We start from the raw sequence: 72,089 nt of genomic DNA on the forward strand, positions 1-72,089 counted from the left end.
GTAAAGGGGGAGTCTCAGAAAGACCGGGTATGGTGCTGATCCTGGAATGTATCAAATGCAAAATGAAACTGGACTTCTCTCTCTGCTAATGAGGTATGCCACTGCCCAGAAACCTTGGTTAGGGGGCTTAAGGCCCAGGACTTTTACACTGGATGTTGGATCTCCTGGCCCTCTATTCTTTTTTAAAAAACTTAATTTTTCTATACTAAAAGGTAAAGGTAAAGGTAAAGGACCCCTGACAGTTAGGTCCAGTCGCAGTAGACTCTGGGGTTGCAGCGCTCATCTCGCTTTACAGGCCGAGGGAGCCGACATTTGTTCACAGACAGTTTTTCCAGGTCATGTGGCCAGCATGACTAAGCCGCTTCTGGTGCAATGGAACACCGAAACCAGAGCAGTGCACGGAAATGCCGTTTACCTTCCCACTGGAGCAGTACCTATTTATCTACTTGCACTTTTTGGCGTGCTTTTGAACTGCTAGGTTGGCAGGAGCTGGGACCAAGCAACAAGGCTGTAAAGCAAGCTGCAGAGTACAGTGCCAGTGAGACCCTCACCAAGGTAATTTACTCAAAGATGTGAATTTGCATTCATCTCTCTCTCTCTCTCTCTCTCTGCTCTGAGTGCTGTTGTTCCTTCTAGAAGCTAGTGAAAAGCTGAACACCACCACATCACAGTTAAGAAAGTCAAGGTGACAGTTTGCAGGAAAGCAGAAGAGTGCAAGGATGTTTCCTGTTCATCACAAAAATCCAGCTTTTGAGATTCGGGCTAAAAAAAGAAGAAGTGATCCTTCTTAATAGATTGGTGGGAGGGCAGGGACAGGGAGGGAAATCCAGATTAAACAAATCATTCAATTTTCCCAGGATGTTATCCACCTTGTTCAGGCTTGCAGTTTGTTTTTAGATAAATCAGGTAAAAACAATCTTAGAAAGAGCCCACGAGCAGATGCTGGAGTCCTGAAATGACGCCTGGGATCAGGGTTAACAGACCTTGGTTGTCGGCCTCTGGGCCAAAAGACAGGTTAGCAGCAAGGATGAATCTCTGCCGGAAGAGTATTTCAGAGCATGAACTCATCAACACTAAATGCCTAACCTCTAGTTGAATCTAGCCTGATTTCTGAATCATGGAGGACAATGAACAGGGAGACATCAGGTGATCTTAGTGATCAAGCTGGGATATAGGGCTCAGGTAGTCTTTAAAGTTTCTTGGACCCAAGATATTCCTGGGTTTGTATATTAATACAAGAACCTCATATTAATGTTCAAATCATTTAGACTGTGTTTGCAGAGTATTATGACTGTCTTCTCTTTTGGAATGTTACATCTGTTTTCACCCTTAGAATGTCTGTCTTCACTCCATGTGCATTTGGAGTTCCTTGGGATCTTGGAAGCAAAGTGTCTACTTCAAAGACCAAAACTGTAGGCTTGCACTCCACACCTACTTAAAAAAATAAAATTGAAAAGACAAAAGAAGCAATAGTTCATTTTCTTTCCCCCCAGTATGACATTGGAAATGTAAGTCAAAAAAGCCACTCACACCTCAATCTGCTCCTCATCATCTGTGGCTGTGGAACTCCCCCAGCATCATCCCACAGGCTGCCTGGGTCACAAGAAGGACACTGGAACTCTTGGAGGGGGTGAGTGGAGGAATCATCTAGTCTCCGGTGTACAAAGCCAGCTTTTCATGGATAGCTTGAGTGCCAGGGGCTCTGCTGGATGTTCCAATTAATTTCAACAAAAAATCATTAGCAGCTTTCATTATATGAAGAGAGGGTGGCATCAGCTGTCCCAGAAATACCAAGAGAGACTAGACATGATCCCATACAATGCAGTGCACACATTCCTTCCCTTCACTCTCTTTGACTGGGTGTAATCAACTGTGCAGGTGGACTATACTAATTCGCATTGAACTCCATTAGCATTTCAACTTTGTGTTTGCATGTGTGCATGTTTAAAAAACCTTCTTCCTAACCCAGTTGGCATCCATCGAGCGTTCCCAGTTCCTCCGATTTCATGAGATACAAAAAGAGAGTGGGGTGGGGAGCAACAGGTGGAAATAATCTGGGGGGAAATGTATGTATGTATGTTTGCTAATTGGAGAACAATGGGAATTGACAATCCAGAACCTTGTATATTTCTATCTAATCTGGGAGCTCTTTTTCCTCCCCTCCCCTCTTAAAAGGCAGAATCATTGCATCCGGAGCTCTTGACATCTGGGGAGATAAGATACCCTTGCTGCATGAGAACCCTTGACAAGCAATATGGTCACGTCTCACAGAGGCCAGGAAATTGCTGTTATTGGTTTTGCCTCAATCATTTGGTGAGAAACCTCTAGCCTTTGTTCTCTCAAACCCAGTGACTGCCATCACTTTTAGACGAGACTACATCAGTGCTCTTTTTCCAGGGCTGCCCTTGATAGCTCTTTGGAAATGTCAATATGTACAAAACACTGTGAACAACCTTCTGGTGGAGTAGGTTCAGCCTTCCCCAACCTGATGCCTCTCAGCTGTTATGGACTACAATTGTCATCAGCCCCGGCCAGCACGGTTAATGGTCAGGGATTATGAGAGTTCTAGTCCAACATTATGCAGACTGCTCCAATATGGTGCAGGCTGGAGTCTTTCACTGGGAGCACATTACACCCAAAAAAATCCCTCCATTGCTGCTAGGTTTGTTTCAAGGAGCTGGTGCTGAACTACCATATAGTCACAAGAGCTATCTCTAACACTCTGTCCTAACTGGCTTCTGAGATTAACTGGAAATTGACTAGTATGTCAAGTTTGATGAGAAGGACACACAGAGAGGCACACACTCAGTTACTATCCGTTAAATTAATAATTTTCTTTCCTTGGGGGCCAAAGCCTGAGCCTATGTATCTTCCAGGAGAGAGAGAGAGAGAGAGAGAGAGAGAGAGAGAGAGAGAGAGAGAGAGAGAGAGAGAGACTGACTTTTGGTCAGTATATATGGTTTTAGGTGACAAAAGGTAAAGTGATAGGCTGCAGTCATTAACATATTGTTACTATTGTTAGGTTGCTTGTTGCATTTATATCCCACCTTTCTCTAAGAAACTCAAGTTGGCATACATGGTGCTCCTCCAGGATAAGAGACTTGTATATCCCACTGCCTTTTCCTCCTTCCTCCAAATGGAATTCCCTCCAAAGAAGAGGACAGTAATTTTTTGTTTTCTGGACTACTTTGCCTTTGGTGTGTTATGGTAATCAGGCATGAATTTTACCTTTTAATAATTGTTTATTTATTATTATTATATCATATAATAAATAATAATTTATTATATGGTAATGGTACTTCCTTTTGATGGCTTTAAAAGAGGATTAGACAACTGAATGGAAGATACAGATTCAGTGGCTAGTAGCTAGCACGCCTCTGAATACAAGTCACTGGGGATCACAAGTAAGGTGAGTGCTATTGGGCTTGTGTCCTGCTTTTGAGCTTCCCATTGGCATCTGTTTGGTGACTGTGAAAACAGGATGCTGGACTAAATTTGTAGGCTTGCCATACGCCAGGAAAATTCGTGACATGCCCAGGTATTTGGGTGTAAAAATGGCATCAGGGGGAAACCCAGATGTATGGAAAAAGCAGGGGAATCAGCTCCAAAAGCTTAGAATCACAATTGGGGGGGGGTTCCCCAAAAAGCTCAACACTTTTGGTGTGTGTCTTTCAAAAAGCTCCCTGATTCAATGTTACCTTTCAAAAAGTCACGTCAGTTGAAGATTCAGTAATGCACAGATGCATTTAATTTTAATTAATGCACAGATGCACCAGTTACTGGGTTAAGAGACAAGTGATTTGTCAACTAACAGCAGAAACCTGTACATCAACTCAAAAGTAAGCCTCATTACATTTAGTGGTGCTCACTCCCATGGTTGTAGGGATAGGACTGCAGCCTAAACAGTCACGTTTATTGGGCCAGATTCTCTGCCTCAGACCCAGCCATCTTGGCCAATGGTCAGGGATGATGGGAATTGTAGTTCAACAACTTGGCTGTTTCCCATTCCTGCCTGAAAAGATCCTCATGTATAGGGACACGGGATGTGGCAGGATCAGTCCCTATAACTTTCTTTTGTTCTGAAAAAAGAATACCTCTTCTAAACCATTGTTTTTAGAGTAAACAAGTCGGGGGGCATAAGCATCTACAACGCTCTGTATTTTATGTATCCATAGCCAAGATCTTCTGACAAATTTTAATCATTGTACTTAATGAATGTGTGGAGAGTGTCTTTCCTTTGGAAATACCAATCTGGCTGAACCCATTAGTTTATTTTGATTATTAAATCTGAAGACCTCCCCTTGCTACACGCCTAGTCCTTTTCATATTAGTTCCGCATCAGTCTGATTTTTAATCAAAACAGTATTCAGAATATGATTCCGAAAGATTATATTTTGAGAGATTTGCGATACATATCTTGCCGGTATGACAGATTGCAGGGAGGTCTGAGATAGCTGGATAATCTGCAGCAAGGCTTGCTTGACCTTTAATAAAAGGAGAATTGAAAGGAGTGGAGTGGGTGGGGGGAATAAATACAAATCTTAAAAGACTCCTGATAGGTCACCTTAATTCAGTTGCTGGCGCTTAAAACCACACCGGCTGCATTCTTAAGGGTGTCTTGCAATCAGCGTTTTCTGATTTAATCTTCCTAATGTAAATTGGTAGGGTTGGAACTGTACCAAGCAGTAGCAGCAATTGGGAAAGGTTGATCAAAACAAAACTTTAAACACTTCATGGCATGCCACAAAAGCTGAGGGAAGCCAAGAGGTGGGAGATGTTAGGCCTGAGGGCCAAATGTGGCCCTCCAAGCGTCTCCCATTTGGCCCTGGGAAGTCCCCTCACACCACACCCCATTCATACATCCTCCTCCTAGACCAGTGATGGCCCTCCAGCTGTTTTGGGACTACAATCCCCATCATCTCTGACCACTGGTCCTGTTAGCTAAGGATGATGGGAGTTGTAGTCCAAAAACAGCTGGAGGCCAAGTTTGGCCATCACTGTCCTAGACCATGCCCTTCACTGGCAGCTACTCACCCTTTGAAAGAGGACACCTTGTTTCTACCTCTGTCTTTAGTCACTAAAGACAAAGTCAGGCTTCAACAACCTGGTGTCCTCTACACATTTTGGATTACAATTATAATCAGCCCCAGCCAGTACTGGACAGCTGAAAGACATGAGCAAGAGCCAAAAACCAAGCACCAGGAGCTGAACAAGAGAATCTGAACCAAGGAACATAGTAGAACCAGGAGGACCTTATTGCTCAGGCCAAATCCCAGACCAAGCAGGGGGACCTTCAAAGCCCTTCCTGTCCAGGAGAGCCCAGTGGCCAACCTGGGTCCAGAACCAGAGAGGACTTGAATGTGCTGGAAGATGACTTCCGGCGAGTACGCCATTGCGGGCGGCTGAGGGTCGTTTCGGCAGCGAAACGACCCTGGCCAGCCTTGGGGGTAGGAGCTCCGCTACCACACAGCGGGCTCCGCAAAACCGCGGGTCGAGCGTCCCGTGGCATGGGCTCTCCAGCGAGCCCACTATGGCGCTGAACCCTTCTCCCGTTCCCTTTGTAAAAGGGGCGCGGGAGTGAAGGGACAACGGCGCCGGGCTGTGGAGGTATGCCCCAACCAGGCTGGTGAAGCGGCGGCTGCCGCCTGCACTGAGCGAGTTCGTTCTACCTGATTTGGAAGAAAAAAGAAGAAACCCGCAGGCCGTGAGTACGGAAATAATTGGATCTAAATTCTTTGACATTTGGCGCTCCGGGAGGTACGTTAAAAAGGAAGCCCGTTCCTCCCTTTGTTTAAAGAAGAAAATAACATTGTTTCTGACTGTGACTGCTGCTGCAGTAGTGGATACAAAGTTTCGATGGAGTTTTTCTTTTGACAAGTGAGACTGGCTGAATCCCTTTTAGGGGAATTAAGTTGTTGGAAATATTTCTTCTTGAAGTTGTTGGAATGCAATCTTTTCACCCTGACTCCGGGGAAAATGGCGGCTGAAACTTATGGTTAAAGATGGAAAAATACTGAAACCTGATACCCTATGCTTACTTCTACCATGCTTGGTTTCGTTTTTAAACTGGCTCTAGACTCAGGACTGACCCATGAACAAAGGATTATTCTTTTGAAGTTAGAACTGCTAAATCAGAAATTAAATCTGTTGAACCAGGATGTCGAGGAAAAGTTATATCCCACAGGAAAGACTCTTGAGAACTTTGTTAAACTGGAAGAAAACCTTGGTAGGGAACTTGAGGAAATTTTTGAGAAGCAAAGTACAGTGTCTATGCAACTCCGAGAAGATGGAAAATCCTGTTGGTGTGAGAGACCCAGGGTTAGAAGACAATTTATATCCAATTTCTGGGGTGAGAGCCCAGAAATGAAGGGAAGAAGATTTGTGAATCTACAATTAGAAGATGATTGGAACTTTGAAATGGAGATGCTGGAAGGTGATGATTTGTGTACCCTGAAGCTCCCTGCAAGGACATTTATGGACTGCGTCTGGACCTGTGGATTTATAGAAAAAGAGGACATTCTGGACAATGGTGTTGGAGGGAGATGGAGAAATGTCTGGGGGGAGACCAAGAGATGGTGAAGGAAAATGGTCAGAAAAGGGATAGGGTGAGAATATTTAAAATATAATTAGGATGGCTTATTATGGTACCCTGAAGTCAGAGTGTTAAGAATTTAAGATTTTGAACTAGTGAAGAGATATGTTAATTTTCTTTATTAGCAGCAGTTTAAGTGAAATAAGATGTATGATTTGAGTTAAGAAGTAATAGGTTATTTTGAAGTAAAAATAAATATTAAGAAGTCTGTTTAGATTTTTTGGATGATTTAAACTTTAGAGATGAGAAGTTATTAAAGTAAATTAGAATCGGAACCAAAGGAGAGAAAATGGGGGAAGTCACCCAGTATAGATTCAAAGAAGAATTTTTTTTTTTGTTCTAAACAAGAAAAAGAATTATTGGTGTCTTAGTGGTGGTTTGTATTTGTTTTTCATTATGTTTTGATTGTTATGTTTGTGTTGCTGTATGTGTTTTGTTGTTCTTTGTTTTGTAAAAAAAACCAATAAAATTCTTATAAAAAAATGAATGTGGTGGAAGATAATAAAACTTAAGCTCTGTTGTCTCACCACCCAGAAGATGGTGGTTGCTGCCCATTGGGACCAGTTGGGTGATGGGTGGTATGGCCAATGGTAAGTACAGGTAGAGCCAAATTCAATGACAAGCAGAGCTTACCAAGTTTGGCGTTTTTCTTTGTCCCTCCTCTAATGCCAACACAAGACTAAAGAGGGGGAAGCTGACAGCCCAGTGCTACCTTCTGGCCTGGCCTAGATTTAAGTAAGAAGGCAAGCAGGTGGTGGCTGACTGAGGGCAGATTGAGGCTGTTGGGGCAGTGCCCCATTCATCCAAATGTACCAACCTCCATTGCACCCAGAACAAATGCACACAAAGCTAAGGTTCTTTTTTAGTTCCAGCTCTGGTTTGGTTTTCAAATTGATATATTGTAATCACATCAAATTACACACACACACCTTTTTAAAAAAATAATAATAAGGAAATAAGTCAGTTCCATTTGCAACACCACAAAATGTGTCTAGACTGAATCCTTGGATTAACTTCAGCTGTTGCACTTTTTTGCACATGGGAAAAATGGCTAGTGTTGTTTGTGTCCACCATTCTTTGTTAAGGGTCCTTCTTCCTTTTTCTTCTTCATAGTGTAATATAGTGATGAGTAAAATGTACTTCGGGATAATATTTTGCTTGGAAATACCAATTTTGAGGGGACTATCCCACTCAGTGCTATTAATCCTATTTTTTTCATATCTACTAAGAAATCCTGGGCACTGCCAATTTTAGGGTACCCACTATTTGTTTTCCCCCCAGCTGATTTGTGGACCATATCTTGTCTTTCTTTAACTTAGTGAGTTATCCCAGGCAATCATGAATCACATACTGGTTGGGATGACATCATAACACTATCTAGCCATTCACAACTAGCTATCTGCTGACATTTCTATGGGCAAATGAAGCCTACCAGAGTGTGCACAATGTTTCTCCTACCAATTATGGGGTGATCTTCGCCTATCATTGATTATTCCAACAGTGCAGTCATAAGACACAAGTCTCACAGGGTTCAATAGAACTGACTCCTAGGTAAATTTGTATAGTATTGCAGCCTCAGAGTCAACTATTTAGCCCATTGTCATGACCTGCCCCCCCAACTGAAAGTAAATGAGCCTCTTGATTTCCCATCAAATGATCCCAGCCAATCAGGGATCACATACACTGAAATAACAATCTTAGCCTGGTGGATACCGCTGGTCTTGGTCCTGAGAGACCTACCGGTACATCTACCGCCAGTGGTTTCCAACTCCTCACTAAATGATTTGTAGGAACCGAAAGAGCAGCTTGATTGAATACGGGGATGTACCTGGAGTCTCTTCTGGAAAGGGAAGGGGAGGAGAAACCAAGAAAGCCGCCTTGCAAAAGCCCCTGAATGGGCCTAATACTCTTTATTACAAGCAATAATCCTTCAAATCCGACTTGAAATAATGTTTATCTTTTCACAGCTTAATTTCTTTGCCTCTAAGCTGCAGGTCACCCTGCCAGCTTGTGCTGCTTCTTCCTTGATCTCCTGGGCTTACCCAAGAAGGATGCAAGAAAAGGACAGCATAACAGACAGGAAGATATCATATTCATACATATATATATATGACCAAGTATTGAGCTAGATTTATATTAGGGAATGTGCATGCACATCAAATGTGCACATATGGCACACATAACCAAATGGTCTCTTGTAGCAGCCCTCAATCATCCAAAAGGTATTCACAAGAACAGTCACTCTTATAAACTCTTACATTTTGCTCTCGGGAAGAAGTGATTCACACATGCCTGCATTTGTTCCACTCAATGAGTTCTTGCAGGACCAGTGAGCTGCCTCTGTTGAAGAGGGTCATGCTTGAGGTGAAGCCGGATGCTGTGAATGCTCTGTCAGTGGTGGTTGATGATCTGTGATGACTGTTTTCACTCATGCAAGCCAACGCTTGCACTTACCATGGGCGAAGCCACATTTTCTTTTTTCAGTCCTGAGCCATTTTAGCATGTCACCAGATAGCAGAGAGGGAATAAACAAGTCAGGTCTCCTGGGGCAGCAAGTTCCATTGCAAAGGCCCTGTCCTTGAACCTAATCCGCCACACCCTAGGTGGTGGAGGGATGTATGCAAGATCACATGGTCAGAGGCAATCCTTTCACCTGACTTCACAAGGCAAACCTGTGGAGTCAGCTTGTTCACGATGAGCCACAAAATGCTGAGTAATACATTGATGAAAAATCAAGTTCTCTACATACTAAGTCACATACTCTACATACAATTCACACAGGATACTCTGGGCTAGTCCTTGCCCTTTGCTAACTACATGCATGCCAGCAACATCTCCCCTGAAACATAAAAGACACTGCAACCAACATGGGGCTTCCTCCAAGAGGGTAGCCAACTAAGGTTCCTGTCCCTGTGGAGGGAAGTCTATCTACACTGCAGTGACTACAGACTGAGCTATTCATGCACTAGCTGGTACATGTTGCCAGCACCAGCTCCTACATGTACTGAATGCTTTAATATGGCTCAAGTGTTAACTAGTTCCAAAGGATAACTGGATGACCATTGTGAATTGAGTTTTTGCCAACTGGAGGAGGTTAAAAAAAAAGTCTATACTCTTTTTTTTAACTTATTGAATTGTTTGCATATGAAAGGTTTGCCAGAGTAGGAACCACAAAGAAAAGGAACAAGAGTGGTTAGGTTGATATACAGCAATTCTGTTGCAGTCTTTGAAACTTTGCTTTCCAGTGTGACCCCCCACAATTTCCCTCAGAATGTCTTTATCACAAGAGGCAAAGCCCGGTGTGACTTGTGGGCAACAACCCTGCAAATCAACTAGTGTGCCTGAAATTTAGAGGCCTTTCACTGAAATCTGTGGGTCTTCCTTCAAGTGTAATGGGTTTATGATTCCAGTGCAAATCTCTTTCAATCCTAGGATAGGTTCACTCAGGCATGTTCATCACAATCACTGCAAAATCAGCAGGGGGTTTGCCTGGCAGAATGACTTTGTCATAGTCCTAGCATCACTCCGTATCACCCCAAACTACATGCTTTTCAGTGGAGATTGTTCACTCATTCAGCTACTAGTCACAAGGACTGTATTATCTTCCATATCAGAGATGGTATGCCTTATGAAAATTGGTTGCTGGGTATCATGATTAGGCCATTGTTGCAATCATGACTTGCTTACAGGCTTCCCATAGGCATCTGGTTGCCCACTATGAGAGGAGAATGATGAACAATATAGGCCTTTGGTCTGGTCCAACAAGGCTCTTCTAATTTTCTTAATTCAAGTTTGAATAACCAAGTGATAGTAAGCATGTGTTAATCAGTCCCCAATAATATGAGTTTGGGCCATATACCGTGTTGCCTCCCAAACCCCACACCTCCCTTCACTACTGCCCCTTTTTTGCCTCGAATCCATGAATCAATCTTGACTCAATATCCTGGATTGATTGCACTGATTTATGAAAGCAGAATCCATTGGGCTTTATTGATCACAAATGACTTAATGTAAAATGTTGACCCTGTTGAACTTGGGGGAAAGCTGGTATTGGGTTGATCTACAGATGACCTCCTAATTAGCACAGTGATTAAATTATGGGCATGGCTTCCAGTGACTGGGGGATGGGTGGGTGGATGGAACAAAGCCACATTCTTCCCTTGGCCTCTGTGTGGGTTATTAGTCTGTCGAGAAAGTGTTTTGTGACACTTTTAATTAAAACTGAAGAATGCAGAAGGGTTTGCTCCTTTCTGTCTCATCCTTGTCAGTGCACTGTTGCTCTTTTCACTGAATTAGGGATGATGACCCACTAACAATGGCCTACTTTGCCTGCTCCAGAACATGGTTATTCTCTCCCGGAAGGAAGTGTCATGGCCTCTTTCAACAAGCCACACAGAGACTCAAAGGAGTGGGAGCTCCTGTGCCCAGACCCAAGTACAGACTCTAGGACCAACCAGCTGTCCAAGGTCCTGAAATCCAGTGTCTGACCAGGTTTCTTGTCCTACTCTGTGACCTATACACATTATGAACTCTTTGTCTGTTGTCCCTATAATTCTAAAGGACAGGAAAGAAGGAAGGACCTCACAGTGCAGTGACAGAGCACATGCTTTCCATGCAGTGTAGTGCAGTATAGCAGTTGAATTCTAAACATTATACATTGTTAGACAAGCACCATGGAGACCCTGTTTCAACTCCCCCTTAAACTCACTGGTTGAGATTGGGCAAGTCACTCTCTCAGCCTGACCTGGTTCACAAGGTTGCTGAGAGGATAACATACAGATGGAAGAAGTTTATATGCAGAGGATGAGAGTAAAATATAACAAAATAAACAAATCTCCAAGAACTACAATCATTTCCAGTGTCAATAATGGGAGAGACCAAAGTTGGCAATACCAGATCAGATGGAGAGTCACTCTTTTCCCTACATGAGTTGAATCCTGACAAGATGGAGGAACTGTTGGTGGGAGGTTCTAATGTCTGGGAATTTAATAATTGGCCTGTTCTATATGGGGTGACACTCAAATGGCTTCGGTGGCTAGGATTGCCTTTTACCAGCTCTGGCTGGTTTGCCAGCTATAGCCACTTCCGTATATATAGTCTAGCTACAGTTCTATATGCTCTGGTAACCTTGTGTCTGGGTTACTGTAATGCACTATGTGGGGTTACCCTTTGGAACAGTTTGGAAACTTCAGCTTGTGCAAACTGTAGATAGTAGGGTGCTTTCTTACAGCATCTGTGCAGGATCATGTCACACTTATTTTATGTGGTCTGCATTAGCCCCCAGGTTTGTTACTGAAGGGAAACATTACTGGGCCAAAACTGAGGTATTCATGTTGACATACAAAACCCTTAACATCCTGGAACTCCAGCAGCTGTTGGGTCCCTTACCTGTATACCAGGCAACCAGGGCCTTGAGGTTCTTAAAATCATACCACTTTCCCTCCAAGGAGCTCAAGGGGTATATGGTCCCCCCTCCACCCCTTTTATCCTCACAACAATCCAGCCCAAGACTGACCCAAGGTCACCCAGTGAGCTTCATGACTGAATTAGGATCTCAACCCTTGTCTCCCAGCTCTTATTCCAACAGTCTATTTGACACACGACAGTGGCTCTTGTCCCATGGGCAGGGATTGTTTGCTGTATGGCAACATGAAACAGAGCCTTTTCTAGTGGCAGCCAGGCCACAGAATTGCCCACTCCACAACCTCAGAGTCATCAGAGACAGGACTTAACAGTCAGGGGTCCCCTTTACCTTTACCTAGAGGTGAACTTAGCCTATGCTTCAATGGATTTCTGGTGCCAAGTAAAAGCACACTTTTCATCCAGGCTTTTGGTGTTGCTGATTAGACTCTCCAAGATTTCAGAAATTGGGGTGTATTATGCAGGCTGTTGTATTTCTACCCTGTTTTCAATTTCTGATGCATTATTATTATCATCATCATCATCATCATCATCATCGGTTTAGCAATCATTTTCTAAACCTCTGTCTCAAAGTGATTTGCATATAAAATAATTTAAAACGGTTAAAAACACAAAAACAACCAATACATTTAAAACAAGACCAAAACCCTATAAAGTGGGCCCTTGTGGTAAATGTCTTCAATTGTTTCCAGAAAGTGCAAATAGTGGATACCTGTTGTACAGTATCTCAACAGGAATGCTCTTCCACAGAACAGGGGCAGCTACACTAAAAACTGTAATCGGAGTTCCTGCAGAGCAGGTTTCTGAGGCCTTTGGAACTTGCAGGAGAAGCTCTCCCACAAACCTTTATATCTCTATTGCATGTATAAAAAATAAGGCAGTCTCTCAAGTAACATGCTCTTGAGCTATATAGGGATTTTTATGTTAGTACCAACACCTTAAAGCTGATCTGGCAGCAGATTGGCAACTGGTACAAACATTGCTAGTTGGCTGCTTTATTCTAGTGGTAGTTTGCTGCCACAAACAACCTAGCTGCCACACTCTGCACCAGAATTGATAGTTTATATTTTTATCTGCATTTTATTGATCTGTTTGCAAATTGCCCTGGGGTTTATTTGGATGAAGGGTGGTTGAGAAGTGCAATAAATAAATAGATGAGAAATAAATAAAGTGCATGACAGCTTGGTATTGCTCTCAATCTCTCTCTCTCTCTCTCTCTCTCTCTCTCTCACACACACACACACACACACACACACACACACGGCCTTTTCAAGGTCACACTTCTGTTTTGACAACATTCATTTGTTTGGTTTTTAATTAGAGACTTTAAAAAATACTTTCCCGTGATATCTTTGTACAAGGACAGAAAATAACAGACTTGCATTTTGCACTACCAAAGAATCCCCTTCAGAGTACAAGACAACATGGCTGACAAATACCTCTTATTTAAAAAATAAAAAAGACAAAGGGGTTTTAAAAAGTGTCATTTCTGTTTGTTTTTGAAAGGATGGAGGAAGAAAGAAGAACCCCCATAACCCACATAGATTTTTGAGGAACAAAGGAAGATTGAGCGATCTCTCAGTAACCATGTTGACAGCTTGCCTCTCACAGAAGACAATGTAGGTCTATTACAGAAGCCAAGGCCTCCCCAAAAATCAGGATGCATTTTTTGAAACTTACTAGACATAGATAAGAGTCCAATTATATATCTGGTGGCAAAATTCAGTGTGTGGGATGTGTTCATATAATGTAGCACAGACAAGACCCCACAGCTGCTTTCCTGGTTGGACTTCCACTGGTGTCCCTTGAAAGTTGTGCATATATAATATCATCTCTTCTCTTCCATTACCATGAGAAGCTGTAGCTGCAGTTCATGCTTTGGAGTTTGTGGAGAGAGAGAGAGAGAGAGAGAGAGAGAGGAGAAACACACATACATACACACAGAGAGAAAGAGAGAAATGGGAATTTGCATTGGGAATGGTGGGTATTCCTTCTGAAAGCCTGCAAGTTCCAAACCTTCTTGAGATTTTTTACCAGCATGCTGGATTTCATAAGCCTGAGAAAGAGAAAGGAGATCAGCACATCACCTGGCAATGAGTGAAAAATATTCTTCATATTAATTAGATTTCTGAACCACCCAGGGCAGGTTACACCAACATAAAAGTACAAAATTATAATCAGATAATAGAGTTTTCTATCCAAGGTAGAGATATGATAGAGATAGATAGTTAGATAGATAGATAGATAGATGAGATAGAGAGATGAGATAGAGAGATGATAGAGTATATGTGACAAGGCTGTGGAAGCTACTACCATGACTCTCCACCAAACCTGGACAATTTTGCTTAAAAAAAAAACCTAGTAGGAACCACAGTGTTTGCAAACTAGACCTGTTGCTTTCTTACCTTTTCTATTGGGAACAGCTGGGGAGGGTTGGTATTATTATTATAATGGCTCAGTACTAGGCACTTTCCTATATGCCTAACAGACTAGCTGCCACTCTTCTGAGTCCATCTGGATTTTTTATTTTTAGGGAAGAGTGGTCAAACACATGTTTTACACGCAGAAGACCCCAGGTTCAATCCCCAGCATCTCCTGGTAGGGCTGAGAGAGAGCTGCAGGCAGTCTGTGTAGACAATACTGAGCTATGTGGACCAGTGGTCTGACTGAGTATAAGGCAACTTTCTATGTCTCAGTGAATTACAGGTAAGGTGCCTTTGGGGAAGGTGGAAACCCTAAACTGAGGAATTTCTCAGCAATCACAGCTTACAGTATAAACTCTTCCAGCACTCACCTTTCTCACCTCTTCAGCACTGGCCTGAAAGCTGTTCTCAGTTTGTCTTTATGCTGACTGAGACAGACTTCGCTTAGGTCTAGGGAACCTTGAGTGCCTCTCATGTTTCTCCCAAATCCTGTTTTAACAAAAGAAAATGTTGTTTGTTTTTAAAAAAAACACCTTACTTGATCAGAGTCAGTGGACAACTTTCCCCACTCTCTCCAACATTTCCAGATTTTGACTGCAAATGACTCCATAATCAATAGGCTGGATCCAAATGGTCTAGTGGAGGCATTACTGCAAAAACAGGGAGCCTGGCATTTTTGGACTTCCATGGTCCCTCACCATTTGCCATGCTGGCTGAGGCAAATGGGAGTTTGAGTCCAACAATATTTGGAGGGCAATTGGTACTACATCCCTGTGCTAACGGACCCCATGCTGCTCCAGTTGGTTCCCCCAACCCTCCAGAGCAATTATATTTTTGGTGGGCATGGGGAACTGCAATGAAGCTGGTGAAAACTGCCACCTCTGCCCCACCATCACGTTTCTTAAGCAGGTGTCAGAAATCCAGCAATGAGATATTTGAATGCAACTTATCCATTTCCCCCGTTGTTAGACCTTCGTTTCAGAACCTGTGGCATTCCAAATGTTTTTGGACTCCAACCCACATCAGTCCCAGCCACATATGGAGGACCACAAGCTCCCCATCCCTGCCTTATTTCTTTCCATCCCCAAAATGAAACTCTGGTGCAATGAGAAAACTCCCATCATATTGCAAAAGAGAAACAAACTGAAATAAAGATTCTTGTGAGCCCATTCACAGAGGTTGCTCGCTGTGCCTCTGAATAAATCCCTGTTCTGGCCTGGCTTACTTCTCATTGGCCTCCATGTCAGGTGTGTGTGGCGGATTTTGCTGCATCTCTACACTGTATGAGATTGGATCATCCCAGCTCTGTCAACTCAGAGATGGACCGCCTGTCTCACAGGGAAAGCTGACCATTGTCTTTCTGTATGAGGGACCATTCTGAGCTCCCTTCTTTCCAGTCAGGAGGCTCACACCCAGATAATTCAGGCAGCATCACACAGAATGCAAGAGGGGCATTGGCATTCCTCTGAAGGCAAATCATTCTTACAATTCCAAAAGTGAGCCTTTGGGGGTGTAAAGGAAATGCATTTTGACTTTTTTTCATGCTTGTTGCGATTTCCTGCTATTTTGGAAAGCATTGCTCCTGTGACTAGCTACTTGAAAGCAGGATCTGGAGATAACATTTAGAAAGAAGGGAAGCATTCACCCCCTTAAGCCACCAATCATGTCCTATATTTGTGGGTTTTTTAAAAAAAGCAAAAAAAAACAAAAATGAAACACAAATATATAAATGCAGTTTAAAACAACAACACACAAAGCACTAAACAAAAAGCTAAATCAGATCATATAATCAGATATTGATTACCAGATTGATTGATTGATCAGAGGTGATCAGATGATATTATCAGAGGTGCAGTGGCAGAAGGAATGGTAAACTCACTTTCACGTGGAAGATAGAGCAAGCTTGTCTTCTGCTGCTCCAGAGGGTAGGACCCAAACCAATGGATTTGAATTACAAGAAAGGAGATTCTACCTAAACCTTAGGAAGAACTTTCTGGTAGCAAGAGCTATTCTACAGTGGAACAGATTACCACAGATGGTAGTGGACTCTCCGTAAAGACGTTCCAAAATAGAGGGTGGGTGGCCATCTCTCAGGGATTCTTTAGCTGCGATTCCTGCCTTGCATGGGGCTTGGCTATATGGCCCTTGTAGGTTCCCTTCCAATACTACCATTCTCTGATTTGATATAACAATGACATGTCTCTCCAAAATTTGCCAAGCACCTCATTCTGTTTCCATTCATAACTTGATCCATCATCTAATACTGTAAAATGTCTCTGTAACAATTCAGGGCACACTGCAAGAAGAAAAAAAAATCCATTCCTTGTTTGTCATTTCCATACGTGCAGTTCAAGATTTAAGGAAACTCTCTAAGCTTCAGCATAACACTGTCCTTATAGGAATGTCCATGCTACGAATTTCAGAAGGGGAAAGGGATAATCATTACACTAATGAACAAGTGCTAAGTGCCAACTGAAATAATGCAAAAAGTGAGACAGGAGTGTTGATAATCACCTATTTGGGGGAACCTGAAGGTTTTCAAAAGTACAAAAAAAAAACATTTTAAAAGTTTTTTTATATTAAAAAAATGGACAAAAGCTCCATAATATAGCCTTACAAAGACTCAACATGCTTAGTACCTACAGAATGTACAGCGTCAGTTGGAAAAGAAAACAAATTGCAGAAGAAAAGGTTCTTGCTTCAGCCCCTTTACAACTTATGGTATCTAGAGGTAGGGATGGCTGACAGGAAACCTGAACAGAAGCTCTCCTGGTAAGAGCTCAGGATGCACTGCAATATTTTATTGTAGGTTCTGTTTGCTTATTTATAAGTGTGTTCCTGAAGCTTGCTTTGCTTTGCTAACACCTCTCATTTCTCCGTCAGAAATATCAATTTGCACAGAGTGAGGGCTGTGGCTTAGTGGTAGAGCATCCAGAAGGTCCCAGGTTCAATCCTTGACATTTCCAAGCAGGGCTGGGAGAGATCCCAGTCTGAAACCCTGGAAAACTGCATCTAGTCAGTGTAGACAATAGTGAGCTAGATGGACCAATGGTCTGACTCAGTACAAGGTTACTCTCTCTATATATATTTCTACAATTTTGCATCCTAGCATTTGACCCTTCACCCTTTTATGAGTGTGCTTGCACAACACAAGAAGATGCCTTATACCAAGGTATAAAGGATCTTCACTGGCACCCAGGACGTTTCCAAGTACAATTCAAAGTGTTGGTGCTAACCCTCAAAGCCCTAAATGGCCTTGGCCCAGTATACCTGAAGGAGCGTCTCCACCCACATCACTCTAAGGGTCTTGTGGCGGTTCCCTCACTATGAGAAGCAAAGTTACAGGGAACCAGAAGGCCCTGCTTGGCAGTGGCACTGTCCCTGTGGAATGCTCTCCCTTCAGAAGTCAAGGAGATAAAGAAGTACACGATTTTTAGAAGACATCTGAAGGCAGCCCTGTATTGGGAGGATTTAATGTTTGATGTTTTGTTATGTTTTTATATATGCTGTAAGCCACTCAGAGTGGCTGGGGAAACCCAGCCAGATGGAGATGGGTGGAGTATCATCATCATCATCATCATCATCAAGCTGCACTCCTGTATGCGCTTAAGATGGTGAAAGTCTCCATGAAGTCAAATAGTGCTCGCAAATGCACTTCAGCAACACCACAGCAATACACAGCACAGAAGAAACACACAACAACCTCCAGTGTGTTCAGTAAGCCATACTCCCAGGGAAGCAAACATAGAGAGGATGGGAGTGAGGGGTGGAGAGTATCATTCAAAATGTGGCTGCATTAATGTATCTTTGGTCTTTAGGGCACAAGCAGCCAATGTTTTGCCCTCCATATGTTGTTGGAATACAGCTCCCATCATCAAGGACCACTGGACACATTGGCTGGGGCTGATAGAAATCAGAATTCATCTGAAGGGTTGAGCCTTGGTTACCACAAAACAGTGGGTGCCACAATGGGTCCAGCTATTAAAAGCTAGTGGTTCAAGTCCACCCAGGGACAGCTGTGGGCAAAGGGTTGGACTAGATGACCTCCATGGTTACTTCCAACTCTACAATTCTATTATGATCTATTGAATGCACTAATCAAATGCTGAACCTCGCTGTGCTAACTTTAATCAGCAAGACGTACAAATAATCCTTCAGGTTTTAAGGCTTGTGTTGAACATTCCAGATTGAAATTTCTACCTCCCCCCCCCCAAAAAAAAATCATTTCAGATCAAATCTGAATCTTTTCAAGGAAATGGGCAATTTCTTCCTGTACCTGTAGGTGGGATCAGCAGTGAAGACATGGCTCTGAGCATGTACAGAAGTCCATTTTCAACATTCAGTCAAAACCTAACTATATGATACTTAGCAGGTTCACCATATATATCGTTCTCTTGCTGGACTTAACATTTGATTTTTTGCCACTAACGTACTTTAAAATAAATGGTGAACTTATTGCACATTGACTTTTCCTTGTCATGTTGTGGTGTGTCCTATACACTCTACTACATGGCAAGATCATTACTTCCCAGAAGTTCTTTGAGAAACAGATGGATTCACAAGACCATTTTGAATTGGCCAAGGCTCCTGAATTTAATTCTGAATTTCTCTTTCTACTTTTGTCACATTTTTACTTAGCTGCCTGAACATCCAGACAATGACACATCCAGACATGTTTTGATGATATTCTGGTTTCCACCACCACATGGATCAACCCACACCTCAAACATTTTCAGAAGAATAACCAGTCACTGTTTCACCACAAAGACAAGGAAGGTACTGAATAACTTTGACAACTCAAAATGGTTGTGTGAATCCACCAACTTGTCAAAGATTTCTCAGAATGAGAGTTAAGCTCACTCATCTTTTGGATAATGCAGAAAAGGACATTTGTGCTCCTTCCCCAAAATGAGGGGAGAAATTTAGCATCCAGTAACTACATGAAAAATGGCTGGGAATTATGTGGTCCTGGACCTAGAAAACCATGGCAGAGCTTTTGACACCACATAAACTTCCATTCGCTAAAATCAAGCAGTGCTTCTGGATATGGAAAGAAAGGGAGGAATCTCAAGAAGCTGGCTACCTTCAGTTCCTGCTGAATACTGACAGGTCTCGCCCAGCATGGGATAGGAAGCATAGTTTAAAGAGATGGACTGCAGGTTGAAGGTTGAATTCTTAAAGATCTTGGTCGGTTGGGCCAGCTCCTCCAAGGCCTTGTCATGAATAGACTGTGTTCTCACGAGGCTGCCCAGGGGCCTCTCCTCACCGCATTGTCCCACAGCCCCAGGGGGCCTTCCCCTGAGCACCAAACAGTCGGGGCTCTCTGTCCTTTGAGCAGGATGGCTCATGGGTCCCACAATCACATTGGCCCCCGCTGTGTGAGCTAAAGACCAGATCCTGGGCTTCTCAGGGGCTTCGTAGGGTTGGCCATGATTTCCAAGGCCACCCACCAAGGTGGCTCCTCCCTTGTGGCCAAGGAAGTCCCCCGTAAGTGCCGAGTCACCTTTGGCACAGGGGAAGGCCTGGAAGTGGTTGGGCAGGCTAAGGCTGCAGTTGTTGTTTTTTGCCTCAGCCAAGGTGCTGCCCACACCAGGGCCTTCTTGGTGTGGATGCTTCGGTTCTGCCTCCAGCTTGATTTCAGCCTCCTCCTCATCCAAGTCCTCCAGATCACTCAGCTGCAATTCCTTTTCTTCTTTGCATCTTTTGGGATCTGTATTTTGGAACGAAAAGCAGGGGCAGAAAGGATGTGTGTCAACAACAACAACAACAACCCACAAGAAGGTTGAGTAACTGCAAGGCTAGGCCACACAATAGCCTCAGTGAGGCAGTCACCTCAGGTGGCAGGCTGGGGACAACTGGTGGGGTGGTGGATTCGGGACCCCAAGGAGAAGACCACTCACTGCCTCTTGAGTTTTTTACCCATGGCTGCCACTTGAGAAGAATGGGGCCACCACTAGCACTGCCTTCTCTTCTCTGGCCTTTTTTCTCCACCACCAGCTTCAGCATGCCAGGGCTTCTCTATGCCACCTCATCACCTGAGGTGGAAAAGGAGGAGGCAGTGGTAGTGGTGGGGGAAGAGAAGAGGAGGAGAAGTGGCAGGGGGCCACAATTGACTGGTTTTGCCTCAAGGGGCAAAATGTATTGGGCTGGCCAGCCCTGAACTACCATGCCAAAATGCAAGGAGATCAGAACATTGCACTTCTCATTTACAGACAGTGATAGTTTAGTACTTTCACATTCAGACAACCTCCAGCTAAATACCAAGGACAAGAAGCAAATAAGGCATTCCCTTCATATCTGATATTGAATTAGACATTAGAACTATGGACAAAATTGTGTGTGTGTGTATTTAGTCACACTACATATAATCAAATTTATAGAACTCCCTGCTACAGAGATGTCGTGTTGGCCATTACCTTAGATGGCTTTTAAGATGGTTTGTGAAAAATAATAATACAGTTCTACCAATGGCCATTCATTGTGATGGATGGATTCTGTATTCAAAGCAGAGACTGTATACCACTGAGCACAGGCGGGACGCTGTGGGCTTCCTGGAGGCATCTGGTAGACCACTTGATAGACATTTGGTGCAACCCAGCAGGGCATCAAAAACTGAACATAAGAGGAGCCTTGAGAGATCAGATCAAAGATCTGCAATATCTCAGAGTTGGAGAATATCTGTGTCCCTCAAGATGTTGCTGGACTACAACTGCCATCAGTCTTGATCCTGCCAGCTGGGGTTGATGGGAGCTGCAGCCCAGCAACATCTGGAGGCCCAACAGTTCTCCATCCCAGTCTATCAAGACTAGCACCCTGCACTCCACAGTGGCTGCACTTTAGTGTGTTTAACTGAGTAAAATTGTTCTTTATATTTGCAAGCCAGTTTGGTGTTTTGGTTTTGTTGTATTATAATCATTATAGCACCTGATACTTTTTTTGTATACCTCCACAGTGGTCAACCAGATGGCTCCAGGAAATACAATATAATAATTATTTTATTTTATGTTTTCCTCCAAAGAACCCATTATATCTTCACAACCAGCAAGACCATTTCCAAGCCTACCTTTGCTTTCATTTTCACTGCCACAGTCTTCGCCATTCCTTCTACCATCCTCTCGCCTCTCTTCTCCTGCTTTGTTTTTTGGCGACCAGGTCATCTTATTCTCTTTCTTGAGCCTTCTCCGAGCATTGGCAAACCAGGTAGAGACCTGAGTGAGGGTCATCTTGGTGATGATGGCCAGCATGATCTTCTCTCCTTTGGTAGGGTAGGGGTTTTTCCGGTGCTCATACAGCCATGTCTTCAAAGTGCTAGTGGTCTCTCGGGTGGCATTCTTGCGTCTGGCTGAGCTGCTAAAATCCACTGTTCCATATCTGGCAGGGAGATAGAGATGCTGAGCATGATTTTCTGAGCCAAGTATGGAGGTGCATATGCTGCTTTCCAGGCAGAAGGGAACCACAAAATGGAACAATGTCAAGATGAACACAACTTCTGTATAACTAGGAAATAATTTCCATATCAGTAGAGGCATTGGCCAATGAGAAGATAACTACAGCCCATTCATAGGCTTAAGAACATAAGACACACCTGCTGGATGAGACTAGTGGCCCATCTAGTCCAGCATCCTGTTCTCACAATGCCAACCAGATTCCTACGGGATACCCACAAAGAAAGACCTGAGCACAAGAGCATATTCTCCTCCTGCAGTTTCCAGCAACTAACAGCATAATGCCTCCAATTGTGGAGGTCATTTGTTAGTGATCCTAGGCAAATTTACTCACAAGTTTGATCCACTGAGTACAGTGGGGCTTACTACACGATAACAGTGTTTAGATAGAATTCTATATACACACTTACAGAGGAGCATGTTCTATTAAACTCAATAGGACTTCTAAGCATACATGCAAAGGATTGCATTTCTACACCATTTGCTATCATCAGGTCTAAACGATGACAAGAATGAGAAATGTTACTAAAATATATCTTAACTGAATATTCTAGTCAGTTGCATCTTGCAGGTGGTGAGTTCTTTCTTCCATTTATTTTAAAAAGAAAAGCACAGGATGGCTTCAGAAATAAACTACTTCCTCCTCAGATTCCTATTGGCAATGCCATCTTATGCATGTTTACTCAGAGGTAAATCGCTCTAAGTTCAATGGGGCTTACTCTCTTGTAAGTGAATACAGGACTTCAACCTAAAAACACTCTCACACATCACCCAACAGCTATATAACAAACAGAAAAGCAGCAGGCCATGTTTTTCCTCATTGTGGCTTCTCAGTGCTGCGGGAAGTCTAAGTCCGAAGAGATCTACCAGCTGAAAGTGGGGAAAGGGAGAGTTATGGGGAATTGTGCATCCCCCATATGTTGTTGTACTCCAGCTCCCATCATCCCTAATCACTGGCCACCCTGGCTGGGGCTGATGGAAGCTGGGATCCAACAACATCTGGAGGATTGCAGGATCCTCATCTGGGTTGCATTTTTATAAAATTATGCATGACATGGAGAAAGTTTTCATCCCTCTTTCATAACACTAGAACAATGCTGGAAGATTCATCACAGATAAAATAATTACTTCACATAGTGAATAAATTATTCACATAGTACCTAATTAAACTATGGAATTCCCAAGGGAGGTAGTGATGGGCACCAACTTGGATGGCTATGAAAGAGGATTTTTGATGGCTATGAAAGATGAATTTATGGAGGATACCAGTGGCTACAAGCCAGAATGACTGTGTTTTGCCTCCACAGTCAGAGGCAGGAATGCTTCTGAATACCCATTGCTGGAAACCACAGGAGGGAGAGTGGTCTCCTGCTTGGGTCCTGCTTGGCTGTTTCCCACAGGCATCTGGTTGAGAACTCGATGGGCCATTGGCCTGAACCAAATACAAAGATTTAGACAAACCCCAGTGCTATATTGCTGAATAATTATAATAGTGATTGTTATGAAAAAAATACAGGTCTTGGTGCTGGCCTGCCTTCTTTTGCATGTATATATTGCTAGGCCAGATGAAAGGTTGTACTGATAGCAGAGCAACTAGCTTATAAAGGACAAAAGAAAGACTAGCTTTGCATGGAGATAGTCCCAGATTAGTCTCAGGCATCTATCTCCTGCAGAGCTGTTGCCTTTCACTCTAGACAGGTCACATTCACACACACACACACACATTTAAAGCATTAGGATACCACTTTAAAAAGTCATGGCTTCCCCCAAAGAATTCTGGGAACTGTAGTTGTGCTGAGGATTGATGGGAGGAGACCTCTATTCCCCTCACAGAGCTTTGATTCCCAGAGTTTCTCCCTCAGTTGATTTGCTCTAGCTTTTATTGTTTTATAGTGTATGTTAATGTTATTCTTTTATTTTATTGCTATGGGAGCCCCTCACAAAAGTTCTGTTATGGGACAGCTATATAGATGCAGAGAGTAGGCCTAAATAAATATCCATAGGATCATCACCATCTGCTATGTATGCAGAAGGCCCCAGAGTCAACCCAAACCTTGTTTGAAATCCTGGAGAGCTGCTATGCATCATTGTGGGGAACACTGAGCTAGATGGGGCAATAGATCCCGCTCAGTATCAGGCAGCTCCCTAGGTACTGAGGAGTCCCTTGAAAGGTATTGGAAGGGGCTCCTTTCCCTTTGCAAAGCACGCCTAGCATTCCAGGCGCCACTGCAAAAGCAAACCTTCGAATGGAGTCGTGCTATTCCTGATGGCTGCTCCCCAGATCGCCCGGGATTAACACACAGAGAGACGAGTCAATTGGTAAAACGGCGGGGGAGGAAGAATGTCGGAGGTTTGCCGCTGCTGTAGCTCCCAACAGTCGCGGGCAGATCTAAAGAGCTCCCGCTCGGCTGATCAAAGCGCTTGTTACCTGTCGTATTGGTACTGCCCAAAGGAATGCTCGTAGGTGTAATAGGCGGCGGCCGTGGGCTGTGCAATCCCCGCGTGCAAAGCGGAGGAGCCGTCCTTGATGTCGTACTGGGAGTTCTAGAAAACGGATTAAAATAGTGTTTTAAGGCTGAGTACGAAGGGAGACCCCCGTATGCATTTTCCTTCCTTTCCAGTCCACCCTACTCCGGGCCGAGATCCCCCAACTAACCAATAGCAATGATTTGGTGAAATCGCACCCGCTACTCTGGATTTCTTAAACCGGATTAAGTACCTTTTGGACTAATGGGAGGGTTTAGGCTGTGATTCTGTTCAGGGTTTCATGGGAGTAAGAGCCAGCTGAGCACAGGACTATTTGGGGACGATTCCCGAAGTTGCTATTTCTTCCAGTTTGCGTTGAGGCCAGGGTTGACTATATGCATACACAATTCCCATGTTGGGTTTTAAAACTCCATGGTGCGATCCTAAAACTGCAGTCCTAAAACACATTTACTGAGCAGCAATTACCGTTGAACAAATGGGACCTGTTTTCAAATAAACAGGGAGCTGCATTGTTAAAATCCTACCAACTTTAACGCAGAGCTCGTCCCACCTTGCTGCTTTTTAACTAAAAATTCCTAAATTTTGTTTCGCTTGGAAATCAAGGATGGGTGGATCCGCTAGAAAGGGGGGGATAGTTTTTTATGAACTTATCATAAATATTAAGTTTCTGAAGCATGCTAGTTTTGTAAAAAAAAAAAAAAAACCACCTTAGGGTGTAATTATAATGACATTTGCCAATGTGTACGCTCCATTGGACTCACAGGGAGTTAATTCTGAAGTGACAATAGAATTGGCCCATATTCGTCTCCCTCTTTTTGGTCTCCTCTCCTGATCATTGTAATAACTGCAAATTACCTCGGGGCAGAGACCCTTTTGTGTATGATGAGCGAGGTACAGGGATGTAGCTCTTTATTTTATTTTATTTTATTTTATTTTATTTTATTTTTACATTATCTCGACATCATTTTGGGAGCAACGCATGACAATTAAAAAGCAAGACAAAACAATAGGTCCCGGCCTTCAATGAGCTTACAGTCGCAAACTATCGATGGAAAGTGGAGGAGGGGTTTCTGCTTTGAGTATAATAATTGCTCTTCTGGAATTTGGGTGCCCGAATCCGTGCACATCCGCAAGTCCTCTTTTCCACGCGCGCTTTGGTTTTGTGCAGATCCCGGTTAAATTCGCCGCGCGCTCTTCCAGGTGAGTGTAGACAGGGACCGCTGCCCCGTGGTTCGAGTCTATGCATGTTTGCTCAGAATAACATTATGCATATCCCCGAGCCCTGCGGAAAGGATCCCATACCTATGACACGAGGAGGAGTAGACCCAGTTGTGTTCAGTGGGGCGGGCCTACTCCTACCTTGGAGTGCCTAAGGTTACTCTCAATACCCAACAGGTCTACACGGACCTCCCCAAATCCCAATATGTCTACTCGGAAGTAAGTAGCACTGATCTCAGTGGGGCTTTATAATTTCCTAGTAAGAATTGTATGCTAGCAAAGAAGGGAACCAAACCTCAAGGAACAGCGCAGGATTTTACTTCCGAGTAAACATCATCGTCTTGTAATGTTAATGCATTCTGATTTCCCTCCCCTCCCCCCCCCCCCAGCTGCAAAATTGCTAATACGATTAGGTGCATTACCAGGTCAAGAGGGACTAGCGCCCCCTTTTCCTCTTGGTAACCAAATTGTAGCGCGAAAGTCATAGGGGAGCGGAAGGCGTTTTCGTTCGCTTCACTCACCAGCGTGGTGTACAGTGTTGACGGATCCGCTCCGTACGGGAGGTAATTGGCGTAACTTTGGCCGGCTGCAGCTGCGTAGGGCGAACCGTACATCCCCAGCGCCGCATTGAGGTCCGTCCTGGAGCCGGCCAACAGCCTGTTCTCGTAAGAGGGGCAGCAGAGGGTGGCCGTTTGGGAAGAAGATCCCGAGGACACATCGGAGACGGATCGGGTCCCTGAGTCACAGCAAGTGGTGCTAGAGGTGGCTGAGACGAAAAACTGGAGTTGAGAGAGAGAGAGAGAGAAATAATTAGAAAAAAAGCAAGAAAGAAAGTCGAGAAACAATTTCACGTTAATTGCAAAGCACGTTTGGAGTGGGTGGGTGCTGGGGGAGAAACCCTTGTTAGCCCTGAAGAAACGGACTGCGCTTTCTTCCAAGTAGGATCCAGCCGGTCCATGGGGCTGTGGAGATCCAGGGGTCCTGAGGAGACTCTCCAAGGCGGGATGCCAAAAGTGCAGAGTCTCCTAAACCAACCCCAACGCACAGCAAAGGAAGCCCCCAAAGCGAATGTGATGTTTTGCTTCGAATTTCTGATCCACCGAGTGGCTTGCAAATCTTAATGGAAAGGGAGAGAGAGGGAATGTACCATCCTGGCAAGCCAGATAAGTCTCTTAAAACATACCACCTTCCCTTAAATTATATGGGGGAGAATGGAGGTAGCGGGGAGGGGAGGCTGTGCAGGTGTAATACTGTGGGAGGCTTCCAGCTTCATCCGCAGAGGCACGAAGTCGGCGGGGATGAGGCACCTGGGACCGAAATCAGGCAGGGAGGCTTGGAAAGCAAGGGGAAGCAGAAAGGTTGCTCTCATGAGAGAGCAGCGGATACCAAGTCAATTAAAAGACCGATTTTTTCCCCTTAAAGTATATATAAGATAAGCCTGGGAGAGCCCTCCCCCACCTGAAAGCCTGGAGAACGGCTGCCAGTCAGTGTAGACAATACTGAACTGCATGGACCGACGGTCTGACTCGCTGTAAAGTAGGTTCCTGAATTCTAGATCAAGTCATAGTATACTTCTGCAATTTGCATTACACCGTATGACACAATAGAGTAAATGACACTGAATTGGCTGCATACGTTGTTATTCTTTCTCTCAAATACACACCTCGCCCTCCCAGGTCTCTACCCCCGCCTACCCCTCAGGTAAAAAGAAAACAAATAAATAGGGAGGGGAGGACTGACTCTCGTGGATTACACCGGAATAAGCAGAATCCGAAATCCAAATCTAAATTGGACTACGAAAGCGTGTGGGCTCAGTAGCAATCGCCCCCTTCCAAAATGGGACTGACTTCTCAACCAGGTGTGCATAGGAATGCATCTTCGCGTGAGAAAACTGCGACGAGTCAATAAGTTCCATTGGAATCGATTGGACTTTCCTTCCAAGTCAGTATCTTCCAAGTTAGTAGGCTATCTTAGAACAGCTTTGGTCACCTTGGCAAAACTTTATTTCCAAGTTATTTTGTCACTCTGAGAACCGTAGGTCAATATTTATTGGATCTGAGAGGAGGTGGGGGAGCACACCCAAATTGTGCCAGTCCTATAAATACCTGTACCCAAACACATACACGGGTCGCCTTCAGTGGAAAATCAATAAGAGATTTGCAGATCAACTGAACTTCAGGAATCTCCCCCCACCCCCTTCCGCCCAAACTTGCCACCACTTAAAACTGAACAGGTATTCATGAGGGGAAGAGGGGGCAAGAAAAACAAATTCTTGCTGCGATCCTCTGCATTTTTCTTTGGGATTGAGTCCCATTGCAAACAGCCTGTCTTACTCCTGAGTAAACTTGGGTAGGAGCAGTCTGCCGGTTCACCATATCCCCCATTCATTCAAACACGCGCACGCAGACACCCATCACACAGATCAAAGGAAGGTGGGAGGGGGCGACGCAGCATCTCCTCCAGATATTCATTTGAAACAAACAAACAAAAATGATTAAAACTAGATAAATGAAAAGGAGGCTTTGAAAATATGCCTGACATTGCACGCCATGCCACAGACCAGGTTCTCCCCCCAACTTAAAAAAAAAAAAAGTGTTGGCTGTTTGGACTTACCTGAGAAGATGTGTTGTAAGGATATCCAAGCTGTGAAAAAGACATCGTTGCTTTCCAGTTTTGTTTGGGGTGGGTTTTCTTTTTTTGAACGGAGGTTTGGCTGACCCCCCCCCCCCTTTCTCCCCCCTCCCCAAATCCTTCGCCACTGAGTCCTCCCCCTCCTTCCCTCCCGACCCACCTTTTCACACCCCCATCCCCACGCTGCCTCTTGATGACGATCAATTACGAGCAGGATTGATATGGATTATTTTTATTTCTTCTCTTCGCAACAACCCCCCCCCCCCCGCGTCCTCTCTACACACGTGAATTATAAATGATTGCAAGCGGGCATCTGCGGGAAAGAGGCTCGCAGCCTCCGCCGGAGCTCCCCGCCCGCCCCCTCCTCATCCTGATGCTTCTTGGAAAGAGAGGGGGGGCTACAAATATAGATATAGATCATTTATAGATGGATAGATAGATAGAATCTATGGAGGGGGGAACAGCTCAACAGAGGACGAGTTTCGTTGGAAAGGCGGGGGGGGGAGGAGAGGAGGATGTTGGAAAGAAATTGGTGATGATGGTGGTGGAGGGGTGCCCGGAGTGGGTGGGTGGAAAGGAAACGTCAAAGCTGGCAAGCCGTGGAAGAGTTCGCTTGTGCATTGTTTTTCTCTTCCCGTTCGAGTCCTTTCGCGCGCCGCTCCCCAGCCAGAGGAGCCGAGTGACGTCATAAGTAATCCCGAGATCTTCGTGCCAATCCTGAGCCTCGCGCTGAGCATCTTAAAAGGCGCCCTTGCTTGTATCAGGCATTATTGTTGTTGTTGTTGTTATTTATTCCGTGAACGGTGCCTCTGAGCACGTCAAATTTAAAGGCAGAGCCCTGACCTTGCCTCTTTTTTCTATTCTTTTTTTGCAGAGGGTAATTGACAAGCAGTGGTGTGGTCAATTTGAAAGTGCAGGCGCCCCTCAGGCCCGCCCATAACCACGCCCCTTTCTGCCTATACAACAAAAGTGTATTGTTGTCCACCAAGGCAGAAGCGATGACTTCCATGACAAACCAGCTTCCCCCGGTTTCCTTTACTCCCAGCTCCAGCTTGCGCCATCCAGCCTGAGGAAGAGTTCTGGTGCACCCTGAAGCTTGCTCGCTCTTTTGCTACCCGTTTGTGTTGGAAACGGATTCATGGGATCCCCTCGCAAAAAAACAAAAACAACAACAACAACAACTATAGACATGCATGCTCACACAACCTTTCCCTCCCTCAGTTTAGTTTATTTGCTGGGTTTCTCTCGGAATACAACAACTATTACTACTATTACAATTGCTATATATCACCACATGCCTCTGCTGTGAAACAAACGGGCAGCTTCATTCTTGTCCGTCCCTGCTGGGAGAGGGTTAAATATCTCCCTCTATAAATCGCTAGTTCTTGTTGTTGCTGTTCGTTTGTTTGCTTTCCCATACCTCTCCCCTCCCCTCTCTCTTTTCAGACAACCCAAACCCAGATTTGAGAACACAAAAGGACAGAATTCACCTTTACGTCCCTCCGCTGCAGCGTCATCGCCACCAGCGGGAAGAAACACCACGTTTCCTTCACCTCCACCTAGAGAAACACACTTGCATCCCCTAGGGGGCTCCCCCATTCACCCCACAGGAACAAATGAAAACTAGGGAGCTGCTGTTTACCATTCTATACCCGTCCTATGAGGTCCAATCCTAATCTCAGTCCTAGGCGTGTTCAACTCAATTGAGTTAAATGGGCTTTAGCACCAGCTAAAATGCTTGCCGGATCGCGACCTGATTTTCTTTCCTCCTTTCCACTCCTCAAATCAGCATGGGATGCGCTCCTTGGTCCAATGACAGATCAGGAAGACCATTTCTCAGTCAGTATAACTCCATAAATCCCTTAAAAAGGTAAAGGGACCCCTGACCGTTATATCCAGTAGCGAACGACTCTGAGGTTGCGGCGCTCATCTTGCTTTACTAGCCAAGGGAGCCGGCGTCATGTGGCCAGCATGACTAAGCCGCTTCTGGCCAACCAGAGCAACGCACTGAAACGCCGTTTACCTTCCCACCAGAGTGGTACCTATTTATCTACTTGCACTTCTTGCTTTCCAAGTGCTAGGTTGGCAGGAGCAGGGACCGAACAAGGGAGCTTACCCGTCGCTGCGATTCAAACCACCAACCTTTTCATTGGCAAGCCCTAGGCTCTATGGTTTAACCAACAGCGCTACCAGAGTCCCTTACCTAAATCCCTTACCTGTCCCCAACCCCATGGCCACCCCATAGGCACCCAGAATCATTAGTAACTTTGTCACCAGCCGTTGTCACCCTGTAGGCCCTACAGTGGGGGCGTAGGAATCCCCTTGCACAAGCACTCCTTGCACAAGCTGGACCCATAGCTGAATAAAGGAGAAGAGGTCAGGCTCTAATAATAGAGGATCACGGTGAAACTATCTTTGTTCATAGCCATCCCTGACCTACCCATTCCCTTCTCCTCTTCCGGTCGAAATATGGTTGGTAAACTGCGAGAGGGAGAAGCCCCCCCCCCAATTGCGTGGATTGCTCTTTGCAAAGACCTGTAAATTGATGGCGCAAGAATTACTATCCTATAACCTTCACTCTCAAGTTTTTCTCCTCCTACCTCCTTAACACACACATACCCAATCTAAACACACACACAACAAAAAAAAAGTCTTGAAACATATGCAATCCTATACACACTTGCCAGGTACTAAGCCTCATTGTACTCAATGGGGCTTACCTCTGAACAGATATGCACAGGAATTGCTCCATCCTAAAGTTAATGGAGGGCTTCAGCAGTCCCTCCAGCCAGAAACTTTGTATTGCTGCAGCCTTATGAGGCTGTGTTCTCTCTCCTCCACCCTCAGGCAACCCACACGCACGTTATGATCTTCTGGATCAATCCGTCGACCACCTGGAAGATGCGTATTTAACCTGGCTGTAAAAAGACGCAACTTTTATTGGCGTGTGATTATTATATTACTATAAAAGAAATGATTCCCTACCACCCCGTTGTCTGCCGTCAGCGCACAAATGATTTCAACGTATTTCTCTCCCCCCTCTCATCACTGACTCGTCTTCCCTAACCAAGGGATCCACGTTTTATGAGCTAGGTTTCCAAACAGGGAAATGGCGCAGCAGGTGATTCTACAGTGGCACCAGACTTCCTGGATCCGGAGAATCCGCGGGGTGCGATGCATGGTCAGCGAAGTTCCACTCAATGGACCTTCCTCCTGGGTGGACATGCATTCTACGGGGTTGAGCTGTAGGACGCCATGGAACCTTATGCACGCTTACTTGGGAGTAAAGTGCAACTGAATTCAATGGGAGGGGCCGGAGGGCACTTACTTCTGAGTAAGCATGCATTGGATCAGCGTGTTTGAGATGGGAACTGGGAGAATCGGGACTGCCAAGCCTTTCAATAATTAATCCAATGGATTAATCTGTTTTAAAGTTAATTGATTAACTCAGTTCAACAATGCCTACTTTGGAATACGAATAAAACAATAGTTGGGGCTTTGGCGTGTGTGTTTCAGGTGTGGCTCACCTGTGGCCCTCCATATACTGTTGGACTTCAGCTCCCAACTCCCCCCCCCCAGCCAGCGTGGTCAGTGACCACAGGCGATGGGAGCTGAAGTTCAAGACTGGTCTTAGTTGCTAGCTGCTTGCCTCATACCCAGATAGAGTTTTAGAAGGGACCCCCCTTTCACCCTGGCACGGAAAGGAGCGCCTCTTCTAACATGGGTTCTCACCATGGGTGGCGCCAGAGGGGGGAAGGGGGCAAACCCCCTCCTCAATGTATGGACTCTGTCATTAACATATACTGCCTCCCATATCTTAACATGTGGGACACTCCTCGCTCACCTCGAAATATACTTCGCCCTTTCTGTGTCAGGTTATATTCTCCTGCCCGGTTAAACAGGGGCACCTTTGTTTAAGGGGCAAATAATATTTCCAATAGACACTGAACACACACTGAACTCAAAGAACGCCTTTGAGTGTACAATAAAGTTCTCTGCCTTTTGCTAGTCCCCAAGAAATCCCAAAATCCAAAATAGGACAGAAAAGAAATCCTTGTCTGAATGGGTCTGTGACCGTATGATAAATGATTGGTTGAAACCCTTCTATAAACAGCTCATCCCCCAGCCCTTTATTTTTTTCCTCCCCCGGGGGTGGGGGCAGACAGAAACGGACAAATAGGACCTAGTTGGGGCGTTGAGGGAAGAGACGAGACTTCCTCCTCTGTTCTGCTCTCGCCCTCCCTCCTAGATCCCACCGGACCAGTCCTCCTTTTCCCGAGCATCCCGTCCAGTGTAAATCCGGGGCTCCTAAGGGACCCTCCCCACCAGAATGTGGAAACGGCCTCGCATAAGCAGGAACCCAGCGAAGCACAAGGGGAGGCGGCGGAGAGCCGCAGAGAGGAGGCACTGACAGATCAAGGAGAGAATGATTGATGGCTGCCCAGAGACCAGGCTGCCCATTGCCACTGGGGTGTAATTGCCTCAATTAACAAATGGGAAGGCCCTCGTTGAACCATTCAACTTGATACGACGCTGCCTGTTGGCCACCGATGTGAGATCTTGGCACCGAAGGGGACATTCCTCGTCCCCCGCCTTCTCTCTCTGGTTTACCTGTGTTTGTGTGGGGGTGCGCGCATTTAATACTCACACGCGCACGCATCTGAATATGTGTGTTTTTATTTGCATTTAAGAAAATAAGGAAATCCTTATTAGAGTTTCCCTCGCTCTTGGTTTATGTAAAAGAAAATCCCGGAGTGATCCCGGAGTCTACTCTTCTTATGTACGATACCAATAGGAGGCTAATTTGTTTTATGCCTCTTTGTGAAGGTATAAAACAAAACAAAAGTCCAGGAGTTCTTTCGAAGCCTTTTAAATGTATGCATAGCATATCAAAGAAAAGCAAGTTATTTCGGAGTAAGCTTCGTAATCAGGAGAGATTCTGAAGTTTTCACTCTTCACGTGTGTTATTCTGGAGCGTTATTCTGGAGCGTGTGTTGTCAAGGGCCGCGGGAGGTGGTGAGGGTAGGGGTAGGCATTTCATCCGTTATCTTTTTCTAACCTCTCCGTTGTAAAACGAGCAACGCCACGGATATTCCCCTGTTTTGCAACCGCACCCGGTTCTAGTTGCACATCCCTTTGTGACTCGCTGCAGCGGATCTCGTCTGTCTGTTCACAGTTCCTCCGATTCTTCGGGTGTGACGAAACCCACCCCAACAGGGGGAGAGAGTCGCTTGCAACAGGTTTTGAACGGCAGAGGAGGAAAAGAAGCCAGCCTTTTCTCCCTCTCTTCGCGTTCTCCCTGCTACGCCTTGCTGTTCCTTTGGATCAGCTAATAAGGCACAAAGCCTCCCCCTCTGAAGTGGTTGATGTGAGAAGGCAAATATAATAACTCAAAAGTCAAGTGCGTGTGTGTGTGTGTGTGGAGAGAGAGAGAGAGAGAGAGAGAGAGAGGAAACAAAACAGAAAATCAATGGAAGTTGCGCGCATTCTCTAAGGGTGGCGCTAGAGAGCCGCGTGTGAATCCGGAAATCTGATCAAACAGCTTTTAGATCTAGATTAGAGCAGCAGCGGGAGAGGAGTCTCTCCTCCCTCCCGCTTCTCCCACAAGCCAAAGAGGGGGAATAAACAGAGTCAACCTGTTTCTGCAGGGGATGGAATACGCTCAGTCAGGTAGAAATCTCTGCTAATGCATCTCTCACTCAGTTGCGAACTTTGCAAACTGGGGACTGTGAGCCTGCTAGATCTCTTCCCCACTGTGCTGAGGGCCTTTGGAGTCCCCTCCGCTTTCTGGTCTTTTATAACCTCCCCACCCCCACCGCAAAAAAGCAGGCACTTCTGCAGCCAGCGGTTATTAAGTTCTGAATCAACCATTGCATTTCAAATGCCCTTGCAATGCTATTCCAAACAACAAACTTCCCTCATAACCAGCAACTGGTTTTTCAGAGCCCCCTCCCCCACTTGGGGGCAGCAGGGGGGGACCTCCCGCCCCTGTAGGCCCCCTTGCTGCCCTCCGGGTATTTGCTTGGTCACATGATAATAGGATAATAGGATGCAGGGCTAGATGGGCCATTGGGCTGATCCAGCAGATTCCTCTTATCTTACTGTTTTTCCAGTAAAACTCATTCTGGTCGGAAGGCTTCCTGGTGATAACTTCTAATCTCTCAGCTGCCATCAACAGTAGGAGCTGAGGCAAAGTTACCAGCATTTTGTTTGTTTGTTTATAATTTAAAGCCCCACTTTTTCTCCAAGGAGTGCAAGGTGGTTTACATGGTTCTCTGACTTCCCCCATTTATCCTGACAACAACCCTGTAAGGTAGACAAGGTCAAGAGAGGGTCACTGGTCCAAGATCCCCTGGTGAGCTTCATGACTTTGATGAGCCTAGGCATTCCCAACCCTAGTCCCCCTCCCCTTTTTTACCCACACAACAGCCCTGTGAGGTAGGTTGGGCTGAGAGGCAGTGACTGGCCCAAGGTGCCCCAGCGATCTTCATAGCAAAATGGTTTATAAAAAAGGTGTTGATTCATCATATTTGTATCCCATCATTCTTCCACATGAAACATCAAACAGACCATTATTTTTAAAAAGCTAAACTTTTCTGTAATTTGGAATGCAAAAATGAACCGCTCCTGTCCTGTATTCGGAGAGTGAAGGAGGTGTTTGAATCATGATGAGAAAACGGGGTGTGTGGATGTGATGAAGGTCACATGACATTTGCGAAAAGAAAGAAAAGAAAAGAAAGAGATGGAGGGTTAACTAGGTCTAAACCTTGCTCTTCTCCCAAGGAGCTTGTGTACATGACTTTCTCCACCCTCACGGCAAAGTAAAAATAAAAATCCTATCTCTTTTTTTTAAAAAAGGCTTCTGAAACTGGTTGGACTGAGAAATAGTGACTGATCCATAGTCACTCAGTGAACATCATGACAGAGTGGAGATTTGAACTCATGTTTCCCTATTCCTAGTCCAAAACTACGCCACATTAGGGTTCACAACTGAAAGCTTTGCAATTTCCTCTCCCCTTGGGTCATTAAAAAAAAGAAAAAAGAATCTGATTTTTAATCTGAAAACTAATACGTATAATGAATTGTGGACATTACTCAGCCTTCATAAAGGTGATATTTCTTCTTCTTCTTCTTCTCTCTCTCTCTCTCTCTCTCTCTGAATTAATCTTAGCAACATTTCTATCAATGAGATTTAGGGCCTTTTCAGGTGTTTCAATTTAAAACTTTGTTGTTGTTGGTCTACACCAAAATGCAGCGATGTGTGAATGCAACTATTAAGTATTTGAAGACGCGCACATTGTAGACGCACACTAGAGAAAGTAGGGGTTGGGGCCATTTTTTTGTGTGTGTGGGTAGATGCACAGTGAGTATGTTGCGTTGTGCTATGTGTGAAACAGCCCAGAGCACAGTAATTTTGAAGCCCTGTGAATTGGAATGAAGCCATCAGGAGAGTTACAGTAGTTGATTTTCTAATAATAATAAAATGCTCATGTGACAATGTCTTCATTGCTTTTTCTGTCTGAGTCAGGATATTAAAACACTGACAACTCTACAATTCTATGGTTCTATGGCATAAGAGCAGTTCTGATTACACCTAAACAGCAGCTGAAACTTCGTTTTGATTCCATGAATACTTCCTTTAATAATAATAATCATTTCCCCCTTTTTGCAGAAGTTGGTCTATAATGTTGTATAGCTATTAACATACTTTAATAATAGAAATAGGAAGCCTCAACTAGATCCCCCAAAGGTCTATCTGCACTCTTTGAAAAGAGTGAAAATAAGCTTCAAATCAAACTTAAAAGTAGAAAAATGACAAAAAAATTCTTTTTAAAAAATGAGACAAAGAAAATAAAGGTTTCCCCTGGAAAATATCAGCTTGATAAGGCTGAGTTATTGTTAACAGAGACAAATGTATACGAAAAGTCATTAAGAACACCCTTGGGTGACATTATGGCTAATTATTTAATTGCATAAATCCCTAGTGGGAAGAGTACATTAATTATAGTGAAATAAAATGACTTGTTCTAAATCATTTGGCTCAGCAATTTTTATGTATGCTTTTATATGTCAGACCATTTAAAAATGTACACCAACTGTATCTGTGTATATATATCTAGATATATCATATATAATAAAATATATAATATATAAGCTCTTGACACACTTCTTGAATGCTCCGAGCACAGTTGAAATGAAAAGGTTGTTCAAACCTCAAGAATATGTCTGTGTTAATGGCTCTCTACCTTGAATCATTGGCAAGTCTCTGTCCACCTCCCTGCTTTTAATACAGTACATTAATTTATTTCTCTTGCTCTGGTCTTTACAAACAAATGAGAATCCTGACGCCCAAGACATCATTCCACGGACGAGAAAATGAAAAATCAATTTTGCGGTTTAGATAATGCAAATCAGTACATTCCTTAATTAAAAAGTATAGGGGTGAAAAAAGGATTAATTACCTGGATGGTGTCCGGCAGCCGTGGGTTGCTTTATAAGATGGCCTTTTGCAATTAAGCACTCTCTTTTACTGCCCTTTAGCGATTCCCCCCACCGCGCCATAATCTATGTGTATACATTGGCGCTAGTACTGCAGTGTCCGTTCCAGAGAGGCAGCTGTGTAGTCTTATTGCATCACAAAAGACTAAATATGTGTACTGTATAAGCTTTTGTTGACTAGACTCCACTTAATCAGTTGCAGTATGGTAACCATTTTAAATTACCCATTGGCACCTGGTGTTTTAAACTACTGGTATGTTTCTATACAAAACCTTTGCAACTTTGTAGAATACTACTCAACTTTTTCCTGTTTTAACTAAAACATCGCCCACCCTACCCCACCCTTTTGATTGTGTGTGTGTGTGTGTGTGTGTGTAGAGGATCAGAAATCATGTCTTCTTTTCTTGCTTTGCAATTCCACAACTGCTTATGTTGAATCCCTTTCGTCTCACATAGCAGGCTGGAGGGGGTGGAAATTGCCTGTCAAAAAATCCTTGCAAGCTCTTTCTTGGTGAGTTGTAAACATTGGCATAAACCTTGCATTAATGGCTTCTTGGGTTCTGCTCTCCATTTCATGGGGAAATAGTTTTGATTTTCTAGATGCCTTCACAATATGTTGTGGACTATTTTCAGGAAAGACATCAAAAACAAACAAACAAACAAACAGGTTTTAGAGGTCACAGAAACCCCATTTTCCCCACACTACTTATATGTTGATTGAAACAATTCCTGTTTAAATAGACACTTAGGCACAAATTACTCCCACAAACTTCAAATTTGTATTTCATTGCAACAGTTTTGCTGGGGGTAGGGGAGAGAAATCCCTGCTATTAGAAATGAATGTTCCTTTTCTTTTTAAACGATGGCTTAGATTCTACATGCAATCTTTAATTTTGTTTGCAGCATCAACAAGAATTAGTTTTGGCAATGAGTTTTAATTTAAAAGGCAATTTACCGAGTGTGTTGACAGACAGGTTTTTTAAAGGGCACCTTTCCAAAATGGAGGGGGAAATAAAACAATGGTTGAATTCAAACTGAGCATTTAAAGTGTCATTCTGTGGGGGTTTTTATTTAAGGGAGGGGCAGGAGGGGCAATTATGCAGCAAGAGATGGAAGAGAAGATTCAAAGGATCTGAAATTTCAGAATATAATCTTGGAATGAAAATTCCTGCAGAGAACAAAGTAGATTTTTAATCCAGAGAATGGGCTTTTTTACATTCGGGTTCAGAGTATTTTTGTTTGTTTATTTCTGTGTGTATTTTTGCATGGAGAAGGTGGAAATTCTTCAGGTCTATGCATGAATAAACAAGTATATGTGGCCGACCTTAATACATAATTTATAGTGATCAGTCACTGCAGATCTAACTGAATAAACCCACAACGAACACTAATTGTTTTGACAAACAGGAGTATAAGATGGCTTATTTGTGGAACCTGTCTGATTATTTTGCCTTCTCTCAACAGCCTTTGCCAGCTGATGAGATCTATGCTAGAAAAGGCACTGTGCGGGTGGGGAAGACCTCACCAAGAATATATGGGATGTCAACAAGGCACATGTGATTATGGTGATAAAGTGTTTTAATTGTGGAGAAGTCGAACTAAGAAGGCCAAATCTCTGAGACAAGGTAACTCACTGAAGTAGTATATGACACCAAACTCAATTTAATAGGAGAAATAATCTGTGGTGGCTTGTCAGTCAAGGAGAAATCCAGGGCACAGTTTTGGAGAAGGTGATGTTTTAAGATCAAATTGGAATTATGAATCTGAAGATCTTTCAAAAGACAATATTTCTTTGTCTTTTTAATGCAGGGGCAGAAGACCTGCTGCAGCACTTCAGATGTCACTGGACTCCAACTCCCTTCATTTCTGGCCAGCTTGGCAATGGTCAGGGGCCTATGGGAGTTGCAGTCCATCAATGTCTGAGCAATGTTAGCAACCTGTGATCTGTAGGTGCCATGCCACAAAGCCACCCACTGTGAAAGGTAAGAGGGATCAGGAGATATTTTAGGACCGGTCCAAAAGATAAAGTTTTCCACGGATTGACATTTGTTCCAATTCAACAGTAAACAGTGAGTTTTCCCAGGGAAAGCAGCAGAACGGAAAAGAAAAGCCCTCTCGGACCTGTGAAAATTAATTGATGCAAAATACTAGAAATCACAGGACAAATTAGAAATGTAGGTTGTGCCCTCTGTCAGGGAATTTCTCTACTTTTGATCATTTTACTAGTACTTTTCTGCACCTTATCCAATGCCCACTGTTAGCATCTGGAGTTTATGTGCATCAGCAGAAGTTGAGCTTAACTACGAATCCCTGCCTAGAGCATGCTTTTACCCTGAAAGCAATCACACTGAGACTTTGGGTATGAACACAAGGAAGCTAAGATTATTATAGGAAATACATGCTTGATAGAAAGAACTAGGAACTTTTCTAGCCACATTGGCTATGCAAAGAGCCATGCTTTCTTTTTCATCTCTGCAGGCAAGACAAAGGAAAGACATCTCCTCTCCCAAGAAGAAGCGGCAAGAGGAAATAACATCAGCAACCCTGAAAGCATCAGAAGGAGGGTCAGTACAGGTTAAGTTGGAAAGACACACACACACTCTCTCTCTCCCTTCCCCATGTAAAACCCATCAGCCTTAATACAAGCTCAGTTGCATCCCAACAAAGTGGCAGACCTTGGTGTCTCAAATTTCAGTGGCAACCTCTGTGACACCAACATCCAGCACACCCCAAGCCTTCCATTGGATGTTATAGTTGTGGTCTTGCTACAGCACCCCAGAAGCTCCAAACTGTTTGCATTCCCCTCGATCCGCCTTTGGCCCGACACTTCCAACACCCACAGCATGTTGGGGCAGCCAGATGGGGCAGCCAGAGTGGCACACCACCGGCAAAATGTCAACACTTTATTGGGTAGCCAATATGATGGCCTGCACCTCAAGTCCCATCAGTCCCAGCCTGTATGTGGGGTCAGTGCTAAAAGATATTGGGAGTTGTAGACCAATAACATCAGGAAAGTGCTTTGTAAAATGGTATGATTTTATTTCACTTATAAAGAAGGAGGTACATGGTAGAGGCGTTCCTCTGGTCTGGATCCTGTAAATGCAATCATAATAAAGGCTGGATTTAGATGGGAACTCAAGAAGATTGCATGAACCTATTAGGATGAGCACAGGCTGTGACAGTGGTAATTCATTAGTTCATTTGCCACACCTGTAATGATAGACAAACACATAACTTTCTGTAAGCATGGTAAATTTTTGCTATGCAAGATTAATTTATGATGCTTTCTCTGGCTTTAAAGGACTTGGGTACCCTTTTGTGATCATGGTCCTGCCCCCCCCCCATCCTCCTATATGTTATTCAAAACAGTGGCGGAGGAAGCCTCTGCGCCGCCCAGGGCAGCACGCGGAGGCACCCCCCTGGGGGCGGGGCGTTGCGACGTCACGACGCACGTCGGGATGGGCTGCGCATGCGCGGAAATGCCACTGCTCCCACGACAACTGGGCGGGCCGCCGGGCGGGTGGCAGCTTATGGGCTGCCCCCGTCTGTGCTGCTTTATGGACAGGGCAGCCACACGAGCTGCCGCTCGCTCATGGGCCCGACCGGTCGCCGCGGGAGCAGCAGCGCCGACTCGGATGCACTGTGCATGCCCGGAATTTCCCGCCTGGTGCTGCTGCTCCTGCGGCGACCGGGGGCTTGTGGGGTTGCCCTGGCCATCCGTGGAGCAGCATGGATGGGGTGCCGGGGAGTGGCGGGAGCGGCCGCCAAGTGTCACCCCCCCTCCCCTGGAACCCGGGGCACAGTGCCCCCTACGCCCTGCCCTTCCTATGCTACTGATCCAAAACCCAATAAATACAATTAAAAAAAGAAAGGAATGTTCTACATTGGCTAACCCTTCTCTAGATTAAAATAATCGCCTCATGAGACTTGCTGTTTTTAATAATTATTCTCATCAGATTTTGCCATTTCACTGCCACAGCACCTAGAATGGTAGCTGTTAATGAACTTTCTGCTGAAAACTCAACATCCCATTTCTGGATAGCTAAAGTCAGTTGAGGGCCAGGCAAGAAGTGGCAATAAATACATTGGGTTGTATCCAGGGCTTTTTTCCAGTCAGAAATCACTGGAACTCAGTTCCAGCACCTCTCAGGTGGGTGCTATTGCCATTATAGGAGAAAAATGGAGGCATTCATGGTGAGTTCCCGCACCTCTTTTTCTTTTAAAAAATAGCACTGGTACTGGTTGTATCCAACAAAGTCATCACACTTGTGGAATGACTTCCACTTGTGCAATGGAAATTCCCATTTCTTTCCTCTCCCTGTGCATCCCCACAGCCTCTTGAATCTCCTTTGTGGGATTCCTCAACACTCTGGAACAGATTTGGGGGGATGTTACATGGGGAGGGAAGGGAAGTTCTGTTGTGCAAGCAGAAGTCATTCTGTGAATGCAGTGACTTCACTAGATATTTCCCAACAACTGTGTGCCTCTGTTCCTGCAACACATCTGCTGCCATTCCACATCAGATTCAATACCAGGTTACATGAAATTCCCAGAATTGGAGATAAGTTTTGTTGAGAATTTTGGAAACATCCCCAAAGAAATCAGATTTTCTTTTAGCCAAGGGTTATCCTTTACTGCTCTCATGTTGTTTTTCCAACACATGCGTTACACCGAAGGTGGGACCTTTCTGGATATATAGAGCATCTCCCACAGGCCCTTACTCTTGGAAAGCTGGGACCACTTGGGTTTCCACACCCTAGGCACACTAATCTACAGTAAATCTTGCCAAATCAATAGGGTAGTGGTGGGAAATATCTTGGAAGTATATCATTATTAAAGAAGCAGGAAACCCTCACAAGAGGCACGGCCATTAAAGGCAGAACCTCTTTTCTACCTGTGACTCGTTGCAACTGCAATTAAAAACATCCCAATAATAAATCAGGGCCATATCGCCTTTAAGGCTTTTAACTTTCCATCCAAGTTCAAACTGGCTTCCCCCAAAAATGTGTGAAGACTTTCACAATGTGTTTTTATGGACTCATAAATAAATATGACAATTCATCTGAGCTGTATTTCCTTCATATTTGATGACAATGTATTATGACATTCACTCATTTGGTGTGCAAAAAGACCCCCCACCTCTAATGCACTTAAAATCAGATTTCAAACTAAATGTTTTATGGGGAAATATTCTATTGATCATCCATTTAAAGATAGTGGGAGGGTGATTCATAACCAGCTGTTTGAAATGAGAGAGAGAGAGAGAGAGAGAGAGAGAGAGAGAGAGATTGTGAGTTCATTCAGACCATGATTCTTAGAATGGTGCATGTCAGAAAATCCTAAGTGGAAGATCAACCGATACAATTATTGCTAGGCTACTTTATATTTTTGCATTCACCATTTAGAATTTATTTCTCCAATCCTTCTCGAATCTCCGGTTTTTAAAATGCAGGTTAGATAGGTAGGAAATAAAAGATACATTTATTCTCCCTGATCAATCTGGAATAGAATAGAAGAATGGCAGATGAAAATGATGGACTATATGGAGCTTGCAGAAATGACCAGGAAACTCCGTGACCAGAGAGACGACGCGGTGGAAAAAGAGTGGAAGAATTTTAAATTGTATTTGAAAGATCATTGTATGATTGAAAGTTAGATATAATCTGAGGATAAGATAAATTGTAGATGATAAGATTAAGATTTAGATAAAATATAAGTTAATTATTAGATAATGTTATAATAAGGTTAAGAGGTAGGAGATAGAATGGATATTTGTGTAAAGATTAGAATAGGAAGAAGTTTGGGAAGTTACATAAAAGGTATTCTCAAAGGACGCAGGAGGAGGAGATAGGAGGAAGTCCTGAGATGATGTGAGGAAAGATTATATTTTTAGCGAAGTAATATGTTAGTGTTTTTGCTAGTTTGTATTTTTTGTGTTAGTTGTGTTGTTATGTTTTTGTTTATGTATGTTTAAAAAAAATTTCAATAAAAAATATTATAAAAAAGGAATATCATGCATTAGTTGCTTATTTTTGGAAACATATCCATCATAATCAATTTTACAATTCACATAAACTAGCAATGTGCATGGCTGGGATCAATCTGAGAATGCATGTCTAATGATTCACTTGAGAACATGAGAATATGAGAAGAGCCCTGCTGGAGCAGACCTATATCTCACCCTGAACCCACTTTACCTCAGTGTCCAAACAGATGCCTACACGAAGCCCACAAGCAGGATCTGAAGGTTATAGCTGCCTCCCACTGTGCCTGTGCATTGTTGTAGGATTGGGTGGTTGGCATGGATGATGCCTGTGGTTCTCAATGCTTACATCCAGTGAAAGGTGGGCTTTGTTCAATGTAGGAGACTTTAAGCCCATTCAAGCAGGATCTGAACCAGTCACTTTTGCATGGTGGATTTTTGAAGGTTTTTTTTTTTTTTTGCAGGCATTTTAGGAGGTCCTAGAAGGCACACCAGCACCCGAAGGCACCACATTGGCAATCCCTGACATAATGTAATATTGGGAATTGGTTTGGAGGAAAGCACTGAAGACAGTACACAGACATAGTCCATCTTTGGGAGAAAAAATACCAAGGGGTGTGTGATTTGTTTAGCAAATCACTGAGACCACCTTCAGGCATTTCCATGCAATCTCTATTATTTCATATATGAACAAATATAAGGATTACTGCTCAAAACGTAATTTCACAGACACATTATGAAATAAAATAGAAAATTCTTTTCAGTAGCACCTTAGAGACCAACTGTGTTTGTTCTTGGTATGAGCTTTTGTGTGCATGCACACTTCTTCAGATACACTGAAACAGAAGTCACCAGATCCTTAAATATATATATTCTCATGTCTCACATTATGGAATGTGAGACATGAGAATGAAGTGTGTCATCAAACATCCATGGAATCCACTGAGAGATCACAGTCTGCCCTAATGCCTCTTGAATTAAGGAGTGGATTACACCACAGTGAACATTTGCCAATGAAAAGCAACAAGTATGAATCAAGCTAACCTGCACTTAACTTCACAGTCTAATAATATCTATCCAGGAACCACCATTTTGGGGGCAAGTAGGAAGTTGCCTTATACTGTCCATCAAGCTCAGGCAGAAGAGCAGTAATCCAGGAGTAGAGCATGTCCTTTGCATGTAGATAAATTCCAGGCTCAATACCTGACATCTCCAGAGAGGACAGAGAAATAGGCTGGAGATCTGCAGCAATGACCAATGGCCTGACTTGAAATGAAGCAGTTTTCTCTCCCCAGTTCTTTCCAGCTCTAGCTGCATATTTGGGGATTGGACTCTACCACTGAACTACAACCCTCTTTTTGTAAATTTCTGTGTAGTTACAGCATCTTTTATGACAAACTAGCAAAGAAAGAAAGAAAAAGAACCACACACACTTAGATAGGTTCCTTTGTCATGCAGTGTTTGGGAATAAGTTATTACACACAGCGTTTCCATAAATAAAAGAGAATTTAATGTACTATCCCACTAATAACAGGAGCTGACAATAGCCCTGTTAGTGTCTCTTCTATTTGGGGCGTGTGTCATAAAGTGATGGGCTTGAGGAAAGTGGGAGCTTTTTATATTTGGCTTGAGGAAGGAAATATTTATTGCCAAATTGTACTGCGAAGAGCATGGTGGGTTCTTCAAAAGCAAGCTAGAGGAGGAAGGGGAGTGAGGATGTAAGAGGAGCCCTGCTGGATCAATCTGGGGACCAACCTATGAGCACAACATTAACGATCACTCTTAAAATAGAAGGCCTACTAGATGGGTGAGATGGCTCTTGATGGGGTTGCACTCCCTCTGAAGGAGTGGCTATGTAGGTTAGGGGTACTTCTGGATCCTTTGCTGTCACTTGGGGCTCAGGTGGCCTCGGTGGTGCAGAGTGCCTTCCATCAGCTTCAGCTGGTGGCTCAGTTGCGCCCCTATCTGGACAGGGATAGCCTAACTTCTGTTGTCTATGCTCTGGTAACCTCTAGGTTAGATTACGGCAACACATTATATGCAGGACTGCCTCTGAAGACGGTTTGGAAGCTTCAGCTGGTGTAGAATTCAGTGGCCAGGCTGTTCACCGGGACAAGACAGTTTGAGCATATTACACCAGTCCTGGCCTGACTGCACTGACTGCCAATTAACTTCCAGGCCCAATTCAAAGTGCTGGTTTTTACCTATAAAGCCTTAAATGGCTCAGGACCACAATACCTCAAGGACTGCCTCTTATATAAGCCAACCCAGACTCTGCAATCATCATCTGAGGCACTTCTTCATGTGCCTCATCCATGAGACGTCCAGAGGGTGGGAACACAAGAAGGGGCCTTCTCTGTAGTGGCTTCCCATTTATGAAATGCTCTTCCCAGTGAGGTTTATCTGGTGCCTTCATTATACATATTTAGGCACCAGGCAAAAACGTTCCTCTTCAACCAAGCCTTGGGCTGATTAATATTCTACAGCCTTTTAAATGTATTGTTGCAGGGGTGAAACTATAGAAAACTCTACCAGTTAGTGGCAGTTGTAACTGCTGGTGTGCAGTGGGCCAAGCCCTCTTCTCATCATCTGCAACTCACAAAGGCTTCACTTTAGGAAGAAGTGTGCTTCACATTGTGTGATTACTCCTAGTGCAGTCCTAGAGCAAGTGGGGCAAAACCTAATACAGCATCCAAGGATGTGAGGAAACATATTACATTGCAGCTTGGTCCTCCCCACAGAAAACAACCCATCCCAAAAGCCTGCACTTTGCAACAGAGTTCAGCTCTTAAGCAAGCTGGTTCATTTTCCTGTACTCTGGGAACAGATGAGGTCCTTTTAAATCAGAATACCATTCTGTACCATAGAAATCTCTGTGCAGCTTTAATTATGTTGTTGTTGTTGTTGTTGTTGTTGTTGTTGTTGTTGTTGTTGTTAGTATTATTATTATTACTATTATTTACCTTCACCCTAAGGTCCCAGGGTGGATCACAACAATTAAAACACAATGTTAAAGACAGTTTAAAACAACTTACAATCACAGAAATAAGGTAGGTAGTTTTAAGTAGGGTTTTCATGCTACTGAAAGTGTTATATTGAACACATGTACCCTGCCATGGGATCTTGTGGTTGTGGGATGTAATCCAATGGGAGCAGTCAAGTACAGCACACCTTGTTTTGCTAGAGTGGACATCCAGTGGAATGTTTGGTCCAGCCAGTCAAAACTTCCTGTTCCTCCTGGCCTGCAGCATCCTTCACTGAATGTGACTAAAAGGTGGGCGTGACCTTACTTGACCTAACAAAAGGTCCAGTCACATAGCTACCTCTCTCTTTTTGACCTTCCTGTTTGTCTTGCTTGCTTCCTGCATTACCTGGACTGGACTGCTGGCTGCCACAGCCATTCCCCAGGTCATCTCCCATATGGGGTAAACCTGTTTGTACATGTTTGTAACTTTAAGGCTAAAGCCTGCCTTCAGGGATCACACTGTGCTCTGCCTGATCACGAGTAAAACTACTTTTTTGTTACTTACGAATAAGACAGTGGTGTCTTTATTCTTTTAGGAGGCATTCAAAGGGGTCTTACCAGGAGTATTAGAGCATATCTCAATCTGGACAAGCTAGATTGAATTGCTTGCTGTCTTAAGAAACTCACACGAGTTTGCAACCAGCTTTCTGCTGCGTTAGAAGGGGAATGCACTCTGCTAAGTGAAGAAACTTGCTAGCGCAAGTTAGGAAGGATATGAATAAACACTATATCCTCTCCTGCCACCCTCAACATTCTCACAGTGGTGAAGCGTTTATCTTTTCCCTTCTAATATTTCATAAAGCATGGTTTGGAAAGTACAAGCAGAGCTGGACTGAGAGTGGAAGTAGAGAAGGGGCAGTGACTTGAAGAAATCACAGCTTTCCTTTCTGAAACCAACCCAGTGTTTATGTGTGTGTGTGTGTGTGTGTGTGTGTGTGAGAGAGAGAGAGAGAGAGAGAGAGAGAGAGAGAGAGAGAGAGAAACTTCCAACTGCTGGCGAGATGCACATTTTCCTGGAGTCAGGAAGACAGAAAGAAGCTTTGCAATGCTTCAATTACCAGTGTACACATTTACATGTAAATAAATGGAGCCTTTGCTCTACAATTCAACAAACCTTACAATTACGATCTTATTATGATATTTTCACAGCACCAGCAACAACATCTGGTGCATCAAGAAGCAAACGAGGAGAGAAATGAAATGAAGGAATTGTGTGCTTTAAATAGCTCATTCCTTAATTGGCCCGTTGGGATAATTGGAATGTATTTGCATGGCCAAGAACTTTATACCCACTGGCAATATTTTTGTGTTTATGTTAACTCTATGCAAGAGTTCACTTTAATTTTGTGTGGTATTTTTCTTTCCTTGTAGTGTGTGGTGTACAGAAGAAGAAGAAATATAATGGAACCAAGGCAAAACTCCCACTGAGGTCTCCGAGGGTCATCTATTGAGAAAGTACATTTTAGCTTCCCACATTTACCAGTTATGTGGAATAAGATGGTCATGAGGTTTTCTAAAACCATACAATACGATCTTACTAGTTGGTGACATCTTTAAAAAACAACAACCAATGACTTTGAAGTGTTTGATTTAATTCACCAGGCAGTTGTAGTTTGGTGCCAGACAATGGATTACCCTGTTAGTCTGAAGCTAATGTATTTGTTTTTTTTTTTTACAGCTAAATACATATGCTGCAGTTGTCCATATCTTCCAGGTATTGTCCCAATTTTCTGGTACCGATCCCTGTTAAAATCTTTACCATCGTTCTTTCTAATTGCAAACTCAGGTGGTCATCACCAACAGAAATGGAGCCAGAAAGAAGCCACTGAGAAAGAAGAAGAAGAAGAAGAAGAAGAAGAAGAAGGATAGGAGGAGTCGGAGGATGAGTAGCAGGAGCAGGAGGAGGAGGAGGAGGAGGAGGAGTTTGGATTTGATATCCCGCTTTTCACTACCCTAAGGAGTCTCAAAGCAGCTAACATTCTCCTTTCCCTTCCTTCCCCACAGCAAACACTCTGTGAGGTGAGTGGGGCTGAGAGATTTCAAAGAAGTGTAACTAGCCCAAGATCACCCAGCAGCTGCATGTGGAGGAGCGGAGACACGAACCCGGTTCACCAGATTACGAGTCTACCGCTCTTAACCACTACATGCCAGTATGCTCGGGGGAACACTGAGATTCTGTTGACAAGGAGACAAGGATTCCACAGGGCATTCCTATATGTCTCTGTGGAGAGATGTACTGCGCATCCCAGGGATCCCTGTGATCCCCATGTGGGTTCCCCCCTCACCTTCCCAGCTCCCTATGAAGGATAGCTGGTCAAGTTGTACCATTGCAGTGATGCCTCTGGTTGCAATAGCTTCCTTCACGGTAGCTGCACTTCACATAAAGGCATCTGTTGGATACAGTGATACAGAGGCTACATAACTCCACCTCTCTCTCTTGAAGAAGTTGATCACGTGTATAAAATTAAAACAACGCCGGTCCGCCCTCCCGGCCCCCCAACTCCTGGCAAAGTGCAACACAGACTAATTCAGACTGCAGTCCTATGCACCTTATTTGGGGTGCAAGTCTCATTGAACTCTCTGACACTCACGTCCATCTGTGTAAAGCCTGTGTTGAAGATTGCACTGCTAGTTCTTCCCAAGTGGAGTTGAACTAAATGCAACCAAGTTTGGGAGGGGAAGGGGAATGAGATAGTGAAAGAATGTGCGTTGGCACGTCGTATAGTTTGCAGCTGCTTTGGATTTCGCGTTGACGAGAGATCAGATCAGTATGGTTTGTGGGATGAGCTGGTTTGTGAGAGAATGGGGTGGCCCTGATGTGTGGAGCTAGCGGGAGAAACCTTTCCCGCAATTTTGCATTCTTAGTGTGTTTTACAGAGATCCACATCTCTTTCATTTTTGCAGTCGGCTGATGTTACCCTAATTGGAAACCTGCATCTCAAATGGTACAGACCACATCCTGAGCTCACATAAACAGGAGCAAGTCATTCACCAGTGGCTCATCTTGCCAATAATTGTGGTCAGTCTATTTGCTCCTGAAGGAAGCTGTGGGCTCCACATTGCACAAAAGCAGTAGCCTATAGCAGCCAGTATTGTGGGACATAAATGCAGAGTCTGTCGCCTGATACTAGCATTGATTACCTTGTTGTTGTTGTTGTTGTTGTTGTTGTTGTTGTTGTTGTTGTTGTTGTTATTATTATTATTATCCTGCCCTTCATGCTAATGTTGTGAGGTGGGTTGCTACAATTTAAAACGCCTGCCCCATATATTTAAAGCCTCATGATATCACTTTAAATGGTCATGGTTTCCCACAAAGAATTCTGGGAGCTGTAGTCAAGGGTGCTGACTACAGGTTTTTTTTGTTTTTGTTTTGAGACTGGCTATTTGTTTCTTAATTAGCACCTCCTGGATAATGTCCAGCAATGACTGTCACCCACCATGATTTTTAAATTTGTGGATCTGCCCCAGTGTGATGTAATTTCCTTTTCAATCTCTATCCTGCCTTTCTGCAGTACTATGGACAAGGCCGTTTACAAGCCATATTAGGAACAAGAAAATATACAAGAAAGATCACATATGCTATAGCCGTCATAATTAAAATGACGACTATAAAAATATACAGCTTAAATCAATTAAAAGTACTGTGGTAATATCCAACAATCCATTTGAAATACTACATGATCTGTCCCAGTTGAAAACCCACTTATTTAGCACATCTCCATGACACATCAATGCTTTTCTGGGCTTTTAGTATTGGTTATCACTGTGGGTTTAATATCTGCTTTTATTTCTTTCTGGACTTGGAACTGAGATTTTGTGCTTTTCATTTATTTCCTACCGCACCCTGGTATCGCTTTGTGATGAAGGGCGGGTTAAAAAATGTTTCAAATAAATAAATAATCTCACCCCCTCGAGAGCCTTGCAGCACAATCCTATCATATTTACTCAGAAGCAAGTCCCAGTGTGCTCAGTGAGGCTCACGCCCAAGCAAGTGCATTTAAGCTTGCGGCATTAGGTACAGTATTGGGCATTCTTACACATTTGATTCCTGTATATGCTTGCAGTGTATACTTAAGGCAAATTTACCATTGGATTGGAACCATCAATAAATCATAGCTGTATTTCTGTCTGTTAAATTAGTAATTGGTAGTGGTGGGAGGGAATGTAGAAAGGTTTTTTTTTTTTTGGAAAAAAACCATGCACACATACACACATGAAGCCGCTTTTAAAATTTTGCCTTGGGTTAAAAGGTATTCTCCAAAGATGAACTGTATTTAAGCTCTCGGAGGAACCCCAGGGCCGTATCGCCAGGCTGGAGTGTCTAGGGAGACCTAAATCAAAATCTAATAATGGTTAAGATAAATGCCTTCGAGTACCATTTCAGCCTTGCTCAATCAGAGAGGCACTTCAGCGGAGATATCTTTCAGTAATAAGCTGCTTGGTGATATGCGTGGATGGAGGTCTTGTTTGCTGTTGTTTTTTGAGAGCTCCTGAGTTTTTCAGGCCAAGGGCCACATTCCTTTTTGGGTAACCTTCCGGGGGCTGCAGTGGTGGTTGTGGCCAGAGGCAAAAGTGGGTGGAGCAAGGCAATCAATTTTACCTTTGCACAATAAGCTAGTTTCCATCCACATTCACTCATCCCTCACCGTCCTCCAACCAAGCAAGCAGATAGCATCATCAGTGTTCAAAGACATATGCCAGCCAGGCAAAAGCACTTGCGGACGTTGCCAAGCAGACTTGGGGAGGGACACAGTATGGGAAGAGGAGGTGCAGCCAAGGTAGCATTCCAAGGGCCAGGTAGAGAGTCCTAGGGGGCCACATTTGGCCTTCAGGCCTGATGTTCCCCATCCCTGCTGTAACTGAAGCAAACCTGCCTTTAAGAATCCTACACTGGTTAAATAGAGCACGGCATTATCAGGTCAGACCACAGGTCCATCAAGCCAAGCATATTCTAGATGGCCATCACTTTCCTGTGTCTCAGACAGGGATCTATCCTCTAGCCTGATGGTTTTAGCCAGAGATGCTGGGAATTGATTCTGGGATGTTCTGCATGCTCTTAAAACCCTTCCCATACAGCGAAACCATATTATATTATTAATCTGAGAAAGTCTGCCTAAACTCAAAGGTTTTTGTCACATGGCAAAAACACGGTACAGGATTGGTCCAACAGGGATTGGTTTCCTTCCCAACTTTCTTAAAACCTCACAAAAGTTCAGACCTCCAACTACTACAGGGTTTTGAATGGGCTACATTAGATAGCTGTTTTACTTTTTAAAGTTTTCTCTTACTGCAAATGAAGTGGCTAATCTGTTCCTCTGTTCCTGTGCACCAAGAGATTCTCTGCCTGCGTAAGTTTGGCTTGCCCTGGGCATCAGCTGAACACCTTTGCTGAAAAGTTTAAAATAGTTTAAAACAGTTTAAAATGCCTGCTAAAATTGGTCCATTTTAATGTTGGATAACTTGTTTCATAATGACTGCACTTATTATTTGATTGTCGTGTTACATTATGAAATGATTTAGCTGTTGCCTAGTATTGCAATGATATATCGATCTGCATTTTTGTTATTTGCTTGTGAGCAACTGTGAACATATTTATATGGAAAAGGCTGACTGCACATTTAATAAATAAGAATAACAATAAAATGATAACGATAAAATAACTTCTTTTCTTTCAGTAAGTACTGTATCTGCACGTGCAATTTTGTTGCACAGACTTGTTTTTTTTAAATAAATAAATAAATATGCTGATTTTATTTATATTCTTGATGATTTTACTGGTGTTTTCTGATAAATCCGCTCCACCTCCTCGGGGGGAGGAGTTGCGGTGGACCGCAGAGCCGCTCTCCTCACTTCCTGTGGGCGGGGGACTTTGTCCCTCGCTGCTCGGAGGAGTCCCCGGCCGCGTCAGCAGGCAACCGGCCAATCAGCCGGCTGGGGGCGTGGCCGGGGGCTCCCTTTCAAAAGGAGAGGCGCGAGCCGAGAGACCTCCTTTCGGGCTACTGGCATTGAAGCACCTCCTTTATTTCCCCCACTCAGATGTTGATGACCTAGGTGGTTTCATTCTCTGGGGACCCCTGAACTTCGCAAGTCAGGTTTTGGCCCCAAGCCAGCCATTAGCATCTGGGCTTCTGTCCTCTTCAGAGGGTGTGCCTTTCTGAGGCTGATAAGTGGTTCTTAGGGTTTTGGCTTGAGTCCCTGGATATTTACAATGGGTTATCTCTCCAGCAGGACAATTTTAAAATCGTTTCCATATTATCAGGTCCGATCAGGGCTCCTTCACAGATGCCAGTGTGTGCATGGAGCTGGTATGGTTGCTATTACACACAATTTCACCTTTTAAGCTTCTTCTTCTAGTAGTTGCAGTTCACCTTTGGATGGAGGACTTCAGAGATCACCACGTTTGCCCTTGGACTGAAAAATTGAGCTGTCGTCGGTTTCCTTGCAAAGCAGTCGTCGAGTTTCATGAGGGTGTCGCTCCTGCTCCGCCCAGTTGGCAGCTTTGCCTTAAGTTTATCATCATCTTTTCAGACATATTTATTCACGATTTCTTTCTTTTATAAGGCTGTTTATAGATCCTTATGCGGACTTTTGAGTCTGCAGGGTACTTGAGGGCTGGCGCAGGCCACCGCCTCCCAGCAGCGATGGTAGAAGGACCATAATTTAGGACATATGCCTAATTCAAATAGATAGATAGAAAAGGAGTATCTGCAGGGTACTTGAGGGCTGGCGCAGGCTACAGCCTCCCAGCAGCGATGGTAGAAGGACCATAATTTAGGACATATTATGCCTAATTCAAATAGATAGATAGATAAGGAGTATCTGTTGGTCCAAGTGCAAGGTTCAACTGTCTTCATCTGCATACACCATAGCTTTCTTTGTGCTCTCCGGGTAAGTGATTTTGTGGTTCTCGGGGCACCTGAAGTTTGGCATAGATTGTAACCTCCAAGCATGGATGGGCGTTGGCTTGTTGCAATTGACCTCCCCTTTAAAATACGCAACAAATTAAATTCCATCGGTTGGTCCAAATATGATTCCAGATTGTTTTCAGCAGCCTTTTCGATTGCAATTTTGATGCCCTAAGAGTAGGGGTAGTAGTCCATGATGGCGACACAGGCTATTTATCCTGAGGCTTACAGCTTTGCGACATTCAGCTTTCTTTAACAGAACTGGTTATTTACATCCGTCTCTTAAAAACTTACCAGAAAGGAAAGGGCGCCCTGCTCTGGCTATCAGGGATCATGCATAGCGGCCCTTGCCCTGTAAAAGATACTAAACGATATCTCCATCTTAGGCCCCGTGGTTCTGGCCCTTTCCTAGTGAAGGAGGATGGATCCAGTCTAACCAGACAGAAGTTCACTCGTGTAATGCGTAGAGCCATTGAAGCATGCGGCCTTCCAGCTAGGGAACTCGCTGCTCATTCTTCTAGGATTGAGGCCTTTACAACCGCTGCCCACTGGGGGTTGACAGCAGACAGAATGAAAAACCTGGGGCAATGGTGATCCAATGTATTCAAAGGTTATATCCATGGCAGCTCCGGAATTTAAGCAGGCCTGTGACTTATTCCGTCTTGTTATTTCTTTCCTTTTCAGATTCAGAGTGCATTGAGATCTGGATTGTGGGCTGCAGTATCGTCCACCGGGCCCGGGTGAGGGCAATTGCCAGTGGCTTGTGGTGCCAGCTGGGTTTTCCTGCACACATCCATATTGTTTGGATTTCGAGGCGTGGGATGCGGTGGAAGGAGATGTTGCCAATTGTGATGGACAGGGCTGAGGCATAAGCCCCCCCCCCCCAACCGACGCTTTGGTTTTGCGCCTGGGTGAAAACTATTTGCCGAGTCGAAAAGGCCTGGACTTGCTCACAAACATCAAAAGGACTTGGGCTTTATGTCAATGAACTCTCCAAAATGACTCTTATTTGATCGCAGCTTCTGGAGAGACGCATTTGGCCTGGTAGTAGTTCCTCAGCTGCAGCAGATCATACCCAAAAAACGCTTGAATTGTTCAGTGGCACAGAAGGTGCACATGCTGGGTGGCCGGTTGATTCTGCATCCCACTATACCTTACAGCAAGATGGCATTGTTTTGAGATGATGGCTTACACACTATACTTTACAGCAAGATGGCATTGTTTTGAGATGATGGCTTACACACTATACTTTACAGCAAGATGGCATTGTTTTGAGATGATGGCTTACACACTATACCTTACAGCAAGATGGCATTGTTTTGAGATGATGGTTTACACCTTTATGAATGAGGAAAATGACTTCTGGCTGGCCGATATAGCGGAGGGATTGAAGTATTGGTTGCAGCTGTGAGGGTATGTGGCGGCGAGCCCCTTTCGGGACTCTTGTGGCGGTTAGGCATTGAGTGACCTAATGTTGGGGGAGGGGAGGCCGGGCCATCGCCTGCCCCTCCAAGCTTAAGGGTAGTCCGTTAAAGGAATCCGGGGGTGTGGGATCTTGTCCAAAGCCCGGGGCGGGGCTAGGGCCATGCCACGACCCCATTGGAACCCAAGGGGAACTCGAGTTGGTCTGAATCGACGGGGCTCCCCTTATCAGTGGTTTACCCTTACTGGACTTCCTGCTCTGCGGGCAGGAGTCAGATATAGTCAGGTCCACTCAATGCCTAAGCCAATACCGCTCACATGCTGTAACCAATAAAGTTGTGGCCAAATTTTTACCCAATCACATTAACCTTATATTCTGTGTCCTGGTGTTTTTATTTCATTCCCGGGAGGGCGGCTTTGGGGTCTCGACACGCAAATCCGCTCCACCTCCTCGGGGGGAGGAGTTGCGGTGGACCGCAGAGCCGCTCTCCTCACTTCCTGTGGGTGGGGGACTTTGTCCCTCGCTGCTCGGAGGAGTCCCCGGCCGCGTCAGCAGGCAACCGGCCAATCAGCCGGCTGGGGGCGTGGCCGGGGGGCTCCCTTTCAAAAGGAGAGGCGCGAGCCGAGAGACCTCCTTTCGGCTCGCTTCCTCGGATCTCCCACCCTCCCTCCCTTCCCTGTAGGCAGGTTTCACCCTATGGCCTTGCTTTGGACTTCGGTTGGTCGCCTGCCCTTGTCGGGGGCCTGGTAGGAATTTTTCCACTTGGCAGATTGGCTGGGCCATTTGGTTTTCGCCTACCACTTAGCAATCGTCACAACTTTGTAAGGTGGCGGTTAGGCATTGAGTGACCTAATGTTGGGGGAGGGGAGGCCGGGCCATCGCCTGCCCCTCCAAGCTTAAGGGTAGTCCGTTAAAGGAATCCGGGGGTGTGGGATCTTGTCCGAAGCCCGGGGCGGGGCTAGGGCCATGCCACGACCCCATTGGAACCCAAGGGGAACTCGAGTTGGTCTGAATCGACGGGGCTCCCCTTATCAGTGGTTTACCCTTACTGGACTTCCTGCTCTGCGGGCAGGAGTCAGATATAGTCAGGTCCACTCAATGCCTAAGCCAATACCGCTCACATGCTGTAACCAATAAAGTTGTGGCCAAATTTTTACCCAATCACATTAACCTTATATTCTGTGTCCTGGTGTTTTTATTTCATTCCCGGGAGGGCGGCTTTGGGGTCTCGACACGCAAATGTTTTACACTGGGTTTAGTAAACTAGCCACTATCAGTGGCTACTAGCTTCACCTACACAGGTGGAGGCAGTAATGCTTCAGAATATCAGTTGCTGGAAACTGCATGAGGGGAGAATTGCTGTTATGTTCAGGTCCTGTTTTCAGGCACCCCACAGGCAAGCTCGCCCTCTTTACATCTTTACCCTAGCCTCTGACACCTGAAATGTGTGTTTTCAGAGTGCACTCTATTCTTGTGACTGTAATCTGTTTAAACTGTTATTTTTGTTTTGAATTCTAAATTGTCGTAACCTACTCTGGGACCAGAAGGGCAGATAATAAATTTAGCCACCATCATTAGCCACTGTCAGAACAGGACGCAGGACGTGGTGGGCCACTCAGGGCCCATATCCAGTAGAACACCTCTAATGTTAAACTGCACATAGAAATATATACATATACACAAACATATTTTTTAAAAGACACACGTTTCTATGTGCAGGGCTGTGTGTGTGGTAGTGGTTTGAAGGTGCGTAAAACCACATGAACCTTGATCGGTGATCTGATGTGGCGCAGTCCTAACACAACTTGATCACCTCATCCACTGTTAGTGGGAAGTAGACCTCATAAGAATGTTTGGGGCTCAGGTTCTGTTTATATTGACCAATCTACCTCACCTGGGCTGGAGATAAAGGGATCAGAACTTAATTTTCATTCCTTGAATAAAGATATATATTTATATATCTCTCTCCACATGGAAATAACAGAACATGAAAGGTTAAACCAATATGGTTTACATTGCTGAAAGGGCATTTGCATCCCCAGCTGTCATGAATGCAATTCGCTTGTTTAATGAATTTTTTATGCTTATTTAATGAATTTCGCAAAGGTTTGCTGTGGTTTTCTTCTTCTTCTTCTTCATAAAATGGATAAGGACTTTCCAGAGGTTTTTTATGAAATAATAAAAGATGGAGCCAAAGTTATGAAAGGAACAATCTCATTAGTTTGGTAGGATACAGAGATATGAAACCAGACCCATTCCTCAATTATTATGGGAGATCAGTTGCTCAAATTGTAACTTATTGTAATAGAATTGCAAATAATGCATGTAGTTAAGATATCAGGAAAGACCTGATGGAAGGGAATTGCATTACAAAAAAAAATCCCACACACCCTGCAGGTAGCAATATGATTAATATTTACCATACAAATGTGTGATTAAAGGTGCATTGTTTTTTTTTTAATGAAGTCAAGCAAATTGAGATATTTTCATAGGGGATGTTCAGAGGAACAAGGGTGTGTGTGTTCTCATCTCTTTTTCTCTAAACACTGAGATATTTTATGTCATTTTGGGGACAATTTGTTTGAAAGAATCTCAGTGGCAGCAGTGTGATAGGGAGCATTCCATACCACTTTATATTGCTAGAAAAAGAGGTGCTGGAACTCACCATGAACACCTCCCTTGTTCTCTTATAATGGCAATGGTGCTCACCTGAGAGGTGCTGGAACTGAGTTCTGGTGAGTGCCAGCTGAAAAAAAAGCCTTGGTCCTCCTGCTCTGTGCAGCCTTATGGCCAGTGGTTTTTTTTTTTCATTGAACAAAGAATATCCACAATATTTGTAGGAAAGGAGGGGACTCCGTGAAAAATGGTACCGAACAAAATCTCAGCACACTGACCCCGTTGTTTTACACTCTGTGTGCGCTGTGCCAAAGCAGTGGGCTATGCTATTTCAGTGCTGAAAGATAAAATGAGACCTTCAAAATTAATGATCTTGCCTCATTAAAGATCTACCGCACCAGACTCTTCTAACTAATCTTATTAAGTACACACATGAAAGACACAACAAGCCACACTGGACAGCGGGATAATGGACTATTGTCAATGGTTATTAGTGGAAAAGGACAACCCCAAAGGCTTTTCCCTCCTCCCAACGAGGAAATGTCTCCCCCTCCCCAACTACTCAACAGACAGTGAGGCTTCCTCTGCAATGATGTCATTGGCCAGATAATATGTGTTCCTCAGAAACAAATGCAAATGCATTTATTAGTATGTCCATTTCTACCCTCAGTGCCTTAGCCGAGACTAATTTTTTGGCAATATTTTTTCCCCTTTAGGAAAAGGGAGACTGAGTGTGGAGGAGGAATTTGGTTCGGTTCACATTGTCTTGTGAAAGTCACATTAATTCACACTTCACCAAAGGTCACTCCTGGGGCATTGCCAGTTTGAGCCCTCAGATTCTGATGAGGAGTGGGAGGCAGCTGAGGATGAGGGCTTGGAAAGGGAGGAAAGAGACTATGCAACAGACCCTGCTTGATGAAGATCCCCAGAGCCCCCAAACCTGATGGGAACCCCCAGACCTGACAGCTAGTAGAGGATGGGAGAGGTCTCTGGGGCACAGCCTGCTGTGCTAGAGTTGATACGTTTGAGGAAGAGGCATGGCCAATGATCTCACCCAGAGAGAGACAGCACATCAAGAGGAGACATACCATTCCTCATCAGAGCAGTACTCCTCAGCCTATATTCCACCAGAATTCCAGATATTTATTGTACATCATGTGAAAGTTCAGATATAACATGGAAATTAAACGGGAAAGATTGGGAGGAAATGGAATCAACTGCTGTGTGAATACAACCAAGGAAGCCAAGACTGCATTGGAGCTGTGATGCTGTTCCAACAGGTTTCCCTTCCCCACTGCCAAGCAGGGGCAAAGAAGACCCAGCTACTTGTGCAACTCCCTCCAGGCATTCAAGACCTGGAGCTGGGTGCATCTCCAAGATGTCAGAGACCAGGCTGAGGAGTACTGCATGTTCTCTTGTAGTTCATGAAAATCTTTAATAAAAATATTTTTATTTCAAAAATATACATCAGGCAAAATTGCATACAAATTTGTATGTGAGATTCTGACTAAACATTAGAAAGAACTTACTGATGGTAAGAGCAGTTTGACAGTGGAATGGGCTACCTCAGAATGTGGAGGAGTCTCCTTCATTAGAGGTTTTCAAGCAGTGTTTGGATGGCCATCTGTATTTCATAGTGATTCCTGCATTGCAGGGGGTTGGACTAGGTGATTCTACAATACAGTACAATCATTCTGTTAGGAGAAATTTGGACTAAAACGCTGGTGGGGTTTTTTTGTTTTTGTTTTTAATACTACTAATAAAATCACTAACTGATGTAGAAATCTGGGGAACTGAATTTAAGATTGGTAAAATGAGAAAGTGAGATCATTGATAATCTGTTTCTCTGTCTGTTTACCTACACACACATTTTATTTTATTTTATTATTTTTTAAGATTTTAAGATTTTCTTGGTTTTACAAAAGTACATGACTCGTCTCCTTTTTCAGGTTGTACAGTCTTTCTTACAGATCAATTACATTTGTTGTGAGACCTTGGTGTTGAGTACAGTGTAAAGTTGGGGAAGAAGAGGTGGGGAGAAGAGGGGTGATGTGGTGAGACTTATATTATTTTGTATAGTGTGTGCTACACACACATTTTAGACACCTTCCTTAGCATGTCCAAATTTATCCCTGCTTGTGGACATAGCAGGTAAGTAGTATGCTTTCTAGACCCCCCCCCCAAAAAACCCCGGTATGCTCCTGAACTGCTCCCAACAGTCTGAGTCATGCTGATATCAGAGCTCTGACATCATTTGGGCCATGATGTCAGAGGCTTCAGCACTGCTCTGTGGTGGAAGAAGGATATGAGATTTCCAGGGCCCCTGGGTTGCCCTTCCAAGGACCACAGGCTTGCAACTTAAGTCTGTATCATGGCTCTGTTTTACAGCAGAAGACCTACTCTGTGACATACTCAGCCAAACAGTTAATCAAGCCTTGCACATTCCTTGCAGTTTTTGTTCTGGCCACCCTGGCCCTCTTGGCCTTTTTAATAGAGCTGTTAAATGTCAAAACAGGTTTGCCTAACATGCTGGTGTTTTAATTTGCAGCACGGAATAAGTACCTTTTTCAATCTAATGTAAACATTTATTGGATAGTATATTCTTGGCGGTGGGGGTGAGGGGGATTGAAGCCGAGAGAGAAATATTTAGCCAGCCATTAATTTCTGGCCACAAAGGGAGCTTTTGAAGAGCTTGCGTTAATTTCTCCGAATCGAAATTGCACTTTTCAACACTGAGGCTACTGTGATTGCAAATAGCCTCTCCTCTTCCCAGCTGACTGCACTTGACAGCACCGAGCCTCCCCAGGTGAGCTCGGGGGGGGGGGAACGGGGTGGCGTTGTTTTTTTGTTTGAAAAAGCTAAGGACGTAAAATGTAAAGTAGTGGAAAGAAAAACACAGAGAGTAGGAAATTGGAACAGTTAACTCGTGAAGGTTAATGAGAGCATGGAAAGAAAATAGCACCTTGACTCGCTAAACTGAAGCATTACTGAAGGAAGCAACCCCTCCTCTTCTTTTCCAAGGAAATAAGTAATAACCTCACACATGGGAAGCTTTCAGTTTGCATTTTTGAATGCCTCTTGGGGGTACAACATTTCTTGCTTCTTTTTTTAAAAAAGCAACCCCGTTAGACTTCCCTTTCAGGGCCAATTTTATTTTGAAACTGCTACAACGGCAATTAATCTTGTACTGTTTCAGCACCCAGACCTTGGAACTCCCTGCCTATTGATATCAGTCTTCGCTGTACTTTTTGGTGTCTTCTAAAAACGTATTTGCTTAGTCAAGCCTATCCAAATCAGCATGTATTTTTACCTGCTTTTTAAAGCTTGTTGTTGATTCTATTTATTTTTAAAACTGTTTTAAATACAGGCTCATTTTTTAAAAAACAGTTTCATTGTTTTATTCTTCCCGTAAACCCCTTTGAGGCTTTTTAAATAAAAAAATAATCAAGTGGTACATAATTTTTTGCAAAACAAACAAACAAACATCATCATCATCATTATTATTATTATTATTATTATTATTATTATTTGATTTTAAAAAAATCGAGGAAGGGACATAGCTCAATGGTAGATCATCTGCCTTGCATGCAAAAGACCCCACCTTCCATTCCTGGTGTCTTTAGTAAAGTTGAGAAGATTTCTTGCCTGAAACCCTGGAGAGCCACTGCCAATTAGTTTAGACAACACTAAGGTGGGTAGACCAGTCGTTTGACTCAGTATAAGTCAGCTTCCTAGGTTCCTAATGATGTTTGCTCTGATTCAGCTTTAAAGCATGGGTTTCACGTGAAAAGCTTGAGGCAATGAAACAAAACACAAAACAACACACTTAGATATGGAGTGTTAAAGAGCAGACCTCTGCCTGGAAAGAGCAGGGCAAAAGGTATGTATGGATAAGCCCAGAGTCAAGGCACATGGTCCTTCCAGCTCAGTATTGTCTACACTGACTGGCAGCAGCTCTCCGGGGGTTGAGAGAGGGTACCTGGAGATGCTGAGGACTGAACCTGGGACTGAATCACACAGCTCCATTCCTGAGCCATGTGCTTCTGCGCAGGGATTAGGGGTGCTGAAAAAGCACTTTGTCTCTAATTTTGTCCGATCCATTGTACAACATCTGTGTGTTTGGTTTTTCCTGCCTGTCTGTTTCCTGGCCACTTTTCAAAAAAAAAGAAAAAGAAAAAAAAGAGGGGGGGGATTAGGAGATGCATAGCGTGTGGTTCATGAAACAGTGCTTCTGTAAACCATACTGAGTTGGAGGATGTTAACTTCTAGTGAATTTTTTCCACGAGACAGGAAAAGTAAAGATCTATGTGAATGTAAAATAACAGCTTTAATCAAAGGAAGAAACAAGAGTGATGCTGTAACCTTTGCAAAACTGGGTAGGTGGGTGGAGGGTGGGACCCTTCTGATGGGCTCGTGCCTAGTGTTTTCTTTGTAGCTGGTTCCAGGGCCTAGACCATCTGTTCCTTGTTGTAGGTTGTTAAGTTGAATGCACTGCCAATACAAATAGCCATGCTCAATGTTTGTTTGCATAAAATTGTTTTGAAAGCTTCGCGACGAATTTTGAGGATTATGTGAAGGGAGAGAGAGCAGTGAGGAGGATGGATGGGAATATAAATGCAGGGATGCGCAATGCAAGTCGTACATTTGTTATAGGAAGTGTAATAATCAAACCAAACCAGCCAAAATTGTATGATTCTGAAGATATTTATTTATTTATTTATTTCTACCTACCCATCTGACTGGGCTTCCCCAGCCACTCTGGGCGGCTTCCAACAAAATATTAAAAATACAATAAAACATCAGACATTAAAAACTTCCCTAAAAAGGGCTGCCTTCAGATGTCTTCTAAAAGTCAGATAGTTGTTTATTTCCTTGACATCTGATGGGAGGGAGTTCCACAGGGCGGGTGCCACAACCGAGAAGCCCTTCTGCTTGGTTCCCTGTAGCTTTACTTCTCACAGTGAGGGAATCGCCAAAAGAAACTGAGCCTCAGTTTCTGGGCTGTGTGATTGGGGTGGAGACGCTCCTTCAGGTATACTGGGCCGAGGCCATTTAGGGCTTTAAAGGTCAGCACCTACACTTTGAATTGTGCTCGGAAATGTAAGATGAGCCTGCTAGATCAGATCAGTGGTCCATCTAGCCCAGCATCCTGTTCTTACAATGACCAACCAGATGCCCCAGTGGGAAGCCAGCAAACAGGACATAAGGGCAGAGGCGCTGGAAGGTCAGGTGGTATCCGGTGTGGATAATTTCTTGTCAAACCCCCCCCCCCATTGATTTTTTTTTTTTTTTGGCCTGCAAAAATGGTTTTATGTTATTTCATATTTTCTTGCAAAGGAATATGGATTCTGTGCCTCTGAGAACAAGTAGTTGACTATGGACAGATACTTAAATCTACAGGATGGATTTTGTAGATTTGCCCCCCCCTTCCTACGCCCCTGCATAAGGGCACTGACTCTCCCTGCTTAAAATTCCCAGCAACTAGTTTTCAAGGTGCAATGCAACTAGTGCAAAGCAACTAGTTTTCAAGGTGCAATGCCTCAGGTACTGGAGGTAATTTGCAGCCACACAACTAGTATCTATGGATAGCCTTATCCTCCACGAATCTGTTGAATCCCTATCATCAAGTTGGTAGCCATCATCATATCTTGTGGTAGTGGATTTCATAGTTTAACTATGCAGTATATTGGGGGGGGCGGTTACTTCTTCTTGTTTCTCCTGCATTTAGCTTTGTTGGATTCTAGGTTGGTTGGCAATGGTAACAGCCTTTTCAGTGTTGTTCCTTGGTTGAGGGATGTTCTCCCTAGTGAGATTCACTTGTCTCCCTCATTATTAACTTTTAGGAGCAATGTGAAAATGTTCCTTTTTACCCGGGCATTTGGTGGCTGAAGGGTACTTACTGTTCCTGGTAACCCCATGGTCATTGGATGGAATGTTGTTGTTGTTTTAATTGCAAGTGCTTTTAGATGTTTTAAAATCATAATTGGTTTCTCAGAAAGTTTTAACTGTTTTAGAATGTTTTGCTTTGTTTTTATTTTTAAACTGTGAATGTTTGCTGCCCTGGGCTCCTTGGGGAAGAAGGGCAGGGTACAGTATAAATTCAATAAATCAATAAATAATGGAGAAAAGTTTTTCCCTATCCACTTTCTCCACACATCAGTTTATACTTGTATGTCATATCCCACCCTTTACTTGCTCCCCCAACTTAAAACAGTAAAACAACAACCCCTAAACTGCCTCCAGAGTGCCTCCAGACTGTTACTCTTTTGCAGGAGGGATTGAAGCTCATGCCATATCAGGTTTGTGCAATTAAAGTGAATCAAAGCATTCTGTTGTGCTAGTGCAACAAAACCACTTTTAAAAAGAAATGGACTGTTTGCAGTTAGGAAAGTGACATAGAAGTGCATTGAACAGTGTGGATGAGTGAAGACATACCGCAAGCAGATCAGGATGAACGCACTTTGTTGTATAATTGCCCCAGAAACAAATCAAAATGATTGCTGAATAGAGGCCAGATTGAGGCCTCATCTACACTACATTTAAAACATTCTCATACCACTTTGAATAGTCATGGCTTCACCCAAAGTATTATGGGAAGTGGTTTTTGCTAGGGAAGCTGAGAGTTGTTACAGACCTCCAATTCCCAGAATATCCTAAGAAGCAGGATTGTGTGTTAAACCACTGCAACTCCAATCATGCCTGGAACATTGGCCATGCTTACTGGGAGCAGAGGAGAGCTATATCTCAGCAGCATCTGTTGCACCAAAATACCTCATTTAATCCCCTTTTAAGCAATTTAAGAAATCAGCCATCAGAACATCTAGTGGCAGGGAGCCAGTACAGATTCTTGCATAACTCCTTTGGGGGGGGGCATGTGTTCAGCCCTTCATGAGTCTCATTTAACCAGTGTCAAGTGAGCTCCTCCAAAACATATCATGCTCTTTTCAAAAGGAGGCTTTTTCTGGATTGTGAGTGGCCACGCCCTCTTCTCTTCTAGAGCATGCAGATACCCTGTCCTAAGGGTTAGGGGGAAAGCTCCATACAATTGCTACTCATCATTGCTTAGCAGTGGTAATTCTCTGGTTTTAAGTGAATTGACCTTACTGCTTTCATCTTCAGGTAATATGGCCTTGCTTATAATTCAGACCAGGAGCTTATGGAGATTTCCAAAGGGGCCCTGAGCTTTGCTTTTACAATGCCAGTTAAAGCATTCGTGCTGATGACAGTTAAATTGTCGAGGGCTCTGTTCTTCATTTACATCACAGACATCGAGGTCCTCCGACGACCTCCCCCAAATGGAAGCCAGATGTTATCCCCGCGTATCGATGGTCCGCTTTGCTTCATTCCAAACACTTCTCTTGACTCTCAACTCAAACCTTCTGTCTCCCTTGTCACGCTCTGGTGTTTAATGATGTTTTATTGCATTAGTTCACAAAACCCTTGAGTTTTCCAGTTGTCCTAAGGTAATGGACTGGATCTGTACCCATTTGCTAATACAAGGTCTTTTTTAGTAGGTAGCAGATCTATTAAACATAAATCAAAGTTTCCGATAAAATATGAGATTTCCACTGAGCCTCACAAAAAGGTGGGGGTGGGGGTGGAGGTAGGCTTGTTGAAAATATATATATACTGGTTATTGTATCTTGAATAAGCTAGACTTTAAAGCCTACCTTGGGATTTACAGCATCCCTTGCCTAGACATTACATACAAATCCACCATGATGATTTGGCATCATGTTCTTTTTCCTTTCGCTCATAAAACCACAGTGAACCTGCATTAGGCAGTGGAGCTGCTCATTTCGTTGGATGGTAGAGTATTTAATACCCCTACAAGAGGAACACTTTTATAAAAAAAAACCATGAATAAACTAAGGTCATGCTGTATTAAAAATAACCATAACATTTTCAAATGATTTATTAATTAAAATCTTCTAAGCTCACCTTGCTATCAATGTACAACCTCAAGGTGGCTAATGGTACATTGATCATAAGCAGAGAAACAGATTAAATATTATAATAGTAATAGAGCCAGGGTGGTGTTGTAGTCAGAGTGCTGAACCTAGGGGACCATGGTTCAAGTCCTAGTCAGTCATGACCAACAAGCCTACCCACCCCACCCTTTCAAGACCAGCCTCTTATTTCCATCACAGAAACAGTCCTTTTAAACAACAATAATAGATGTCACCCTATGCATAGCATTAAGTTCCAATCACTTCCAAACAAGGCAGTGAATATATGCTGTACTAGTGGGGTCAGATTTTTCTTTTCTTTAATAGAACATAAGCATTTTCTCGCAATGTGGTCTGTGTTTTGTTTTCGCAGATGCTTGTAGATTATCACAGAGGAAGTTAATGTGCACTTCGGAATGGTCTGTGGAGCCATAATACTGCGATATCGGTTTCCCTTGCGCTCTGCGATGACAAAACAGAGCCACAGAAAACAGGATTTTTCCAAGAAAAACAATGTTAATTGTCAAGTGTCTCAGTTTACTGCAGATTATCATGTGAAATCCAATGCTATCCAAACACGTGGGACATGTCATCCTGGATCGCTGAAGAAAGAGAAACCAAAGTGGGTATATTTGTTAATCAGCGGTTGCAAGCGGTATGTGTTTCAACATGTCCTAGACTATAAAGAAAAACACATCTAGGCTTAACTAGGAAACCACTCGATGTAACATCGCTGGAAATGTGATCGCTGGACAGACAAAATAAGTCACAGCCCCACAGTTCCATTAACCCCGAGTCAATTCCTCATATTGTGCTTGGCAATTGTTTGCATGGCCAAACAGACCACAAAAGTTTGTAATAATGAGAAGTGTGCATGTTTTTAAAGTAACAACTGCCACTCTCACTCTGGAACGTACAAATTAAGGCTTGGTATTGCCAAAGCTTTAACATGCACTTTCAGCAGTAAAGAAGAACATACAGCCACACATTTGTGGGGCTACTTTAAAATATTGGGTTTTTGAAATTACTACTACTAATAATAATAATAATAATAATTTTTTATTTATACCCCGGCCTTCCCAGCTGAGAAACCCGGGCTCAGTGCGGCTAACAACAAATTTAAAACACTTACTTGTAATACAACATAAAAACAGCATAAAATGCAGTATAAAAGCATGAATAACAATAAAATTCAAAGTTCAAAAATCAATTTGGGGGAAATCCATCCAATAAACATTGTATAGTCACCAGGGCTAGCTGGCTAAATTAGTCCTACTTGGGCCAGCGAGGAGGCCAGGGGAGAATTAGCTGTGGTGTCCCAGAGCAGGTAATCTTCATAAAAAGGAAAGGGGGGGGGAGAGAGAAGGGAAATAAAAGATCAAGCTGAGTTCAAATTAAAGGCCAGGTGGAATAGCTCTGTCTTACAGGCCCAGCGGAAGGAGGTTAAGTCCTGTAGGGCCCTAATCTCATGGGACAAAGCATTCCACGAGGTCAGAGCGATCACTGAAAAGGCATTGGCCCTGGTGGAGGATAGTCTGACTTCCTTAGGGCCCAGGACCTCTAAACTATGGTTATTTATGGACCTTAAGGTCCTCTGCGGGGCATACCAGAAGAGGCAGTCCCATAAATACGAGGGCCCTAGTACTATTACTGTTACTAATATTGCTATTATCACAGTTTCAATCTGCTTGGGAACTAGCAAACCATCTATATGTGTTAGAACTGCATAGATAGATTGTATACAAAACTGAAGCTTTTATAAACCAGTGCAGCAGCAGCAAATCAGTTTTCCAGTGTGGTGTAGTGGTTAGAGTGTCAGTATAGGACCTGGGAGATCAGAGTTCAAATCCCCACTTGGCCATGAAGCTTACCAGGAGACCTTGGGCCAGCCACTCACTCTCAGCCAACCTACCGCACAGGGTTGTTGTTGTGATGATAAAATGGAGAGGAGGAAAAGTGTGTATGTCACTGTCAGCACCTTGGAGGAAAGGTGAGATAGAAATGGAATGAATGAATAAATGGATGGATGAAATTTGAAGCCCAGATTTGTGAGGATGTTTAAGTTTTTCAGCTGTATTCTGCACAGTTCATTGTGTTAATCATCTTGGATTCTTACATGTGGACAGATTTGGTCAGTTGCTCTACAATTGACTTTGTAAAGGAACCTTTGAATCAAAGATGGCAGGAATTTTGGTGATGGACTGTAGCTTAGTGGTAGAGCCCCTGCTTCACATGCAGAAGGTTCAATCCCCGACATCTCCTGATAGGACTGGGAATATCTCCTGCCTTTGAAACCCTGGAGAGTCGCTGTCAGTCAATGTAGACAATACTGGGCTAAATGGACCAATGTTCTGATTCAATATAAGGAAACTTTCCTTGTTGCTATGGACTGGGAGTTGGGACTGAAGAGCACTCAGGATCAGAGAACAAAACAGAAGGTGAGGCCAGAGAACAAGCCAGAACTCAGGACCAAAGTGCAAGATCAGGAACACAAGACATGCTATAGCTCAGGTGAATTTTGTTGGTCAGGCCATGCCCAACTGGAAAAGGAAGTCCTTTATACAACCTCCTGCCCAGAGAGCAGCAATGGGCAGCCTGGGTAGGGAAGTCAGGCCAGAACTAAATGTTTCTTCCCTGAGAGGCTACAATTTTGCAGCTCATCACATGGGACAGTGCTTAGCAGTGCCAGACAAGATCATGGAGATGGAAACAGAGAGAGAGACACCTCACCTATTACATGCAAATGAAGTGTGGCTCTTTCATGAAACAGAGTGTGTGGGGAGAAAATCAAATTGAAATGTTCTGCATCCTCAGGAAAAATCAAGAGGCTTCCTTTTGGAGGTGGAAGAACCTGCAGGAGGATGGAATGGAGTATCTTGGGAAAGGGCATGGGAGGCTGGAATCCTAGATAGGAGAAGACCTTATGGCAAAATTTTGTTGCAGGTCCCACCCATTAGCTGATTTTAGCTAATGCATGGGGAAGAGGAGAAGTCTGTGGCCCCCTAACTGTTATTTGAACTGCAGCTCTCATAATCCCTGATCATTAGCCATGCTGGCTAGGACTGGTGGGAGCTAGAATCCAAGTACATGTGGAGGACCACAAGCTCCCCAAACCCTGAGTTAACAAGGCTGAGAGACGGAATGGAATATCTAAGGAAAGGGCAGGCTGTAACTCAGAGCAGGAACAACTTACACTATGCTCAGAGGCTATGTACCTCCAGATACCAGATGGTGGGCAACAACAGAACCTTCAAGCCTTGAGCTTCTGGGGGCACCTGACTGGTCACCCTTGGATACAGGATCCTGGACCACATTGGCCATTGGCTGATGAAGCAAGACACCTACCCCCATTTCCCTGATGAACATACTTGGGTAACTGGCCACTCAGACAAACCCAAATTTCCACTGGATGTCAGTGTTCCACAGAAATGCAGTCAGTGGAACATTTATCTGGCAGTTAAAAATTGCTCCTCTTAAGTAAAGCTATTCAGAAGTGACAGTTCTCTCACTGTTCAAATCCACCTTAATTATAATGCAAACCCTGGCAGGAAGATTATGTTTACAGTGAAAGACATCTAAAATGACTTCCATCCTGGCATGCCAAAGAGAGAGAGAGAGAGAAAGAAAGAGAGAAAAGAAAGTTGGGTTTAGTTTCAGAGAAAACAAATGAACATTTTTCACTCATCTCCCCACAGCCTTGCTATTTTGATATGCTGTTAAAAGGAAGAAAGGGGGGGGGCTGGTTTTTCCTATCTGACACTTCCCCCTCTTTTTTTTGTACAAGAGCCACACACAAATATTTTTTTTCCCCTTCAAGAACGGCGAAAGCATGAACATGTCACAAAATGATTGATTGCTTGGTATGTTTCAGCCTTTGATAATTAAGCCGAACACAATGTCTCCTTTTCGCTGCTGAATGGGATTGTGCTGGATCCAAAAAATTCTCGTGGCCAAAAAAAAAAGAGGAAAAAAAAAGAGGGGAAAAAACGGAATATAAATAACCCTTTTAATAACCAAAAGGTACCCATCTGTTGCACAGCACTGAGTGTTGTGTATAGATCCAAAAACCATAACATGGGTAATACAGGCAGCTTGTAATTGATGCTGTGGAAGGTTACAGAGTAGTGACAGTACAAACTGATCCCAATCTAAAGGTACAGTATGTGTGGGTTCAGATGTAGATGACAAAGGGCCACTTTGTTGTTGTTTAGTCGTTCAGTCGTGTCCGACTCTTCGTGACCCCGTGGACCAGAGCACGCCAGGCACGCCTATCTTTCACTGCCTCACACAGTTTAGCCAAGAACACTGTCCAACCATCTCATCCTCTGTCATCCCCTTCTCCTTGTGCCCTCCATCTTTCCCAACATCAGGGTCTTTTCTAGGGAGTCTTCTCTTCTCATGAGGTGGCCAAAGTACTGGAGCCTCAACTTCAGGATCTGCCCTTCCTGTGAGCACTCAGGGCTGATTTCTTTAAGGATGGATAAGTTTGGCCTTTCTGCAGTCCATGGGACTCTCAAGAGTCTCCTCCAGCACCATATGTCGCGGGCCCTTCGCCCTGTACAGCCCACCCCCGGACGTTTTACGGTCTATGAGTGCTGCACCAACGACAAACAGTCCCCAGCTGCAGCCCTTCAGACTACTAGCTGGATCCTGCTTACTTCATTCACCACAGACGAGGATATTGTGAACTAAAAAGATGTTTATTGCGTACAAAGCTTGTGGTTGCTGATAAATAAAAGGTTGTTCAATAAGCTTAAAACAGTTGTCCTATACCGGCCTAATACCTCTAAATGTTACCGGCCTAATACCTCTAATAGTTAACTAATTAGCAATAACAATGCGTTTCACAATCTCTTTATCCTCTCAGCTAACATCCACCTAAGACTCTAAACTCCCAGCTCTATCTCTTGACTCACACTTCAACTTCAACTCCCCGCACTTAACTTCAACTCCTCCTGCCCACACTTCAACTACTCCTGCCCATACTTCAACTCACTTACTGTCCACTGGGAGGGGTGTTTTATACCCAGGCTAAGCCCGCCCCTGAGGGTTCTAACTGTCAGAACATTTAACCCCTACCTGGCATGAGGCTAGTTCTCCACATACCTCCCTCCTTTTTAGGTTTGTATCAGAGGAGTTACTAGCCAAAGTATCCCTCTGATACAAACAACAGTTTAAAACATTACTATAAACATTACATTTATTAACTCATACCTTTTCCCTAACTATGGCATAAACAGTTATATCTCCAGTAAAAGTACATATAGTTGTGAACATTATATACAATAGTTCATGCAGCATTAGGTCTTTATTGCAAGAAAACCCGTATCTGTCCATTAACCTTTGTCTTTGGGTCTTCATTATAAGGCGTCTGCGATGATGTTTAGGATCCTTTCACGCTCCTTATCGTCCTTAACCGTCGCAAGAAGTATCTTTCTCGGGGCACCAGCCTTTTCTCTGCCAAACGTGATGGGATGTAAGCTGTCTTCCCCGGCCAGATGACACAGTCCCATTCCGATCCCTGCACTCGAGGCGTCTGTAACGATTGTGGATCCCAAGCTGGGTAGAGTCCTTGTTTCTCAGGATCAAAAGCTCTCTTAGTTCAACCTCTCCCTCCTTCAGGATCTCTGTTAAATGTTTAAGCTCGCAGACTTGTACACACATCTCCAAATCATCATAAGCTGCATAAACACTGGTTGTCTGGCTTTTAAATGCACTAGGAACTATTTGCAGAAGTTTGTGGATATCTTCTGTTTTAGTTAGCTTGCTGAAGCTTTCTAGGCAAGCGTGATCTCTTAATAAAAGTAGGCTAACAAGCTCTGATTGCTTATTGCTCATAGCAATCCCCCTTGTTGTCAGTTCATCTTTGGTCTGTAGTGATTTATTAGTTCCCACTTCGAGCAATTTTAAGATTACTTTTGTATGCCTTTGACGTGGTAGCCCTGTTAATGCTGTGTAACTACATTCATTTTGGGCATTTATTTGTGTTGCATGAGCAGCAGGGTACCCATCCTCCCACCACACAATCTCTAGTGTAGGAAACACTTTCACTTTCATAGAAAGTCGATGGGACCCCATGCCAGCTATAACTTCTAGCACGTCTTTCTTTCTATCTTTCCAACTGATGAATGGTTTATCATAAATTTGACTAGTTGTTCTAACTGATCTCACAGATAGGTCACTGGTCATATTGCAGGTAGACACTCCTTTACCAATATCACAGGCTTTTTCAACAACGTGACTACTGTAGTCTAGATTGGGTTCATGGTTTAGTGACTGGGTTGGGTTTATCATATTCTTATGCATGACCCGCCTCCCTTCACCGTATTGAATTATATCGTTTACATCATTCAGTTTTGAAATGATCTTAAAAGGACCTTCCCAGGTCAGTTGTAACTTGTCACCGTTTACTGGTCTGATTAAATAAATATCTTGTCCTGGCTCAAAAGATCTCTCATGTGCTTTTGTGTCATACCAAACTTTCTGTTTGTGTTGAGCAACCTTGCACTGTTCTCCTGCCAGTTCTAGTGATCGTTTGAGAGTGTTCTGCAATTTAAATAGATAGGCAACTACATTAAATCGCGCTACAAGGCCATTGGTCTGTGGGTGGTCAAGGGTACTGATTATATGTTTTATCCCACACCTCTCCCACAAACGCTGCATCAGTTTAGAGGTAAATGAGGCTCCAAGGTCTGTCACGATCTGTTCTGCAAACCCTAGCCGACACATATAACTTATTAGAGCTGAAGCCACTGTTTCAGTCTCTATGTTTCGTAATGGAATCGCTTCCGGATACTTAGTCGCAAAATCCACAATAGTCAATAAATAATGATGTCCCCTGCGGCTGGCTTTTGGCAGTCGTCCAATAATATCTATTGCTAAACGTTGGAAGGGTTGGGAAATTATAGGCAAGGGGCATAATTGTGCTTTCGTCTTATCTTGCCCATGTCCTTGTAATTGGCAAGTATGGCACGTTCGACAAAATAACTTTATTTGCTTGCCCATCCCAGGCCAAAAGAAATTTTGGGACACCCTTTGTTTGGTTCTGGTGATTCCCAAGTGACCTCCAAAGATACTGCCATGGGCATGTTGTATTATCTTGGTTCTAAATTCAGTAGGTACTATCAGTTGCCTGTGGATTTCATTACCCCCTCTATTAGGCTTTAAAAGAATCTCTCTGTATAGCAACCCATTGTTGACTATAAACCGCTCCGGGCTTTCAGGGGTTAATACTGTATTCAAGGCTGTGGCTTGAAAATATTTCTGTAAATCTGTATCTAGTTTCTGCTTGGCTGCAAAACTAGCTGCTTGACTATTTGTAACTGGCATTATACTTGTATCTTGTGTCAGTTCAACAATTGTATCAGGCCTTTCCTCCTGAGGTAACTGTCGCAGTTTTTGTGCCCTAGTAATTACAAATGCACTCTGTACATGGTCAAGTAGATCCCACCCAATTAACATTGGAGCTGGGA

General features: G+C 43.8%; 1 protein-coding gene across 2 annotated transcripts; it reads right to left on the bottom strand.

Annotated features, from left to right (window-relative positions):
• Positions 1-14,812: 14,812 nt before the first annotated feature.
• On the bottom strand, positions 14,813-36,811 carry IRX6 (iroquois homeobox 6). 2 transcript variants are annotated; one of them, XM_033158959.1, is made up of 6 exons: positions 36,680-36,811; positions 26,108-26,365; positions 24,310-24,425; positions 21,500-21,807; positions 19,520-20,146; positions 14,813-14,925 (listed from the first exon to the last, which is right to left on the bottom strand). In XM_033158959.1, exons 2-6 carry the CDS (start codon positions 26,198-26,200, stop codon positions 14,813-14,815), a joined length of 1,257 nt encoding a protein of 418 aa, XP_033014850.1. In that variant the 5' UTR covers positions 26,201-26,365; positions 36,680-36,811. The 2 variants fall into 2 exon arrangements, with proteins under 2 accessions (XP_033014850.1, XP_033014849.1); XM_033158958.1 differs by lacking the exon at positions 36,680-36,811 and adding an exon at positions 28,200-28,283.
• Between the last annotated feature and the right edge of the window lie 35,278 nt (positions 36,812-72,089).

This window comes from Lacerta agilis, chromosome 8, assembly GCF_009819535.1.
Source record: "Lacerta agilis isolate rLacAgi1 chromosome 8, rLacAgi1.pri, whole genome shotgun sequence".
Taxonomy (NCBI): domain Eukaryota; kingdom Metazoa; phylum Chordata; class Lepidosauria; order Squamata; family Lacertidae; genus Lacerta; species Lacerta agilis.

Excerpts from the sequence above, each read along its gene's own strand:
- IRX6 (XM_033158958.1), bottom strand. The coding sequence starts at position 28,244 with ATGTCTTTTTCACAGCTTGGATATCCTTACAACACATCTTCTCAG. Across the intron at positions 26,366-28,199 it reads CTTACAACACATCTTCTCAG|TTTTTCGTCTCAGCCACCTC; the intron begins GTAAGTCCAAAC and ends TCTCAACTCCAG. Across the intron at positions 20,147-21,499 it reads CAGTGAAAATGAAAGCAAAG|ATCCCAAAAGATGCAAAGAA; the intron begins GTAGGCTTGGAA and ends TCCAAAATACAG.